Source organism: Pan troglodytes, chromosome 9 (genome assembly GCF_028858775.2).
Source record: "Pan troglodytes isolate AG18354 chromosome 9, NHGRI_mPanTro3-v2.0_pri, whole genome shotgun sequence".
Taxonomy (NCBI): Eukaryota; Metazoa; Chordata; class Mammalia; order Primates; family Hominidae; genus Pan; species Pan troglodytes.
In genome coordinates, this window is record NC_072407.2 from 5528557 (window position 1) to 5599494 (window position 70938).

A 70938-nucleotide genomic window follows, 5' to 3' on the forward strand; every position below is an offset into this window, starting at 1 on the left:
ATTAAATGAGCTCTGAACAAGCTTATCCGGAAGTTGTTCCTTGGTAAGTCCCAACACGAACAGCCAGGAAGCCTCTAGAAGGAGAAGCCGGGCGCGGGCCAGCCCTGCGGGAATGCAGGAGGGGGTGCCGGGAAGGCCAGGCCGGGCCCAGGGATCCGGGGGCTGCGAACCCGCCGCACAATGAGGGTCGGTCCATCCTGCGCAGCGGGCCCGGTGCCTCCAGTGGGGTCCGTGATGAAGGGCAAAAAAAAAAAAAAAAAAAAAAAAAAAAAGGAAAATACGTGAGAGAAGAGCCTTTCAAACCTGAATGTGGAAAAACTTTCCTCATGATAAACAGAAATCCAGGAACGATAAGGAAAAAGATGAACACGTGACAACATTAAAAAAGAAAATTTTACACGGGACAAAATCATTAGCAACAGAAACAAAATGATAAAGCGGGGAAAGAACATGCAGCGTATATCGCGCAGTTACCGTCTATAACGTGAAAAGAGCTGACGAGACAAAAGAAAAAGGCAGCCCCACGGGAAACACGGGCCTGGAATGCAAGGCTGTGCTCAAACTCGCTCCTAAAAAAAGAAATCCTGACTGGGTGCGGTGGCTCACGCCTGGAATCCCAGCACTTTGGGAGGCCGAGGCGGGCGGATCACGAGGTCAGGAGATCGAGACCATCCTGGCTAACACAGTGAAACCCCGTCTCTACTAAAAATACAAAAAAATCAGCCGGGCGTGGTGGCAGGTGCCTGTAGTCCCAGCTACTCGGGAGGCTGAGGCAGGAGAATGGCGTGAGCCCGGGAGGCGGAGCTTGCAGTGAGCCGAGATCGCACCACGGCACTCCAGCCTGGGTGACAGAGTGAGACTCTGTCTCAACAACAAAAAAAAATAATAAAAAAAATTAAAAAATAAAAATACAAAAAATAAAAAATAAAGAGATCCTAACTGCAGCTGCACCAAGACAGCACTGGGACGGAGAGGCCAGCCCGGCGATGGGGACGCCCGGCGATGGGGACGCCTGGCGATGGGGACGCCCGGCGATGGGGACAGGGCACCAGGAAGCAGGTTGGGATTTGGGCAGGGGAGGCGGGTCCATCTTTGCTCAAGAGTCCCACGCCCAGGGGTCTTTTCCACAGAACTGATGCCATCAGTCATAGCCACAGAGGTAACGGCTGGAAGTTTGCTGTGGAGTCAACACTGCAGAAAGGCCACATTCAGGTGGAGGCAGGGAACCGGCGGGCATGCCTCGGGGGTTGGGCAGCAGAGAGGGGGCAGACACCCCACCGTGTCCATGGACGCTCCAGCAACGCGTCCGTGCCTGGGTGCCAGGGTGGCTCGGGGTCTCTAGAGTGCTGCTCAGATTTATGGGCGCTTTGCTCCCTAAGCATGAGCCAGTCATCACTAGGGGCTCAGACTCCTGAGATGGGGGTGCCACGGTCCCAGTGGGCTCTCTCAGAACGGGGTCGTGTTCCACGCTCACTCCCTGATGGAAATGGCCTGGAAATGAAAAGGCACCACAGAACCACCCAGTGGGGAGAGGGTGCCTGGGCTGGAAGAGCAGACCCACGCCCACTGCCACTGTTGAGGGAGGAGCACCCGGGACTTCCCTCCTCTAATTCAATCTGGGAAGCAAAGGCCAGGCTTGGTCTGAAGGTGTAAGGTTCCTGCTCCCAGTCTGTTGACGAGTGAACTCTGATTCTGACTGATTCGTTACTCCTGCGTATTGTGAATTAAGTTAAAAAATACTCGGGAACAAACATGGTAAACCTTCCCTTAAAGGACTTTATTTCTCTATTTTTATATGGATCATTTATTAAATTAGAAGACTAAAAAGTAAAAATATATTTTACAATCAAGGAAAAATCTGGACAATGGACCCCAGTAAAATAATCAGAAGCGCACGTTCTGAGACCACTCCTGCCTGGCACCCTGCAGGGCAGCGCCCAGGGAGCATCTGCAGAGGGGAAAGGAGAGGAGGGGGAGCCTCCGGCGACCTGTCTTCTATCTCCGGAGCCCCGCCTGAGGCTCTGAGATGGCACAGTCAAGCTGTCCTTAGTGACCGCTGCCACGGAGCTGGCGATCGGCCTGCATCTTCAAACCCAGGAGCAGGAGCAGCAGAGGCTGGCAAGGCCTGGGCCCTCAGACACCAGGGGCCTAAACCCAGCTCCCAAACCCACTGCAGCCTCCCCTTGTGAGCTGGCAGACAAGCCTGTCCTTCTGAGTGTGACGACCTCATCCACACCTGACACAGGCGGGGGTGGGGGAGGGTGGGGGTTGTGAACCAGCTAATTCTGGGGACCGCTCGGAGGGGCTCAGCAAGCTGCTTCTACAGTAAGCCACTTCTACAGTAAGCCTTCAAACAGGAAATAAAGCATAAAATGAAGGAAAGAAGAACCTTATTTAATTAAAGGCCTTACAAAATGTGATTTGTCTATTAAAAAAATAAAGCGCTTGTGAAAAAGAAAACTAAGAGATGGCGGCAAGCGTGGTCATCGGCAAAGGGTTGCTCTCCCTCCAGCGAGGCTGGCCCCCACTGTGTGGGTCCCTCGGGCCCCCACACGGGCTGCTCAAGGGCTGGCAGCAGGGGCCACGTCCTCTCTAGGAGACACCCACAGAGCCACATGTGCACGTGTGTGGCAGTCTCACTGCACCCCAGCAACGCGAAGGCAGAAACCGGTGCTGGTGGCCACACCTGGGCGCCTGGACGCCGAAGCCCCCACCACAGTGAGGCCTCTGAGTGTGGCTTGTGGTCCGTCCTGGGTTAGAGTTGTTAATATCACGGAACATACCATCTAGAACATTCCAGTCCCGCCTGACACCTTCATTCCCAATGGAGAAGAAATCTACACAGGCATAAGACCAGGCCATCTGAGACAGGGAATCCCAGGGGCCCCTCCGTCTGAGTGGTCGGCGTCTGCTGAACAAATACCATGTCTTTCTTCTTCAAAGGATCAAAGGCCTTTAGGACCCACGGCTGAAGAAGGCGCCCGCTGCCAGCATGTCCCTCCCCCACGGCCACCACACACTTCAAGTTTACAAAAATAAATATTTATCAACAGTATATTTGACAAAAACCACCCCCAATCGGTGGCAGAAAGCAGTATTTTCTAGCTGGCACTGAAACTTAACCTATTTTTTTGAGGGAGAAAAAGACTAAAATGTAAGCACTAACTTCCTCCTTCTGCATCTTCCACAGAAGACCCACTTGTGGGCATTCTCTTTCTGTCCGTTATCAGTGGGTTTACATCCGAAGGCCGGCGGCAAGACACTTGAACCACAAACACCAGACATGCAGGTGTCTCAATGGCATGCAGATTATTTAAAGTGCATCACTTGTGAGAAGCTTCTCAAATTTCTGACTGTCATAACCAGGTGTCACCTAAAATCTGTCCTGTGAGCCAAGATGCTGCACGCGGCGCCCAGGCAGTCAGAGGTAAGTGAGCGCCTCCCGCCTCAGAAAGCTTTTACAGGGCCACGCTCGCCAGGCTTTCCTCGCCCATGCTGAACCCAGGTCCTGGGCACAGCAGCTCCCAAGCTGTCAGCAGTCGGCTGGCAGTGCCACCACACCCTCTCGGAATCATGCACAGTGCTGCCTCTATCACCTCCCACCCCAGCCTCGCAAGGCCTGTTGAGAAGAGAAGCTCCCTGGGAGGACACCCACGGAGCTGGCACGAGCGCAGCAGGAGAGACGGACGGCAGCCTCTGGCGGGCGAAGGACCCGGCTTCAGATGCCCGCTGGCTGGCAATCAGGCAGAGCCTGGCCAACCGTGCCAGGCCCCCTTCCTCACTCCAGGTGTGGGTTCATTCTGCCTTCAGGCCGGAGTCTGTCACAAGGCTGGCTGGACAGTGGCCAGGTGAGCCAGGCCAGAGGCCGGCCCCACACCAACCACAGGAAGCTGCTCAGCTCACCAGACCCAAGCCCTGGGCAGGGGCCAGGCTCACAGCAAAGCGTGTTAGGGCAAGGGCGTGAGTTTTCATCTGGGAAGTTCTAAAAAAAACCCACAGTGTGAGGGATTGTGTGTGCCTTAAATCAACAGCTCTATTCCAATTACATCACATCACAAAATGCCATGAATGGAATCGGAAGGCGCTCCACCACCTCCAACACCCTGGCAGAAGCAGCTGCTCTCTACAGCAAGAGTGTTTTCCAGAACGGCATGAAAAGGAGAGACGCACGTCCCAGGGACAGGAGAGCGCGCTGAGACCTCCCAGCACGAGATGGGAGGGGAGCCCCCCGCCCCGTCCTGGACCGCCAGGAACCGAAAACCCACATGCACCCAAGAACAGGTGTGGACGGGGCGGCACAGACGTCCACGGGAGGGGGCGACACGGGTGCTCTTTCACGGGAATCTTGTTGGGACAGCATTCCTTGGGGAGCGCCGGGTCGGCGTGTCCAAAGAGCGGGGGCAAAACGGCATCGAGGCAGAGGCTCTATGGCTCCTCCCCCATCTGCAGCAGGGAGTTGATGGCGGCATCCTTGTTCCCTCGCTGGGCTTCCAGCACGGAGCGGATCACCTCCTGGTCCATGTTGGGGAACATGTCCTGGATGGCTTTCAGGTCCTCCTCGCTACAGCGGGGCTGGGCGTTCACGGCGGCCGGGGGCAGGGCCACGGGCACCATGCCGGGGCTACAGACAGCGGGCATCCCTGGAAGCAAAGATCAAGTTTGGTAAAAACGTCGGAAAGTTCCAGAAGTGCCACACTAGCTCCTGCTGAAGGAAGAAAACAACGCATCCCACCGGCCTCCCTGAGGAAGGGGCCACCTCGGGTCTCAGCAAACACCAGTCCCGCAAGACACCCTGGAAAGGCAAACCCCCAAACAGCAACCCCAGGCACAGCCACGGGGAAGGTGGGCAGGGCCCTCTGTGACGCCTCCTTCACTAACTCATCTTCCTTCCATATAAAAATCAAAGTTTGATCTTTCAAATCTCACCCGAGTCTGTTTTATAACTAGCAGGCTGGGGGTGGTGTTTTGATCCCTTCAGAACTCATGAATTTGCACTGCACACGCTCGTCTTCACTGACCAGTGGGCTCACAGAGTCCTCTGCATCTGGGGACGGACTACACGGAATGTCACGCCCGCTGATCCAAACACTGCACGGTCTGAGCCTCTTCCTTTATCAGGCATTCTAGAAGATGCTTTTGCAGCTTGGAAAGTGTGTCACTAAACTGTGTGCCGGTGGGGAACAATCACCACAGGCACTGAAGACCTCAGCAAAGCTGCAGCCGATGCCCAGAATGACAACCCCACACACACATACAAACTACACCAAGAAAATGCTCACAAAACTCAAACAAGTCGGGCAGCAGGTACGGTGTACAGTGGACCCTCAGTGCACTGGGGCCACCGTCCAGGGTTCCTGGCATCTCCACCCCACAGCTACGCAGGCCCCTCGCCCCATGTCTGATGCGGGAGGACACACTGAGATGCAATCTATCGAGCAGGAGACGCACGGCGGTTCAGCCACTGCAGCACACACACCCCTGAAGGCACCGTGTGGCCGGACTTAAGACTCGCCTTCCAGCCTGGTGGCCGCTCCCTAAAACCATGAGCAGCCCTGAGCACAGGCAGCGTGCGCGGGGCTCAGCGACCAGCGAGGCAGAGAGCACAGGCAGCGTGCGCGGGGCTCGGCGACCAGCGAGGCACAGAGCACAGGCAGCGTGCGCGGGGCTCGGCGACCAGCGAGGCACAGAGCTCCTCCTGCAGCAGCAGCTGCAGCAGTGCAAGGGTTCACCGCTCACCCGTTCATTCACCTTTAAAAGCACGAACCATCTCCCAGCTAGGATCACTGGAGCGCTAGAGCCCCAATCTTAGGATAGGACTTTTGTTCCTTTCTACTCTCGGAGGATCCTAAAGGCAGCAGAAGCCACTTCAATCCTGGCCTGAACCAACACCAGCAACAAGGACCTGCAGGGGTGTAAACGGAGCGGACAGGGCTTGCCGCCAAGCCTCCAGCACCTGCTGCAAAGGCCAGGACTCCTCAGCAAGGAAGGCCACCGCTTCCCGGCTCCTTCTAGGCCAGGCCGACTCTTCCTCCACACCTACCCCTGCCTCCTCTGCTTCTCGGCTCTCTCAGGGCCAGGCCCACCTTTCCTCCACACCCACACCTGCCTCTTGTCCTGGCCACTGGACACCTCACCTCACTGGGGAAGCATCATCCCCATGCTCATCAGCCTTTCGGCAATGAGGGAAAACGAACCGAACCATGGCCAGGTGGGGACGTGGCCACCCTCACCACCCTTTCTTCTTCCTCAAACAAGACAAAGGCTTGGGCGCTGTCTGTCCTGGAGGGACCCCTGGGATCCCCGTGGCTTCTTGGGTGCCCCGGCTGGCAGGTGGGCAGGAACTTGGCCATCACCTGTCCCTGCCCATACAGCTCCCCACAGCATGGCAACAAGAGGAATGGGGCTCGGCCATCGCCTGTCCCTGCCCATACAGCTCCCCACAGCATGGCAACAAGAGGAATGGGGCTCGGCCATCGCCTGTCCCTGCCCACACGGCTCCCCGCAGCGTGGCAACATGAGGAACGGAGGCACCGCGCTCCCACTCTCTCCAGCCTTTACCAGTCTGATGGGGAAGGGACGGGAGGAGGGGAACTGCTGCAAAATCGACGACGGTGGCTGTGACGCTGCGACGTCACGGCCTGGGGTGCCCCGAGAAACCTGCTCTGCTGACAATGAGGGCATGTGGCGCCGACTGGCCCTCAAGTGAATCCCAACAGCACGGCCCCAACACACTCACTTGGGGAGCAGGCACCCCCAGGGGAAGAGGTGAGTGCTTCCACGGTGTGGGCTGAGGGGCAGTGGCCTGGCTCACTCCCCTCCTTCCTGCAGGGCAGAGGCCATGTGCCTGACCTGAGCCGGCCCATCCTGGTTACCAAGCGTGGATGTGTCCATCAAGCCCTCCGGGAACAGTGAGCGTATGTGTCAAGGCTGCCTGGGGACTTCAGGAGGACAGACCAGGAGCTCTGGGGCCTGGCGGAGAGCAAAGTCCCCAAAATGTGGGCAGAGAGGACGCCATGGGAGCCCGGGGCAGCCCAGACCCCACCTGTAGCGGCCCTGGGAGGAGTGATGGGCGGCTTTGCTGTGTCCCTGCCATGTGCCGCACTCAGCCCCACCAGCCACCTGCACCCACACGGACGGATGTGCAGCACAGGACAGGCCCCACCTCACGTTCTTCACGCTGTGTGAATCTGCTGTCATATCTTGGCAAAATCAAATTCTCTACTGACAAACACAAGGGTACCCAGGAAAACCAAAACCTGTCCCTTTTCCATTCAGGAAAAATTGCTCCGAGAAGGCCCTGATCTCAGACCACGCAGCATGGTAAGTCCCGGCCGCGGGTGGGCAGGGGAGCATCGGCCCTGCTCAGGCTGAAGGCATGTGGCCCTGGGCCCCAGACGTCTCGCACGACAGTGGAAAGACATCCAAAGAGCAGGTGGGGACGACCGTCCAGCTCAGAGACTGTTCCGGAACTCCCAAGGCTTGTTGCTGCTTCTCACTCCACAGAGTGTTATCACAAAGAAGAAAACCTACGTGATTCTTTGTTTCAAAGCGACCAAGTTAGCGGGTTAATAAACACAACAGCAGAGAGTTCCATGTGATAGTTTGTCTCGGAAACTTTTAAGCATCCAATTCTCATTTTGAATGGAACCATTTTGTATTTTAAATGGCATGTGCTGCTCAGCTGCAAACTCCCTATTCGCTGGAATTCCACGTGCGAGGGGAAGCATGCCTGGGCCCCTGGGTGAGCCCTTGGCTGGCCCTCTCTGGAACTCACAGGCGCTGCAAACACCGGCTGCTCCCGTGCGTGGTGCCACCGCGTGCACGTTCTCTATGGGCCTCCCCCTTGTCCATCCCAGCAGCGGCGTCCACCTGCGTGTTTTGCTTTCATACTTTGTGGACAGGCATTCATGTCCCGGTCTGGTCGGCTCCACAGAAACCAGTGGGGGTTGTGTCCACAGAGACGCAGGCCAGGATGATGGGAGGGACTGCGCTGGTGAGGACGTGGGGGCAGCAGAGAAAAGAGAAAAGCACTCCAGGCCCGTGTGAAATGGAGGTGCACGAGGGAACAGATGGAAACAGCGTCAACGGGCAGCTGCAGCCACGGAGAGCACAGAATGAGCTGATGCACACCCTGGTGCTGCCTATGCAGGCCAGGCTGGGGAGGCGCTGGATGCCCCACTTTCCAGGCCGATTCTCCTCCCACCACCAAGCAGAAGGAGGTGGAAAGCAACAGGAAGAGGGAAAGCGAGGAGGGCCCCAGAGGACAGTGCGGCCGGCACCACCTTCCACCTCAGCGCCTGTCAGTCTCGTGGGGACCCTCAGGGCAGACCCCTGGCAGTGGCTGCAGCCTGAGTGCCCCTCTGTGCCAGGGACAGCTGGAGGGACAGTGCAGGCAGGGCTGAGGCCCAGTGGCGCCCGCGCTGGTCTCTCACGCATGAAGAACGCACGGGAAATTGAGCAGTTGGCTGCTGTTGCCAGCCTGGCGGAGAGTCTCTGTCCACTCTGCAGCTCCGTGGAAGAGAACGTGCTTCATGAGGCCACGCGGTCTCCAGATGCTTCACGCCTAGATGTTTCCTTAAAATTGAGGCTAAAAAACCCCCTATAACCACATGATGCCTCCCACGAATTATTTGAAATCTGTAAAGTATCTAATTTGGTAATCAAAATAATACTTTGTTTAAAAAAATCAAAACTTAAAACTGTTCTCTTCGGCCATGATCATGGCGTAAAAGCTTTAATAATCAAGCAGTGCTTTGTGTTCCAGCCTCCCTTCCTCACTGATGTGGTCACACTTTATTTTTGTGAAGGAGACGGTCTGACCTCAGCGCCCCGGCTTCTGAGTTGCTTTGTGGGGGACTCTGGTTTTTCACTGAGGAAAGTGGACGGTCCTCGTGAGGGCTCAGCTAGCATTCAGCCCTCAGTCTCCAGCTTGCACTCTCCATAGAGGTGGCAGCTGGGCTCAGACACCACGGGAGGCTCTCGGGGCCTGAGCCCACCTAATGTGCACAGTGAGCCCCGAGACCTGCACCCTGTGCGGGGGTCTCTGGGCAGCGATCAGCAGGCGACAGCTGAATGAATGAGCGGCTGAAGGGGCTGGCGAGAAGCAGGGCCCTAAGAAGCCGGGCTCTCCTTTCCTGGCCCACTCCGGCAGCCCCGTCTCACCAGAGGGCTTGGCCAGGCCGCCCTGCGTGCACACAGGCCCGAAGCCACGCAGCCAGCACCGCGTAGCCAGGCAGAGCACGCGGCACAGGCTTCTCCACTATGTGAGTCATAAACACTTGAAACTGTGGGCGACACACATGCTCTGGCCAAGATGCACTTTGAGATTCCACTTCTGAGAAGAAAACCCTGGTGTGACTCCACCATGCTTGCCTAGTCGGCCCGAGACGCCCTGAGCACGCAGCCGCCAGCCTCTCCAAGGTCTCCGCAGACTTCGCCCTTCAGCTGGCAGTGGCTGCCGGGAGGATGGGCTGTGATCACAGGTACTCAGAAGAAAATTAGGGCATCAGCTTCCAGTGAAGAAGGGTGCCTTATTCACACTCTACAGTACTGTTAGGATAATTAAAAAATACTTCAAAGGCTCCTAAAAGCAGTGCTCTCCTAATGGGAACCAGGGCTCCTGGGAGAAACAGCTAACGCCAGGGCTAAGGCCGGAAATGCAGAGAGCCTGGGGCTTCCTGCAGTGCCAGGAAGCAGGGAGGGGCCCAGAGAAGGATCAGAGGAGGCCAAAGAACAAAGATCCCGCCTGAGGGGGCTCCCTCTGGCCAAATCTGGAATAATTTGAGTGAAAAAATAACATTCATAAGGGATTCTGACCCAAGGAAAAAAATAGGAAATTGTTGGAGAAATACCTAATGTTAAATGACGAGTCAATGGGTGCAGCACACCAACATGGCACACGGATACATATGTAACAAACCTGCACATTGCGCACATGTACCCTAAAACTTAAAGTATAATTAAAATAAATAAATAAATAAAATAGGAAATTGTTTAGGAGAAATACCTAATGTTAAATGACGAGTCAATGGGTCCAGCACACCAACATGGCACACGGATACATATGTAACAAACCTGCACGTTGTGCACAGGTACCCTAAAACTTAAAGTATAATTAAAATAAATAAATAAATAAATAAAATAGGAAATTGTTCAGGAGATATACCTAATGCTAAATGAGTTAATGGGTGCAGCACACCAACATGGCACATGGATACATATGTAACAAACCTGCACGTTGTGCACATGTACCCTAAAACTTAAAATATAATTAAAATAAATAAATAAATAAATAAAATAGGAAATTGTAAATCCACATTGCTGGGGAAGTCGGATAAACTCAGGGGCTGACAAGGGCGGGATCTTCACGTGGTCCTGGGGTGCCTCCCACACAGGACATATTTTAGTTCCCGGGGAACAGCCAGGCAGAGCCCGCCGTGAGGGACGGGCCAGTCACACCACTAGCCCTGCGCTGGGTAAACCTGCGCTGGGTAAACCTGCGCTGGGTGGAATCTGCGGTGGTGGCATCTGCCTGGGTAAAATGCGGAGGCCCTGCCAGCAGCCCCGGGGAAACTCAGCCCTACCCTGCAAGGCCACGTCAGCAGCCCCACCAGGTCCCTGACCAGAACATACCCTAGGAGCAAGATGGGGACCCCTCCAGGCCAAGGGAGGCAAGGCCATGGAGGGCCAGTGACCCCGGCCTGGATGCTGCGGACTCAGATGGGCTCCAAGCAGGGTACAGCCCCAACGCGTCAGTGTCAGCTTCATCTAGATGGCCGTCCTGTGCCAGGGACGCCCCTGCTTATTGGAAACGCATGCCTGGGCATGGGGCTGGGGGCTCCGGTGGGGCATCAGGTGGACGAGTCCTCACAGGCTCTGGCAGATGTTCCTGCATCTCCTTGGGAACTTTTCTATGAAGTGCGGGGCTGTTCCAAAATTTACAATGTCTATCAAAAGAAAATTTCAAAGTTTGTCTAGCCTTTCCTAAAATAAACGTTTTAGAGCAAACTTGAAAGGCATCTACAAAGAGAATTAGGGATAGGAACCAGAAAGAGGTAAGCCAATCAATGTTATCTGTCATCTGAATGCTCTTACAGCCAGATACACCCCGGTACTGTATCCAGTTGATGGAACTGCACCCCCCAAAAAGACAGCCACAGAGCGCCCGGCCCAGAAGTTGGAGGAGACGGGGAGGATCCTCCTCACAGCCTTGGCGAGTGAGTGGCCCTGCCTACCGGGGCTTGGACTTCCAACCTCAGGAAGCTGGAGGGCCTGGGTCTCTGTTCTTTCAGGTTGGCCATCGGCCTCCAACTCAGGACAACCAGACAGAACTTCACTAGCCCCATGAACTGCACACCACAGAAGGCACTTTGACCCCACGACGGCAGCTCTGGGCTGTCCCAGTTACAAATCAGAACCTCCAGGAGCCACTCTGGGGGGCAGCCAGGGCGCATCAGGGCCCCCAGGGCAGCAGAGCTCCCCTGGCCAGGCTCCAGGCTCAGGAACAGCTGCGGGGCTCCCATGCTCTCCCCCGTTTCTCTGCCAAGGTGCTGGCTCTTCTGCTTACCCAGATGCCCACCCCCCTCTAACTCTGAACGCCTCAAGGCTGCTTCTGCGTTTCTGGCTCACCTGTGGTCACCTCCTAGGAAGCATTCTTTCCTCGGTGACGGGGCGCAGGTGCTGCCTCTGCTGAGCTGGTGGTTTTCTTTTTTTTTTTTGAGATGGAGTCTTGCTCTGTCACCCAGGCTGGAGTGCAGTGGCGCAATCTCGGCTCACTGCAAGCTCCACCTCCTGGGTTCACACCATTCTCCTGCCTCAGCCTCCCGAGCAGCTGGGACTACAGGCGCCCACCACCGCGCCCGGCTAATTTGTTTGTATTTTTAGTAGAGACGGGGTTTCACCGTGTTGGCCAGGATGGTCTTGATCTCCTGACCTCACGATCCGCCCACCTCGGCCTCCCAAGGTGCTGGGATTAGAGGCATGAGCCCCCGCACCCAGCCCCGGGCTGGTGGTTTTCTAAGACACTGGACACCACAGAGGCCCTCTCAGACACACGCTCTGCTCTTTCCTCTGGAGAAAGGCAGCCCTGGCACCTGCGCGGGCGGCTTCACATGGAAACAGAGTCTATAATGTGAGCAAGTGAGGGCGAGGCCATGCTGTTCTCACAGGCAGTTTTGTCCGAGAATGTCCTGAACACCAGTGGACAGCCCAGAGTCTCCCAGTGCCGTCTCCTCCTTCCCATCGTCAGGGCTGGGTTTCAGGCCACATCGGGTGGGTCTAGGGCGAGGTCCCGACTCCCAAGGTGGCCTTTCTGCATCTGTGCGGGATGCTGGCGGGACTGGGGTGCTGACCAGGCCTCTCCACTCCAGCTGGGCTGGACACCAGCACTGGCCTCACAGCACTCTCGCCTGCCAGCAGCTCTGTCCCGCCCCAACCCCAAAGCAGCCCCTGAGCACAAGCAGCCGGGGCCTCATGCAGCCCCGAGACCCTCCCCTAACACCACCTCCCCCAACACCACCACGCATCCCCAGCGCCCTGCCCGCAACTTGGCCACTTCCATGGCCTGGGCCTCTGGCCTCCACCCTCCGTGCAGAGGGACCAGTGCTCTGCCTGGACACCAGCTCCCCAGAACGAGAGAGAGGCCACCTCAGGAGGAGAACCAGGGTGACCACAGGCTCCCCCCAGCACCTCCTCTCAGGGGCTGAGGTCTCCCCGCCTGCTAAAGACGGCTGGGCCCATCCATGGTGGGGGCCGGTCTTGCACCAGCTGCTACCACAGTCACAGCTGGACCAAAAATGCAACAGCATGAAAAGCGACATCCCAGCTTGGTGTTGCTGCAGCCACAGGCTGCTCACTCCTAACAGTGACACACGACAACAGACGCAATGGCGCAGTAGAGAGCACGCATCACCCAACAGGAGCGTGAGGTTCGGACACAACGGCGCAGTGCAGGGCACGCGTCACCCAACGGGGCGTGAGGTTCGGACACGACGGCACAGTGCAGAGCACGCGTCACCTGACAGGGGCGTGAGGTTCTCCTGCACAGAGCTGGGCACAACGGGGTTTCAAAGCCACATTTCCACATCTCTGAAAATTTCGACTCACCTCATTTCTGCCAACAATTAGAAAAAAAAAAATTCTATTTTCTAGATATGCAAACAAAATTCAAACGTAACCCTTGGCTCCCTGGCCTGAAAGGATCTGTGTGCGGTCAGCACGTCTGCAGGATTCTAGAATGGATGACGTCCCCACCCCGGCGCTCTAAGCCCCGTTCCCTCCTCCCGCACCTGCCCTAGGCCCTGGGGTTTCTACCAGGGGAGAGGCACCCAGGGAGGGAGCACACGCACCTGTGATGGGCACATAGCCAACGCCCTGCTGGTACACTGTTGGCATCAGGACCACGGGCTGGGGTGGCATCACCATGGCAGCTGGAAGCAGCTGAAACACAGCGGAGATGGTCCCGGGGTCAAGGAGGAACATCCACCCATCAGAACCTCGGGAATCGCCCTCCCCACAATTGCCCTCCCCACGCCAGCCCAGAATCGCCCTCCCCATGCCAGCCCAGAATCACCCTCGCTACACCAGCCCTGAGTGCACAGGGGATGCTGGGCCCTGCTCCCACCCCTGCACCACCTCCTCAAATCCAGGAGGTGACATGGCTTGGGCTTACAGACCCCCCTCTAACTGGGACGTGACTGAGAGAGGATGGTGACAGGAGGGACATCCCAGTGTAGGTGTCGAGTCGGCCTGGGGGGAACCACACTGCACTGCTGTGGTGTCTGAGTTTGAAAGTGTCAATTTCACATAAGTCACTGCACTGCTGTCAACTCTGAGTTCAAAACTGTCCACTGTGGGTAAGTCACTGCACCGCTGTCACCTCTGAGTTCAAAACTGTCAACTGCGGATAAGTCACCGCACCGCTGTCGTCTCTGAGTTTAGTTCAAAACTGTCCACTGTGGATAAGTCACTGCACTGCTGTCTCCTGAGTTCAAAACTGTCAACTGTGGATAAGTCACTGCACCGCTGTCGTCTCTAAGTTTAGTTCAAAACTGTCCACTGTGGATAAGTCACTGCACTGCTGTCGTCTCTGAGTTTAGTTCAAAACTGTCCACTGCAGATAAGTCACTGCACTGTCGTCTCCGAGTTCAAAACTGTCAACTGCAGATAAGTCACTGCACCGCTCTCTCCTGAGTTCAAAACTGTCAACTGTAGATAAGTCACTGCACTGCTGTTGTCTCTGAGTTCAAAACTGTCCACTGCAGATAAGTCACTGCACTGCTGTCTCCTGAGTTCAAAAGTGTCAACTGTGGATAAGTCACTGCACCGCTGTTGTCTCTGAGTTCGAAACTGTCAACTGTGGATAAGTCACTGCACCGCGGTCGTCTCTGAGTTCGAAACTGTCAGCTGTGGATAAGCCACTGCACCACTGTCGCCTCTGAGTTCAAAACTGTCAGCTGCGGATAAGTCACTGCACCGCTGCCGTCTCTGGGTTCAAAACTGTCAGCTGCGGATAAGTCACTGCACCGCTGTCTCCTCTGAGTTCGAAACTGTCAACTGCGGATAAGTCACTGCACCACTGTCGTCTCTGAGTTCAAAACTGTCAACTGCAGGTAAAATCACTGGAGCGTCATGATGGTTCTGTGTTTGTATGAAAGCATCTGTTAAAGACGTGTCATGAGACATTTACACATGGTCACTCACGGCCGGGACATGCTTTAAAATATCCCAGCTTTAACAAAAAGGGGGTGGGAGGAGCCAAGATGGCCCAGAAAAGCAGCTCCCTGCTGCAGCCTCCCCACGGCAGCCTCGCCGCCACACCCTCCCCGCCGCACCCTCCCCGCCGCACCCTCCCCGCCGCAGCCTCCCCGCCGCACCCTCCCCGCCGCAGCCTCCCCGCCGCAGCCTCCCCGCCGCACCCTCCCCGCCGCAGCCTCCCCGCCGCAGCCTCCCCGCCGCACCCTCCCTGCCGCAGCCTCCCCGCCGCACCCTCTCTGCCGCACCCTCTGCTGCAGCCTCCCTGCCGCAGCCTCCCCGCTGCAGCCTCCCTGCCGCAGCCTCCCCGCTGCAGCCTCCCTGCCGCAGCCTCCCCGCTGCAGCCTCCCTGCCGCAGCCTCCCCGCTGCACCCTCTCTGCCGCAGCCTCCCCGCTGCACCCTCTCTGCCGCAGCCTCCCCGCTGCACCCTCTCTGCCGCAGCCTCCCTGCTGCACCCTCTGCTGCAGCCTCCCTGCTGCACCCTCTCTGCTGCACCCTCTCTGCTGCACCCTCTCTGCTGCAGCCTCCCTGCTGCACCCTCCCTGCTGCACCCTCTCTGCTGCACCCTCCCTGCTGCACCTTCCCTGCTGCACCCTCTCTGCCGTCACATCTGCCTGGCATTTCCCACAGCACCATTTTTCAGTAACAGCCTGAAAATCCTCTGGTTGATGATACAGACGAGACGGCAGGAGCTCTGCATCTTGGAGCCTCTAACTGGCCCTCCTGATGCCCCCAGGAGCTGCAGGTGCCCTGAGGATGGAGACGGCTGGGAGCCAGGGCGCTGACGTGCTGGCCCCACAGCCAGGCCTCGACTTCCTGACCCCGAGCGCAGCAGCCCCCAGGCTTCCCCCACATCTCCAGAGATGCCCTGCCACACTGCAGCCAATGCCTGCCCTGTGGGGAGGAGCCTGGTGTCCTGCAGGGCCCAGGGCTGTATCTCAGACCCTGGAGGGCTGCTCAGCTGGACCCTAAGGGCAGAGCTTGGAAGGGCTGTGGGGGGCCTCCGAGGACACAGGGGTCTGCAGTGGAGACCACCACAAAGGGTGGGCTCATCTTAGGAACACAAACAACCCCTATGCTGTTTCCCCAGACAGAGAACATGGGCAGGAGCAGTGGGCAGGGCAGCCCCTCTCTGCCACCAAACCACCCAGGGCCCCTGCCCTCTGTCCTCAGAACGTGAGCCCTGCTGTTTTATGGGCTCAGTGCCTCCAGGAAAGAGACGAGGGTGTCTGTGGGGCGGCATAGCCCCGACGTGCTCCAACATACCCCAATGCGCCCCACCCTGCCCAGGCGTGCAGCTCACCGCGTAGGACATGACGAGGTTGATCATGCCTTCCTTGTCGTCCCCCTGCCTCCCGCTCAGGCTGTACCACTTGTCCTCCACCTTGCCCTGCCTCAGGGACTCCGGGATGGTGATGTGGGTCCAGGCAATGCGGTCGTCCATGGAGAAGGCTCTCTGCGGGAGACAAGAGGGAGAGGCCCCAGGCATCAGGGAAGGGGCCACCCTGCCCCTGCAGCCGCACCATCGTGGGCCCGCCTCGAGTCCCCGTCTTATCTGTGGAACAGGGCTCCCACCTGCACCAACACCCCATCGATGAGACCCCTCGGGCAGCGCAAGCTTCACGATCGTTTATCAGCCTCCGTAGGGGACTTCTTCCCTCTCTCCACCAGAATGGGCCAGGGCCAGGGCCAGGTCTGGGGCTGGGGAAAGCGAGGGCCCTGGGCTGCTGTCCTCCTTCAGTTCCGCTTCAGGGACACTGGCTGCTCCTCCCCAGCCCTCGGGGCCCCATCCTTGCTCCACCGGCTGCCACCTGTCAAGCCCCAGAGCAGCCGGGGTGCAGACTGGAAAGGACACGGGGTCTGCCTCCCACAGCTGACTCTGCACTTCCCATGCGCTCTCTACTCTTCTGAGGGCCAGGGAGGGGAAAGCAGGTAGGGACAGGGAGAGAAAAGCCGGGAGGAAAAGGCAGGGCCCAGGCAGGGAGGGCTGGCCGTCTGCTGGCCTGGCTGCCCCACACTGCTCCCCGGCTCCCACCCAGTCTCTAGCCTCACAATGCCACAGGTGTGAGGTGCCGGGACCACACTGAGCAGCAGCCTCGCCACATCCCCTCTGACCTTCTGACTCTGCCTCAGAAGCGCTGCAGGTGCAGCCACGGACGGGACTCAGGACCCTCAAGGGTCACGACCATTCGCATCACCAAGAACAGCTTTCCCACCCAGTAGGCAGCCGCACTCTCTGGAAATCCCACCTGCTGGTGAGCGGGCGGACCCTGTGCGCCCAGCGGGGCGGACACATGCACGCTCTGTCCCTGGAAATCCCACCTGCTGGTGAGCGGCCAGACGAGTGCCCAGTGGCGGGGGACACGTGCACGCTCTGTCCCTGGAAATCCCACCTGCTGGTGAGCGGCCAGATGAGTGCCCAGTGGCGGGAGACACGTGCACGCTCTGTCCCTGGAAATCCCACCTGCTGGTGTGCGGCAAGACCCTGTGCGCCCAGCGGGGCGGACACATGCATGCTCTGTCCCTGGAAATCCCACCTGCTGGTGAGCGGCCAGACGAGTGCCCAGTGGCGGGGGACACGTGCACGCTCTGTCCCTGGAAATCCCACCTGCTGGTGAGCGGCCAGATGAGTGCCCAGTGGCGGGAGACACGTGCACGCTCTGTCCCTGGAAATCCCACCTGCTGGTGTGCGGCAAGACCCTGTGCGCCCAGCGGGGCGGACACATGCATGCTCTGTCCCTGGAAATCCCACCTGCTGGTGAGCGGCCAGACGAGTGCCCAGGGGCGGGGGACACGTGCACGCTCTGTCCCTGGAAATCCCACCTGCCGGTATGCGGCCAAACCCTGTGCGCCCAGCGGGGCAGACATGTGCACGCTCTGTCCCTGGAAATCCCACCTGCTGGTGTACGGCAAGACCTTGTGCGCCCAGCGGGGCGGACACATGCACGCTCTGTCCCTGGAAATCCCACCTGCTGGTGAGCGGCCAGACGAGTGCCCAGTGGCGGGGGACACCTGCACGCTCTGTCCCTGGAAATCCCACCTGCTGGTATGCGGCCAGACCCTGTGCGCCCAGTGGGGCGGACACGTGCACGCTCTGTCCCTGGAAATCCCACCTGCTGGTGAGCGGCCAAATCAGTGCCCAGTGGAGGGGACACGTGCACGCTCTGTCCCTGGAAATCCCACCTGCTGGTGAGCGGCCAGATCAGTGCCCAGCAGAGGGGACACGTGCACGCTCTGTCCCTGGAAATCCCACCTGCTGGTGAGCGGCCAGATCAGTGCCCAGCAGAGGGGACACGTGCACGCTCTGTCCCTGGAAATCCCACCTGCTGGTGAGCGGCCAGACCCTGTGCGCCCAGTGGGGCGGACACGTGCACGCTCTGTCCCTGGAAATCCCACCTGCTGGTGAGCGGCCAGATCAGTGCCCAGTGGAGGGGACACGTGCACGCTCTGTCCCTGGAAATCCCACCTGCTGGTGAGCGGCCAGACCCTGTGCGCCCAGTGGGGCGGACACGTGCACGCTCTGTCCCTGGAAATCCCACCTGCTGGTGAGCGGCCAGATCAGTGCCCAGCGGAGGGGACACGTGCACGCTCTGTCCCTGGAAATCCCACCTGCTGGTGAGCGGCCAGACCCTGTGCGCCCAGCGGAGGGGACACGTGCACGCTGTATCCCTGGGTCATGCTTGGCACTGGGGATGTTTCCAAATGTAAGCATGTTCAAGGAGCTGGAAACAATCCCTTTTTCACATTCCTTGGGGAGAGCAGGACCCTGTCATGCACCCAATGAAACACCAGGTGGGGAGCCACGCCTCGAAGCCAGCCAGGAACGTGGCTGTGTTGGCAGGTGTGTTCCCACGGCAGCCACGCTCAGCCACGTGCAGCCTCCATAATAGCTGGCACGTCCCTCTCACCTCATCGAAGATCTCGAGATAGAAAGAGTCCACGCCTGGGGGCACCGTGCAGTGGATGACCTTATTCCAGCGGGGATTCTTGGCACCATTGTGTGCCGTGGGCGTCTCGTACACCGCGTAGCCCAGGCGCAGTCGGCAGTAGGGGTCCATGCGGGTCATGCCGTAATTCTTGGCCAACTTTGCCTGGAATGAAGCCAATGTCAGGAAAAGGAGGTGCCAACCATCAGGAGAGGGTGGGTTCTCTAGGCCGTCTGCCTCCCTGAACCCTTCCACGAGGCCTTTTCCTAACACATAGACTACAGCCACTCAGAGTCGCCTGAACACGGCTGTGACCTGCTTCCCAGGAGGCCAGGAGCAAGAAGAGTGAGCCACAGATGGATCGTGCAGTTCTGAGACAAAGCACGTGGCTTGTCCTTGACAGCAGAAACCTACGACGCTCACAGACACAGCTGAGGCCGCCACTCACCCACCATGAAGGGCGCGCTCTCTAATGCCCTCCTCAGAAGCAGCTGAGGAGGGAAAGGGGAGGAGGTCCCGGGACAGAGCTGAGAGCCAGAGCATGACAGGGAGTGTGAACCTGCCCCCGGAGCATGATGACCCGGGAGAGGTGCATCCTCGCTCTAGGTGAGAGTGAGGACACCTGCTGCACGTAATTCAGACGCCACGTGGCTGCTTTCCTCCCTCGTGAAGGCAGCAGCCCTGCCTGTGCTATCGGAGTACGTGGGGTTTTGGGGACTGGAACTTGTCTTTCTTGTGTCTCCCAATCACAAGGAGCCACATCACATGTAGACTATGAGATTCGACTTCAGGCCAGGCGCTCAGCTGGGCGGGGACATTTGAGGTCCTCGGGGTGGGAGTGAACGTGTGTTCAGAATAAGACAGAAGACCGTGGCAAGTAAGATGATTGTTCAGCAAACAAACTCAACATGGATGGCAGGTTCAAATATAAAACCTAAAACTGTAAAACCTTTACAAGAAAAAACCAGGAGAAAAGCCCTCGTAAGCTGGGTTGGGTTCAGCCCTGCAGCTCTGGCTGCCTGTAAAGCATCCTGCCTGGAATGCAGACGGCCTCCCTGTACCACTGCCACCCGCTCTCCTGCAGCCAACCCGGCTCACCCCCAGGAGCTGGTGATAGAGACCCCGGGAGCTATCCCGGCCCTCCCACCCACATGGAGCCCGCCAGTTCCTCCTTCCCAGTGGAACAGAGTCCAGACACTGCCCCCCCGACCCCCTCTGAGGGAACGGCCAACCTGTCCTCACCAACCCCCCTCTGAGAGTACTGCCACCCTGTCCTCACCACCCCCCCCCCCAAAGGCACGGCCACCCCATCCTCACTGACGCCCCTCTGAGGGCACGGCCACCCCGTCCTCACTGAACCCTCTCTGAGGGCACCGCCGCCCTGTTCTCACCGCACCCCTCTGAGGGCATGGCCACCCCGTCCTCGCTGACCCCCCATTGAGGGCACGGCCGCCCCGTCCTCGCTGACCCCCCCGCTGAGGGCACGGCCGCCCCGTCCTCACCGACCCCCCTCTGAGGGCACGACCGCCCCGTCCTCACCGACCCCCCTCTGAGGGCACGGCCGCCCCGTCCTCACCGACCCCCCTCTGAGGGCACGGCCGCCCCGTCCTCACCGACCCCCCTCTGAGGGCACGGCCGCCCCGTCCTCACCGACCCACCTCTGAGGGCACGGCCGCCCCGTCCTCACCGACCCACCTCTGAGGGCACGGCCGCCCCGTCCTCACCGACCCACCTCTGAGGGCACGGCCGCCCCGTCCTCACCGACCCACCTCTGAGGGCACGGCCGCCCCGTCCTCACCGACCCACCTCTGAGGGCACGGCCGCCCCGTCCTCACCGACCCACCTCTGAGGGCACGGCCGCCCCGTCCTCACCGACCCACCTCTGAGGGCACGGCCGCCCCGTCCTCACCGACCCACCTCTGAGGGCACAGCTGCCCCGTCCTCACCGACCCACCTCTGAGGGCACGGCCGCCCCGTCCTCACCGACCCCCGAGGGCATGGCTGTCCCGTCCACGCCAACCCTCGCCGCACAGCTGAACTCTCCCCTCCTGTGCCCACATCTCTGGACTGCCAGGTCCTCTGTTTTCTATTCTCGTCCACATACAAGTTCCCTCCTTTCACTTCTAACCAAAGCTGTGGCCAGTCCTTTTAGGTCAAAACTGCCCCATTCTTGGGTCCTTAATTTTAGCGTGTTTCTTGGGTGGCCACAGCGTACTCCGGAATGCTATGGAGTGACAGTTTTCCGGAAGCTCCTGGGCAACAGGCATGCTCAGCCTCTAGCAGCTTCCAATTCCCTTCTGCTGCAAACCCACAGATCTGCCAGATCAGCTCTTACACTCCAAACTCTGCCCCTGTAAACTCCTTAGAAACTGCCCTATTTTCTGGAGAGTATGTAGCAGGAAAGTCTGAGACCAGCGTGATTTTCCAAAGCTTTCAGGTAACTGTGCTGTCTCTGCCTAGCTGCTATGACTTATTTTTATTAATAACTTTAAAGGCTTTGAGCAAAGCCAGCTTTCTGGGTGGCACGTGGGACTCCCCCGCCAGCATGCCCGTGCCTGTCACCGATGCCTGCTCACATTGGATCCTGCCTGCTTCTGCCACACTCAGCATCATCCTCTCATTCCCGTCTCCTCCCACTGCCCTCTGCACTGTGACTAGAAAACTCTAGGATGAGCGTCCTGTGACATCAACTGCTCTGCTGAAGTGACCTCCTCGATGTTTACGGAAGCATCTGCCCATTCACTATGACTGCACACAACCACATGCTGTTCTGGTGCAGGAGACACTGTGGACACCGTGGGGACACATGGGCACCGCTGCCTCCCCCACAACGGGCAAGAGACGCGCGTCAGACAGCAGACACCGTGGGGACACACGGGCACCGCTGCCTCCCCCGCAACGGGCAAGAGACGCGCGTCAGACAGCAGACACCGTGGGGACACACGGGCACCGCTGCCTCCCCCGCAACGGGCAAGAGACGCGCGTCAGACAGCAGACACTGTGGGGACACACGGGCACCGCTGCCTCCCCCGCAACGGGCAAGAGATGCGCGTCAGACAGCAGACACCGTGGGGACACACGGGCACCGCTGCTTTCCCCGTAATGGGCAAGAGATGCGCGGCAGACACACGGCGCAGCAGATGGCGTTACCACTGCAGGGAGTGACCAGCTAGGAGGACCAGGTGTGCGGGCTGCAGGATCTGGAGGAAGAGCTGCAGGAAGCGGGAGGAGAACGGCCAGGGAAGAGGAAGGTCAGGAGTGACTAGGGTGAGGAAAACATGGGCCCAGCTGGAGCAGGCTCAGCAGGACAGTGCCCACGAGAAAGGCCCATGCGGGAACGGACCTACTCTGGCCACGCTGCAGGGGCTGAGCGGAGGCAGTGGGTGGGTGCGGGGGGCTCCAGGCCTGGACGGGCTGAAGGTGGCGCCTGTGCTGAGGGTCAGGCCTGAAGGGCAAGAGGTGGACATGAACCTGGAGCACCAGCAGCACCAGGGCTTTGGGCCTCAGCTTCCAGAGTGTGGGGCAGCCACCTGCAGACGGGGGGGGGGAAGCCGGGAGGGTGGCCCGAGAGCTCCACCTTGGGCACACGGAGCCCGGAGTGCCCACGGAACACCTGGGGAGGCCATGTGGCCATGGTCCGTACCTAAGAATCTGGGGTGGAGCTGAGTGGTCGGCTCAGGCCGGGGCCAGCACGTGGGTGTTTAGACCCACAGGGATGCAGAAGTCACCAGGGTGTGTGGGCAGAGAGGGGAGGAGGGCTGAGGACCAGACCCCTTGGCATCCCACTGGGGCCCCAGGAGACAACAAGGGGAAGCAGCGAGGGGACGCAAGCAGGGAACCACCTGTGTGGCCGCCCGGAAGCCAAGAGAAGCAGGAAACAGGGGCTGAGCTACCTGGCCCAGTGAGGAGGCGAATGTTTCCCACCACTGGAGCTGTGCCACAGAAGGCTGGGTGAGCTCACGTGGAGGAAACAGGCTGCCTGTGGTGGGCTCCAGGGTGCGGGAGAGGACCAAGGGGGGCCAGAGGTGTGGGCAACGCCAGGGCCACCTCCAAGGCCCAGCCAGCTCTGGAGCTTGAACAGTGTGAGGTGGAGTGCCCTGCGGTCACCAGGCCCTGCCAGGAGGTGGCGGCTGAGGACGGGTGATGGCACTGGCTGGCCTGGTGGCAGCTGGCACAGGAATGCATGGGCTTACGGGAGTTCACTGGGTGGGCAGAGGGATCGGCCACACCAGCACAGTAACAGCTGCACAAGCAAGGGTCTGAGACACGCCGCGAGGAAGGGGTGACGGTGCAGCTGTGCTCACCACACCATGAAGCCCCTGAAAGCAAGTCTTATTTGTGAGGTCCACGGCGATTCTTCTGCCTGCTGTATTTGTGCATTTCTACGAAAGCCCGCGTGGCTCACAGTGTGTCTCCTTTTCCTGCATTTCTACGAAAGCCCGCGTGGCTCACAGTGTGTCTCCTTTCCCTGCATTTCTACGAAAGCCCGCGTGGCTCACAGTGTGTCTCCTTTCCCTGCATTTCTACGAAAGCCCGCGTGGCTCACAGTGTGTCTCCTTTTCCTGCATTTCTACGAAAGCCCGCGTGGCTCACAGTGTGTCTCCTTTCCCTGCATTTCTACGAAAGCCCGCGTGGCTCACAGTGTGTCTCCTTTCCCTGCATTTCTACGAAAGCCTGCGTGGCTTACAGTGTGTCTCCTTTTCCTGCATTTCTACGAAAGCCACGTGGCTCACAGTGTGTCTCCTTTCCCTGCATTTCTACGAAAGCCCGCGTGGCTCACAGTGTGTCTCCTTTCCCTGCATTTCTACGAAAGCCCGCGTGGCTCACAGTGTGTCTCCTTTCCCTGCATTTCTACGAAAGCCCGCGTGGCTCACAGTGTGTCTCCTTTCCCTGCATTTCTACGAAAGCCCGCGTGGCTCACAGTGTGTCTCCTTTCCCTGCATTTCTACGAGAGCCCGCGTGGCTCACAGTGTGTCTCCTTTCCCTGCATTTCTACGAGAGCCTGCGTGGCTCACAGTGTGTCTCCTTTCCCTGCATTTCTACGAAAGCCTGCGTGGCTCACAGTGTGTTTCCTTTTCCTGCGGTCTTACAGACTGTTTTCGTGTGATCAAAATCGGCGTTAAATCTGCCGATTTTGGCTTTCACTTGAAAGACCACTAAGCGACCACGGGCTGGCCCCGAGGCTGACCGAGGGCTGCTCTGTGGGGAGGGAGGGTGCAGGCACCGGCACTGAGGCCAACGGGAAGCCACTCACGCAGCACACGCCGGGTGGTGGGGGCGCCGGCCGCGCCTCCTCCAGCTGCCGGCGGGGGTCCGGGAGGCGTCCTTGGGCGTACTCAAGCCGGGTGGAAGAGCCAGGCCCTACACAGAGCAGACGCCCACCTATACCCACTACTCATCACTTGAGTTATGTTTGGTAGAACCCGGGGTCAATGCCAATATCTTTCACACAGATCGTTTTCAACATCACACAGGTTTCAGGAAAAGCGGGAATCAGAAGTTCTGTTTGCCCGCTTAGGAAATGCAGTATAAACGCCGAAATCCTCAATCCCACCCCCACCGAGCGCACCAGCCCCAGGCAGGCAGGAGGGTGCCCCAAGGCCCACCTGTACCACCGTGATGTTCAGTCGGCCCACGGTGCCCACTGCGCCTCCGTACTGCAGCTGCTGGGCCGCCTGGGCGTCCAGCTGGACCTGCCGCTGCTGCTGTGTGGGCGTGATGCGGAGGAAGTCGTGCGGGAGCTCACCGATGTACACCTGCGGGGCCGGGGACCAGAGAGGCCAGTGAGTCAGGGTGGGGGCACAAAGCAGCCCGACAGCAGCTGCCCCCGGCATTCCCGCGGCCCCGCCCCCACCCATGTCCTTATCAAGTCCTGGACTGTGCTCAGCCTCAGTTTCCTCATCTCTAAACCGAGGGGTCAAGGGTGTCCAGCCTGCCCCAGCGGTACAGGTGCTGCCCTCACTCAGGAGATCCCCAAATGCAGGTTTCTGCCGCTAAAAACGGGTTCCTGTCCTCAAAGCCTGCTCAGGTGGGTTTTCAGGTCATTTTAAAGGGTCTCCCTTGCACCATGTGTGCCCACGGCTTCTTTCTCCTTGTCCACAGCTAAAGGCAGGGCCACTGAACTGCAGGTCACTTGGTCAAATGAATGAGACAAAAGCTGAGCCTCAGGTCTAAAGTGATTTGGAAAACCCTCTGCTGATATACTTCAAATGTTTCCACATGAAACAGCTGAAATTCAAAAGTATCCCAGAAGAACGCAGGAAGTAAATCGATTCCAAACAACCACGAAAGACCTCCCCACTCTGCATCCTGTGTCTCCTCGACCCTCTGTCCACCACTGCCACCTCTGAGGGGAAGAGAGAGGATGGGCCCAGGCAGGACAATGCCATCCTGAAACCACCCGCACACCTGCAGCGGCCGAAGGGGCCTGGGGTAAGAACCACGCTCCACAGGTGAAAGGTCGCTGATGAGGCCCTGAGCGTGGGTCTGGCTGCTTGTGGAGTGGGGTGGAGGCCTGGTTGCTGGAGGAGTGGGGTGGAGGCCTGGTTGCTGGTGGAGTGGGGTGGAGGCCTGGTTGCTGGTGGAGTGGGGTGGAGGCCTGGTTGCTGGAGGAGTGGGGTGGAGGCCTGGTTGCTGGTGGAGTGGGGTGGAGGCCTGGTTGCTGGTGGAGTGGGGTGGAGGCCTGGTTGCTGGTGGAGTGGGGTGGAGGCCTGGTTGCTGGTGGAGTGGGGTGGAGGCCTGGTTGCTGGTGGAGTGGGGTAGAGACCCAGCCGTCTGCAGGGGCCCCGGTCAGCGCCAGTGCCCTGGGCAGTTGTTTTCAGGAAATATCGAGTGGAAACCTGGAACCCTGGGCGTGTCGGACGTGAGCTTAGGCAAAGTGCACGTGCTGAGGCCGCCAGAACGCCTCTGCCGTGCACACCAGAAACCCGTACTTGCCTGTGCCATGGACTCCCAATGACACGGTGCCAGGCAGGGCTCCAGGAGGTTCTGAGTTAAGCCCTGCACCTGCTGTGCTCTCGGCGCCTGGCACTTCAAAGGACCCCGAGAGGGTCTAGCTCCTCACCTGTGTCCCCATCTAAGGCCTGGAGCGCACAAGCCAGTCAGCGCTCCACAACCAATGTGAGTAAACAGAAGGGACCCGGACGATCCAGGCACCGCTTCGAGCGGTTACGGACTCAGGACCCCCAAGTTCGGGAAGCTCTCTGCAGGCTGCACCCCAACCTGAGCAGCCAGCATGGCGTGTGCTCAACCGCTCTTCTCTAAAAAGCAAAACACACTTTGTGCGTTTCCCCACACTTTACCCCATTTTTGACTGGGACACGTCACGAGTGACCTTTGCCCTGTGAGAGAAGCCGTCCTGTGAGAACAAGCAGAGCACCCCGGCTTCACCTCCGGAGGGTGTGGCATAGGCCAGGGCCCGGAGGGACCCCCTGCCCTTACGGACAATCGAGGAGGGTGCAGAGGTGCCTGAGCGGAGTGGGCCCATGCCAGGAGTCCCAGGCCAGCCTCCCCCAGGCAGCCTCTCTCGAGGTGCTGTACAGCTCACCAGCAAGCTCTGGCTCAGGAGGGCGCTGAGAGGCCCCATGGCACGAGATGCTAAGCACCTGTTCCTGTTGGCACACAGGAAACACTGGGGTACAGAAGGCCAGGGCCCTTCGCCTGCCTCCCAGAAGGATTCACAGCCCAGAGCTCTCTCCCCGGGGGACACCTGGCCACGCAGGACGTGCTTCCCTGCCAACCCCACAGGGCCCTGGCACAGCCCATGCCAGCAGGCTCTATGACTAGCTCTGTCTGCTCACCAGGAACGGGTTATCTTGCAGAAACACACTCGTGCTAACCAAGTTCTCAGGACTAACATTCACAGGCCAAATTCCTGTTTATTTGTGACAACTGCTTCCTGTGTGCCACATGCACAGCTCTGAGGACACGGCAGGAAAAGCACCGTATCTCCTGGGCACACATGGCAGACAGACAGGCGGCTCGTGCCCTCCTGGGCACACGTAGGGGACAGACAAGCGGCTCGTGCCCTCCTGGGCACACGCAGGGGACAGACAGGTGGCTCGTGCCCTCCTGGCCACACGTGGGGGACAGACAGGCGACTCATGTCCCGGAGACAGCAGCATGGAGAAGCCGGTCGGGGGAGAGTGTGGGTGGTCACAGGGACGTGTGGGCATGGGGTTCAGAGGCCTCTGAGGGAGCACTGTGGGTCCCTCGCTGCTTTGGATCCTGGTTGTCCCGGTATTTGAAGGCGTCCAGCGCTCCGTCTCCTTGCTCTGCACTCTTTAGGTGTCCGTTAAAGACAGTGGGACTGCTCATTACTGGGAAAAAATAAAATTATATCCAAAGGCCTAATGATCAAGTGTCATTTTTCAACAAGGATTTAACCATAAAATGGCAAATAGGAAAAGAGGGTTTTTAAACATAAACCGTGTGGACAGAACACGAAAAGGGGAGAAGCAGCTCCCTGCGGATGGAGCTCATCAGCCCCACGCAGCCTGGGGACCGCAGCCAGCGCCATGTGGCGGGGCAGGTGCGCGTCCAGCTCCCCGAGATGACACACACCTCACATCTGGGTATTCTTCCCAAAAACCCACACCCCGATTAAGAGACATCTGACAAAATCCCTGACCAGTCAGTCGTCCTCAAACCGTCAAGGTCCCAAAAACACAAGGAAAGCCTGAGAGACGGTCCCAGATTGGAGACAGCAGACATGATGGCTAAACGCAAGGCAGGGTCCTGGGACAGCAGGGGACAGTCATCGAAAAACCAGGACAGCCAAATAAAACCTGGAGCCAACAGTCATGCCCCCAGCTCAGCGCCACAGCTGTGAGAGCTGTTCCCGGGGAGGGCAGCGTCGGCCAGGGGACATGGGTGAGACACACGGGACCTCTTCGTGCCAGCTTTTCAATTCGTCATAAGACTGAACACTACAAAATTCAAGGTTTTTCAGAAAAATATTCCATTTAACCTGAAGACAGGAAGAGCAAGAGAGGAGACAGAGACCAGGCTTCAGTCTTCCCCGTACAAATACTGGTTACGCAACCTGCTGCCCCGCCTACCAGGGAGAGGCGGCTTGCCTGCTGCTGCAATGCCCTCGTTTCTCCACTTAGAGCAAAGCCCTTCAAACGAGGAGGGAGTTCTACCAGTTCATGCTTCACGAGTCACAGGGGAGGGAGTCCAGGCGCTGAAGTAAACCCTATCATTTCAGTGACGACACTCGGTCCTTCAGTAAACGTCTATTTTGAATTTATTTTTTAAATTCAGTGCTAATCCTAAAATTTATTTTTGCCATATTATGATGGAGGAACTATTTCAATGGTCACATAAAAATATATGCTTTACCCTGGTTCAAAGGCTTGGAAATATGAAAACAAAAATGATTACTCCCGATACATAATGGATACTTTTCTAGAATTTTGCTTCCATGTACAAGATGCACATACTGAGTTCAACACTAAGAAGTCTAAATGCCCGTGTGAAGGCCGACAATTCCACTTCAGGAGCCAGTCCCCTGTCAACGCTCACTCGGGCACGTGAGCACAGGATGCCTGCGGCTGCGTCACCTGTGCCGTCAAAACGCCCCGTCCACCAGCCAGGCACATCCACCCAGCGCATCGCCACGCGGCCTCACCAGGAGCCGGCGGTCCCTGCCGCGAACACATGGAGACTCGGGGAACGGAGGTGGAGGCGGAGGTGCGGCACGACCTGCTGCAGGGAGCCATAAGGAGGCCTCTGTCGACACCAACTCTGGAGGAGCATTCAGGAATGGAACTCGAGGGAAACAGGCAGGGAAGATTCTATTTCAATTTATTTATACTTTTATATCCTGCTAGTTATTTTTAGAAACTTTTTAAAAACATTCGTGAATTACTTTTAAAATAAAAAGGACAGGGTAGGGCTCTCATCCCACAGAGCTCTCTGCATTTTATCTTCTCTGAAAATAAAAGCTACTTTTATAAATATTAGTCTGTTTTAAATATAGTTTAAAAATGTAACTTCAAATTTCTTGGAATTGCTGATTCTCCTCCCCCATGTGGTGCTCTCAGAGGATCACGACGCAAGCCTGTGACTGACGACCATTCCTCCCTCACTGACGCCAGAGCTCTAAACCACTGCAGCGTACCTTTCCACACGAAAGAAAAGAGGTCTCCAACATTCACTTCTATTTAAAACAATTTCTCTTCAAGTCTAAGTTTTAGTTTTGGCACAGAAATAAAGTCTTAATTCTTCTTTTTTGTCATGCAATGTGTGTAGTCAATCCAAAGCTAATTTTTCTTTTTAAGCACACAAATTAAACACCCACTGTGAATATTCCTGTTGGTGACACGTCTCCAACGGAGAGAGCCGCTGCTTCCTTGGGCCACATTTTCTGCCCGACACCTGTTAGGAATACGTTTCCGACTGAGAGCGCCGCTGCTTCCTTGGGCCACACTTTCTGCCTTGACAGAGCCCAGGAAGAGCCCAGCTCAGCCCAGGACGTGGAGTCCTGAACACATGCAGTCCTGGCCTCATGCCTACCAGGAGACATCACCCCAAGGAGCCGCACCACAGTCGCCCCGGGAGCACGGCTGGCCACACGCGGGCGGCAGGAGACCAGGGTTTCCTGGCCACTTCCATGACTGGCCCCCTGCAGAGCCTTTTTAAACCTTCTCACTCTTCCCACCCCATGACGCTGCGAGGCTGTGGAGGTGCTGTTTGTGTCTGTGTGCCACGCGTGCACCTGCACTTGGCATGTAAATACTGCAAGCAAGGCTCAACGAGTCTCAGCGCTAATGCCAGGTTAGCATAACTAAGTCGAACGAAGTTCAATTAAAAACTAAAACGCTTCTAACACTTCATGACTATGTGCTGAGCAGCATTGAGTGTAATTTATTTACATAAATTGTATCAAATCACACGTACAAATAAACAACTTATATAAACAATAAAAAATATCCTTAGTGAACTGAAGCTTTTGCTTGATGTGAGAAAGTACCTTTTAACTGGCTGTCTGGTATTCTTTCAGCAAACTGACATCACTTAGCGATGGGCTAAATACGTTCTGTGGAATTAAATCACAAAATGTCGACGATTCTCATTCAATTCTCCAAGCCAGAGTCTCACACCAGCACTGAGGATCCCACACAAACGGCATCCGCGGGCGCCTGCCCACCCTCCCCACCCACCTCACAGCAGGCCTGAGCTCGCACACGTGTTGTGGGCTTCCAAGAACTCCGTATCCACGTGCTGGGACACCCAGAAAACCCAGGGACAATGAAATACTAAGGAACAAGAAATCCAGGAGCTGTGCTGGGGAGGCACACACGGCCGCCAAATCCCAGAAGTTTCCTCCCCCAAGAACCCCTTGTGCCCTCTCAGGGTCAATATCACCCCCACATTGAGAACGAGCGTCAAGGGCTCCTGAAGCCACAAAGCCAGCCCACGGAGGCCCCAACACAGAAGCCCAACTAGTGAAACTCTGTACCCCGAGCCCTAGGTTTCTCCAGTTCCTAACATGGCCATGATTCAACGTGACTTTCAGAGCTGGGACCCACAGCAGGAAGACCTGGGCTGGGCTCGTGGCTAAAGGGACAGAGGAAGCTAATGAAACAGAGAGAAATAAATCCCCCGTAGTAGGAACATCTAGGGATATGGGCGGAAGTCAGTCTCAAAGCCTCTTGGGCGAGGTCTGAGTGTCTGCTAGGAAGGGAGCCCCAGACTCGGTCAGGGCCCCAGGACTCACATAGAACGGCACAGTTGGTCCAGATGAAGCTGAGAACCTGGAGCCCAGGTCATCACCAGCCTCCCTGCTGTGTCTGAGGGGCTGGTCCTGCCTTGAAGGCCCTGCAAGGGGCCTGCTCCAGGCCACTGTCCTACAGGGGATGTCTGCTGCTAGGTTCACACCCAGGTCAGAGCTCAGTCTGGCCCAGGAGAAATGGCCCGTCCACCCGATGCCCGCACACCTGTGTGATTCACATCCAGATCCGGGGGTGCAAGAGGGCGGGAACACGCACCAGGGCTGAGACACAGGGCCGTGGGCAGTCAGGACAGACCCTGGGTGGCCCTGGCGGTCCCTCTGCCCAGCTGACTGACCCCTCAGTGCGCAGGGTTTCAGAGACTGAAGTGCCAGCCTGCACATGCCCCAGGCCCGCACACTCACGGCCAAGAGGGGAGCCCCGCGGAGGTGAAGGACTCACCGATGCTCACTGGTGGCCACTGCCATTGCCCTGTAAGTTTAGCATTTTCCAAAATAAGGCTAGAAAGAAAACTGCAATTCCCCATGCCCACTCAGCTGCTGGCTCCCTCACCCACCACCCTTCACAGCACCAGCATCCAAAAGCTGGACCAGTACCTGACCCTGCAGCCCCTGGCACTCCAGCCAGCCTCGGCCTCACGCTCCACACCAGCCCCCTGACGCTCCCCAAAACCCACTCCAGCCAGCCTCGGCCTCATGCTCCACGCCAGTCTCCTGGCACTGGCATGTTCAATGAACAACCCTTGAGCAAATAAGTGGCATTTCACGCATCTGCTCTCGGCAAGGCAGCTCCCACGCCAGTGTGGACGGGCAGTGGTGACTTTGTCCCCAGTTCCCACATCCTCCTCCCACGGCCGCTCAGCAGCCCCCTCCCAGGAGCCCTCGCTGAGCACTCATTCGCTGTGCCTTGTCTCCCCTTCCGGGGCCTTCCTCAGACAGGGCTTTCCTTCCCTCTTCCTATCACCCCCTCCCCTCTTCCTTTAATTATACAAAACACAACAGGCGCTTCAAAGCCAACATGCCGGGAGGTTCCCTGGCTCTGCTAAAGTCTCAAAGCAAACACTAGAATTTGTGTAAGGGAAGCTGGGAGATGACAGTATTGAAACGAACCCGTGTAAGCTGAAGAGCGGTGAAAGGGAAGAGTACAAGACGGAATGAGAATAAGCATAGATTATAAAAGCTGACTACAGAACAAGCGACTTTAAATGGGGTCTCTGCCAGGAACTCTACTGCAGGCAGCCTTGCATCCTAAGTGCTGGGACGGTCAAGCAAGGCAGAGGCGGAAAACCCCTTCTCATTCAGATGAAACAAAAGCCAGTCAAGCAGCGGGCCAAGGGCGGACAGAGATCCAGAGAGGGACGGCGTGTGACGTGGCAGGCCCTGGGCACGGGGCGCGCGCCGCAGCGGCCTCTGCGTGTCACTGTGTGCCTGAGGCTTCCGTGGTGAGGTGCTGGGGCACCCCTGCTCCTGTGCTGCTTACACGTGAGTGGAAGAAGACAAACGGGAAGCATCATGAGTTATGCTGTATGCTAACGGCAGGAGGCGCTGTGCAAAGAAACAGGGCAAGGCCAGGTGGCAGGGGCATGCTGCACTTCCCACAGGGCAGCAAGGCAGGCCTCACCAGCACGGTCTCAGGGCAGGGCCCGCAGGATCTGGAGACAGTGACTCAGGGACAGGAAACACTTGCACAGCAGGCCTAACCAGGGGCCTGTCGGGCAGGTCAAGGGAGTGTTAGAGGCCCAGATGAACAGAGGTTGGGGCCGGGTGCAGTGGCTCACGCCTGTAATCCCAAAACTTTGGGAGGCCGAGGTGGGCGGATCACTTGAGACCAGCAGTTCGAGAACAGCCTGGCCAACATGGTGAAACCCCATCTCTACTAAAAATACAAAAATTAGCTGGGCGTGGTGGTGGACGCCTGTAATCCCAGCTACTTGGGAGTCTGAGGCAGGAAAATCGCTTGAACCTGGGAGGAAGAGGTTGCAGTGAGTTGAGATTGTGCCACTGCACTCCAGCCTGGGCTACAGAGCGAGCCTCCATGTAAAAAAAAAAAAAAAAAAAAAAAGACCTCAAGTGAACTGGGAGGCAGGCCAGAAGCAGCGTATTCAGAAGGCAGCAAACAGAGGGCCAAAAACGAAGGAAAGCCGGAGGAAGGGACGTCCACTCCCGGGCTGCTCAGCAGCCACTCCAGGAGCCAGGAGAGGGCGGGGTCCCACCTTCGAGGCACTGAGGACAAGTGACTGTCCACCGGGAGTACTGTCCACCTGGAGTACCGTCCACCTGGAGTTCCACACACACAAAAATAGCTGTCAGGACACAGAGAAAAGGCATGTACAAGCAAAAATCAAGTTTGCCAGCAAGGAAAATTCTAGAAGATGAACCTGAAGCTAAACGAAAGTGATCCCAAATGGAAGGCCCGAGACACCAGAAGGGATAAGAAAAGAGAAACACAGAAGGAAATCTAAACAAGCGCTGACTCGAGAGAAGTAACACATTCCTGCGGGAGCCCCAAGGGGAGGCGGCACCCACACAAGGCACAGCAGCACCCGCGCCGGGACGGGGCGGCCGAGGTCTCCGCGTGGATCCGGAGGTGGCACAGACAATGATTAACTTCTTCTTTAATTATTCTTTAGCCGGGCAGCCTCCGGAGCCAGAGTTCACTCAGAGACTCCCTCATGGCAGAAGCTGATAAGTGCATGTTACCATTTCCAGGAGAGCCCCTGTACTTTCCCAGCACAGTGTGTATGTACTTGAGATAAAACAACTGAATTATTTAAAACTCCGTTTAATAAATCCAAAAGGCAATGAGAGAAAAAAAAAATAAGAAGATGTAGGACAAATAACAGCACCAAAGAAAACATGTAAAAAATCTGTAAATCTGTGTATCCATCTAGGCATCTCTTAACTAGAAAGATGAAACTAGCACATTCCCATCAAAAGACTTAGTCTTCTTAGATTTGACTTTTTAAAAATCCAGCTAAGTGCTATCGATGGTGCACCTATCTTAAACAAAAGTTTTCAGAAAAATGTAAAATCATAGAAGGAAAAAGTACTAGGTGAATACTCTCTAAAAGACAGCTGGAGTGGCCATGCCAGTATCAGACAAAATAATTAAAGGCAAGAGGCCTTTATCTTCCAAGAGGCCCGTGGGTCCCCACACAGTGAAAAGATGTGATTTCCAGGCAAGCACAGCAATTCCACACCTGTACAGACTCACAACCCGGCCTAAAAAATCCAGCGCAAAGGTTCACAGGAACCCAGAGAGAAAGGACTCGTGAGGAGGCGGTGAGTGCGTTCCCCGCTGGCTCAGGTGCAGTCAGCAGGAACGGACGCCCTCCCAGGAACAGCCCACCAGAGCCAGCGGAGACGGGTAAGTGCCACTGGCTCAGACACACAGGATGCAGGAAAATCCACGGGCTCCTCACGACACTCAGGGGAGAGAAAGCCCACACACATCTACAAAGAAAAGCAACTCTCTCCCTGAGGTACGGGAAGGTGAGGGAAAAGCATCTCACTTGCCTTTCCTTCACGAATTGTGTTTCAGGACAGCCAGCCGACACCGGTTGATGGGGAAAGCTAATCTTTACAAACAATCCCAGTTAATAAACACCGAAGAAGTGATAAAGTTCAGAAACTACCCTCTGCCATCCCTAATGAAGTCACCGATTCGGCAGGAATTATCAACGATGTGAAGAGTGAGGGGACCTGGACAGGAACAGGCCTCTCAGGGAGGAAGGGAGGGGCCAGGCCGTCTCCAGCTGGACTCCATGGTCAACCAGCACCTCCAGAAGCAGGACAAGGAGTCAGCGCAGCCTGGACACGGCACGGCGCACCCACCTCTACCAAGGAGGCCTCTCTGACGGCACCGCGGTGGCTGCAGCAGAGTCTCCCGCAAACGTCCCGAGATCTCACTGCAGAAGGCAGGGGTCCACACGGTACTCCTCGATACTCCTCGCGGGGGCCCGCACGGTACCCCTCACAGGGGCCCCCATGGTACTCCTCACAGGGGTCCGCACGGTACCCCTCGCAGGGGCCCCCACAGTACTCCTCGCAGGGGCCCCCACAGTACTCGATACTCCTCACAGGGGTCCACACGGTACCCCTCGCAGGGGCCCCCACAGTACTCCTCGCAGGGGCCCCCACAGTACTCGATACTCCTCACAGGGGTCTGCACGGTACCCCTCACAGGGGCCCACACGGTACCCCTCGCAGGGGCCCCCACAGTACTCCTCGCAGGGGCCCCCACAGTACTCGATACTCCTCACAGGGGCCCCCACGGTACCCCTTGCAGGGGCCCCCACGGTACTCCTCGCAGGGGCCCCCACGGTACTCCTCGATACTCCTCACAGGGGCCCCCACGGTACCCCTCGCAGGGGTCCACAGGGTACTCCTTGCAGGTACTCACCCATGCTTTCTGATAATGTGCAGACTATGTTGAAAAAAGGGTATCTTTCCAAAATACTGGCCTTTTTGAAACGTGAGGGAAGCACTGCACAGGGCTGAAGCATCCCTTAGTGGCTATTCAGGGAAATATTATCCTGAAGATCTAAACACGGTATGGTTCTCTCAGAACGATGTCGGGCTGGCTAGCTTCACACGTCCTCTCCACACCTACCCACCCGGACCCCTGAAGCTCCCTCTACCCAAGGACAAAAGAACCCTCCCAGGACCCCATTAGCGGCCCCTCTGCTCCTTCACGGCCCATGGGATCTTGCTGTCTCCCCTTATCACTAGAGGGAGGCAACGGCTAGACCACAGTCAGGGTCTCCCGAGCCAGAGTCCTGCCCCCGGACCCTGGGGAGCATCTCTTTCTGCTGGAAAGCTGAGCGAGCGCCCTGCTGAACCTCCTGCCTCTCTGGCACCACACGTGTAACAGAAAGAGGATGTGATAAATACTGTGTCAAGACATCCTGCAAAAGCAGGGCTCCTCTAGGTGCTAGTAACTGGGTAAAGGCCCACTATGGGTTAATTCAGAGGGGCTGGGGTGGGTCATGCTCAGCGAAGCAGGCTGATGCCAAGGCGGGCCCTGCCTTGCGTGTGCCAGGCAACACTTTACACAGTGCTGCGCTGACCCGGTAAACTCCAGGGCAAGTCCAGTCCTCCTGTGCCCAGGCCCCTCCAGCGGCCTCCACCTCCTGCCTCCCTCCATCCTCGGCCCCTGGGGCTCCCTCCTCTCCACCTCCAGACCCCACACCTCTCTTTCCCTGCCCTGCCCTCCCAGCCCAACCCCCACTCCCATTCCTCCTCCGAGAGATGTCACGTCCTCACCCCAACACCCAGCCCTGGTGAGGCCACCATTTACAAACTCTCCTAGCACCTGACCCTTAAGATCACAGACCCACCGGGCCGTCACCACATGGCTCAGCTGTCCTTATGTGCTGCCATGTCTACCGTGCTGCCCTGGAAGACCCCAGTGGCAGGAACCACCTGGTTGTCCCCTGCATCATGGCCATCCTAAACGCCACAGTTGGTAACGCTGGTTGATTAAGTCACATGTACTCTAAGCAACACTTGAGACCCCCGTCGCTGACAACACCTTCTTAAGAGACCCTGGCAGCTCCGAGCCAGACCTGATGTTACTATGCGTTTACTGGTCAACAGGGGTGCCCCTGAAATACCTGCTCGTCTACATGATGGAAACAGCCCAGGAGGCACTGGGCAAGAGGAGATTCTAACGACACCTCAGCACTTGTCAGCACAGGCCCTGCGTGTGAGAACATCTCCTGCCGCTCCCACTTCCTCATCGCGGGTGTAACAGCGCTGCACGCCGGTGCCCCTCAGAACAGGAAGGGCCTGCCTCCCACTGCTCCCTTCGTGCTCAGCACCTGATGCCTTCAAAACCAGTCCTACACCCCAGTGGGGTTCCAGATGAGGAACAAGTTCCCAGGAGGCAGAGGATGTCTCCCAGACCACACAGCAAAGAAGGGGCCATCCTGCCTGGCCACCATACCCCCCTGCTCTCCAGGAGGACACAACGGCAGGGTGCTGGTTCCCTTGTTGCTCTGAGTCTCCTGTTAGGCAGAAAGGAGCACTTTGCTGCCACGGCAACTTGCGGGGACTCACTGTGGTGGAGTAAAGATGAAGAGGTAGAGACGCTGCCATCAGAGGCCGTCCAGGACCTCTGCCGACCCGTAGGCTCCACACCTGAGTCTCATAAGTGTCAGGAGGTTTCCTTCAAAGTCCTCAGAAAAAGCAGCTATGCCCAAAACCTGGGGCTTCATTCTAAACTCAGAAAAAATGTTCTACCTGAAGAATTATCTCCTAGGGAGAAACACCAGGACTTGTGGATACAGTGTTAAGGGTGGGAGCCCTGGTGACCCCTCCACCACGTCCAGTACTGGGCTGCGCGAGGGCAGGGACCTTGGAGCATCGTGAAAAAGGACTTTTTCCACCCACGGCATGTTCAGAGCCACTGTTGATAAAAACTGTACCGCTCACGACAGCCTGCCCCAGCCCAGCCTCAGTGAGTGACACGGTTTGAATCTGTGTCCCCGCCAAATCTCACACTCAATTATGATCCCCAATGTTGGAGGTGGGGCCTGGCAGGGTGGGTGTGTGGGTCACAGGGATAGATCCCTCGTGGCTTGGTGCTGTCCCGGTGATAGTGAGTTCTCACAAGATCTGGTCATTACAGTGTGTGGCACCTCCCCACCCCCAACTCTCTTGCTGCTTTCGCCATGTGACGTGTAAGCTCCCACTTGGCCTTCCGCCATGACTGGGAGCTTCCAGAGGCCTCCCCAGGAGCAGATGCCGGCACCATGCTACCTGTACAGCCTGCAGAACCGGGAGCCAATTAAATCTCTTTTCTTACAAATTACCCAGTCTCGGTATTCCTTTACAGCAATGCAAGAAGGCCCTAACAGTGAGCCAGGAGGCCACTCACGCCAGGAGCCCATCATCTCTGAGTCAGTCTACACCAGCTCTCCTGCAATATTAATGCTATAGAAGAAACTGCCAGGCAACTCTCAGGAGAGAATTCAGAGCAGGAAAGGTTCTCTGAAGTTCCTGGCGCCTATCCTCTCATTTGCAAATGAAGAAACTGAGGTTTTGCACGGTGGCCACTAACCGGGGACACAATTGGGCCCAAGAAGTGGTCACCACTGCCCTCACTCTGTGTAAATGAGAAAGAGGAAACAGCCATCATCTATGGGACCAACTAGAGTGCAGGCCCGCCTCCACCTGTGGGGCCATCAGGGTGCCGGGACCGCCTCCACCTGGGGGGCCATCAGGGTGCGGGACCCGCCTCCACCTGGGGGGGCCATCAGGGTGCGGGGCCCGCCTCCATCTAGGGTGCCATCAGGGTGCGGGACCCGCCTCCACCTGGGGGGCCATCAGGGACGGGCCCGCATCCATCTAGGGGACCATTAGGGTGCAGGGCCCGCCTCCACCTGGGGGACCATTAGGGTGCGGGGCCCTCCTCCATTCGGGAGTCAGAGCTCGGGGCCGCCTCCATCTGGGCACCGGGCCCTCCTCCATCTGGAGACCATTGGGGAGTGGGGCCCGCCTCCATCTGGGGCTCACAACGGGCGCAGGCCCCCTCCCCCGGGGCCGCCTCCCCAAAGCTCTGCCCGGGCGCGGCGGTGAGCTCAAGCCTCCTGCAGCGTGGGCGCGTCCGTCCGGCCCGGCCCGCCCCGCCCCGAGGTGTGGACGCCGCCGCTCCCCTCCGGCCGGCCAGGCGCCCCGCGTGCCCCGGGAGAGCCGCGGAGCCGGCCCGCCAGCCGCAGCTGAGCAGTAGCCCTGACCCAAGGCCCCGCCCGCAACCGCAGGTCACCGCCCCCGCCCGACCCTCGCCCGGCTGCCTCACCGGCCCGCGCTGAGTGCTGACGGTGGTCGCCATGGTGCTGCGGCGGCCCCCGTGGCTCGCCGACCCGACAGTGACGCGCCGGGCGACCTCCTGCGCCCCCGCCGGAGCCTGCGACAGAGACAGTTGTCACCTCGAGGCCGCCGCCGCCACAGTCAGCTGACAGCCGCCGCGCCGCGCCCCGCCCCCGGCACCGCCCCACTGCGCAGGCGCCGCGCCAGGCACCGCCCCTTCCGGCTCTCGCGCGCACGCGCGCTCCAGGGTAGGGCAGGCGCAGCCTCTCGCCCGGCGCCTGCGCACCCGCTCTCTCCTCGAGCCCCGCAGCCCGGCGAAATGGCTCCCGGCGGGGCCGTCTGCGCATGCCCAGTCATGACGGTCGACGGCGCGGGCCCAAGCGTGGCGGCGCTGCGGTCTGGGCAGTGGGTTGGTTTCTCCTCGGTCCTTTGTCGAGTGGCGACAGGGCCTAGCCACCTGGCGGGGGTGACCTTCGGACGTGCGACCCGCTCGGAGAAGGGAGGGAACTGTGGCCCGCAACAAAACAGTGACAGGCCCGACATCCCCTCCAGCGCGATCTTTCCCTCAGCTGCCTGCCGGAGGAAGGGCCTTTCTGTTTCAAAGGGCTAAAGATGGGGCGCGGTTCCTCCACGGGGCGGCTGCCGGGTGAACGGAACGGGGATGGAGGCGCTGCCAGAAGAGCCCGAGCTCGAGCCCGCCCTGCCCTCGGCCTCCCCGCCGCGCCGCTCCGCAGGAGCCCCGCTCCTCTCCTGCTCGCTCCGGAGAACCCCAGTCCGGCCTGACCTCGCCCCTCGCGGTCAGGCGCTCCAGCCAGAGCGACTCCAGCTCGAACAGCGCTGGGTAAACTGAGGCTGAACCCCGCTGGCTGCATCCCCAGGAGTCGGGCGTTTACGGTCACGGGAACAGGTTAATAAACGTTTACGCAGCAGACCCGGAACTTAGGTCCCGATGTCCGGGTATCTTAAGAACAAGAAGCATTCTTAGTTGAAGTTTCGCTTTAAAGATAATGATACAGATGCTTGCGGAGGACAGGCGTTACGCAAAGATTGGCAATCCTTTGACGAGCCCAGGTAGTACAGCACGTCTCCTCCGTGATGTTTTTTGGCTTTTATCTTACATATAAACAAGCGTACCCAGGTGGACGCCTTCCTCCTCGTGCTTTTGGGAACACCCTGCTCTATGGAGTAGCCATAGAGCATGCCCAGTCATGACGGTCGTCGGCGCGGGCCCAAGTGTGGCGGCGCTGCAGTCTGGGCAGTGGGTTGGTTCCTCCTCGGTCCTCTGTCGGGTGGCGACAGGGCCTAGCCTTCACTGCCTTAATAAACTTGCTTTCACTTTACTCTGTGGACTGGCCTGGAATTCTTTCTTGCACAAGATCCACGAATCCTCTTTTGGGGTCTGGATCAGGACCCTTTTCCGGTAACACAACCACTCCACTAAAAACTCTTGTCAGTGATCTCTATATTGTTAGTGGTCAGTTCTCAGTCCTCGTCCTCTGGGAACTACAGCAGAATCGATAGTCATTCTTGCTACACATGCTTTCTTCACTCTCCATCCAGGACACCATGTGCTCTCACTTTCCTCTTATCCCAAAGACCACATCTTTGGGTCTCGGTTACCAGTCTCTCCTTTTAAAACCGACAGCCTGGCCGCTTGCCTGTTTTGATGGGGTGTAGAGAAAAAGAACGAAAGCCCCTTCCTCAAGTTGTAGCTTAACTTCCAGCCAATCCACAGCACAAGACCCAAGAAGCTATTAACCACAAGTTCCTGCTTTGGGGGCCTAGGGACTTCCCCGGGCCCCACATGTGCAGTTAGACTTATACTTCAACTATAGTTACCCCTTCCTCATTTTCACGCTAAAAATCACACCTAGGGGTAGAGATTTAAAATGTGAATGTTGCATGCAATGCATGAAGAAGAATGCAAAGCTACTGAGAAGCAGTAGACAAACCCCTCCTATCCGTGCCTGGACCAATCCCTTCTCTGTGAAACTAACCCACGTGCCACCCCCTGGCGGTGGGGCAGCCCACTGTTTTCCTTTCATGGTGCTGACTTCCTTGTGCACAAGCTAAATAAAGATTTTTCTTTCTCCTCGCTGCTATGTCTGCTGATCTCTCTTTATTTCTATCCTGGGAGATTACAAGATGCCAGGGCACACTGGTAACACTTTGACTCCTTAACATCGGAGTGCCTTACCTCAGGGCTCAGTCCTTGCACATCTTTTCTATCTACATCCTCAGTGAGCTCATCCAGTTCCATTCCTTTAAATGCCATCCATATGCTGATGATCCTAAAATCTATATCTCCCACCAGGACCTCCGCTAAACACTAGATTCAGCTCTTGCCTTAATATTATTCCCCTATGGGGTGGACAGGTTGTAAGGTAGACATATGATCCCTGCCTCCTGGTGTTCACATCCTTGAATAATCCTCTTGTCTTGAGGGTGGACAGAGCCTGTGGCTTGCTTTTAAACAACAGAATATGGCAGTGGTGATGGGATGTCCCTCCCATGATTACCTGATGTTATAAAAGACTCCATCTTGCTCTCAGACTTATTCTCAAGGGTCTCTCAGTTGCTGGCTTTGAAGAGGCGAGGTGCCATAACTCCTACAACTTCAAGGAAACAAATTCTGCCAAGAATCTGAGGGGGCTTTGATCCTTCCCCAGTCAAGCCTCCAGATGAAAATGCAACCCAGCTGAAAACTTAATTATAGCCTCATAAGACCCAAGAATAAGCCAGCTAAGCTGTGCCTGAACTCCTACCCCACAAAAACTCTGAGATAAGTGTGTGTTGTTTTAAGCCACTAAGCTTACAGCCACGTGATCTGACTTAAGCATTATTAGAATTCCAGAAGAAAAAAGAAGAATGAGGCAGAAAATCTGAAGAAATAATGGCCAACAATTCTCCAAATTAATGGTAGGCACCAAACAAAATATTTAGGAAGCAATGGATTCCAAACAAATAAACAAAACACTTAGTCATGTCATATTCACACTGCTGATAACAGAAAGCAAGGAGAAACTCTTAAAAGCAGACAGAGGAAAATGACACATTACATCCAGAAGAATGAAGATTAGAATAGCAGACTTCTCATTGGAAAGAAGGTAAGTCATGTGAATGGAGTGACATTTTTAAAGTGCTAACAGAAAAAAAATTATATGTCAATTGAAATTTCTTGCAAAATGATATGGTGATGTATTTCAGAACAGTGGTTATCTATGTGTGTTGGAAGTGAGGGACTGGAGATTGACTAGACAGGACCATGAGGGAACTTTCTGGGGTGGTAGAAAGATTATATACCTTGATTGGGATGGAGTGGTTATACCAATGTGTAAATTTATCAAAACTCACATGATTGTAAACTTATGATTTGTGCATTCTGATGTATGTATGTAAGTTTTATCTCAATAAAAGGTTAATGACAAAAAGAAAACACTTTCAATATATATGACAGAGTTAGTCTAAATGTATTAAGAGTGCCTACAAATTTCTAAAAAGAAGACATACAGGCTGGGCGTGGTGGCTCACGCCTGTAATCCCAACACTTTGGGAGGCCAAGGTAGGTGGATCACTTGAGGTCATGAGTTCAAGACCAGCCTGGCCAACATGGTGAAACCCTGTCTCTTCTAAAAATACAAAAAAAAAAAAAAAAAATAGCCTGGCGTGGTGGCACATGCCTGTAATCCCAGCTACTTGGGAGGCTGAGGAAGGAGAATTGCTTGAACCTGGCAGGCAGAGGTTGCAGTGAGCTGAGATCATGCCACTGCACTCCAGCCTGGGCGACAGAGCAAGACTCTTTCTCAAAAAAAAAAAAAAAAAAATGTCTATTCATGTCCTTTGCCCACTTTTAAGTGGGATTTTTTGATTTTTTACTGTTGAGTTGTTTGTATATTCTGGATATTAGTCCCTTGTTGGATGAATACTTCACAAATATTTTCTCCCATTCAACAGGTTGTCTCCTCACTCTGCTGATAATTCCCTTTGCTGTGCAGAAACTTTTTAGTTTAATATAGTCCCATTTGTCTATTTTGTTTTTATTGCCTGTGCTTTTAAGATCTTAGCCATAAAATCTTCGCCTAGACCAGTGTCCTTAAGTGTTTTTCCTGTGTTTTCTTCTAGTAGTTTTATACTTTCAGGTTTTACTTTAAGTCTTTAATTCATCTTGATTTGACTTTTGCAGATGGTGGGAGATAGGAGTCCAGTTTCATTCTTCTTCATCTGGATGTCCAATTTTCCAAGCACCATTTATTGAAGAGGGTGTCCTTTCCCCACTGTGTGTTTTTGGTGCCTTTGTCAGAAATCAGTTGGCTGTTAAGTATGTGGATTTATTTCTGGATTCTCTCTTCTGTTCCATTGGTCTATGTGTCTGTTTTTATATGAATACAATGCTGTTTTGGTTATGATACTTTTGTAGTTTATTTTGAAGTTGGATAATGTGATGCCTCCAGCTTTGTTCTTTCTGCTCAGGATTGCTTTAGCTATTTGGGCTGTTTTTGTTCCATAAATATTTTAGGATTGTTTTTTCTATTGCTGTGAAAAATGATGTTGGTATTTTGATAGGCATTGTATTGAATCTGTAGATTGTTTTGGGCAGTATAGTCATTTTAATAATATTAATTTTTCCAATCGGTGAGCATGGGACATCTTTCCATTTGTTTGCATCATCTTCAATTTTTTTCATCAGTGTTTTGTAGTTTTACTTGTGGAAGTCTTTCAACTACTTGGTTAAATTTATTCCTATTTTTTTTTGTAGCTGTAGCAAATGGAATTATCTTCTTGATTTCTTTGTCAGCTATTTCATTGTTGGTGTATAGAAGCACTACTGATTTTTGTATGTTTATTTTATATCATGCAACCTTACTGAATTTATTTACCAGATCTAATAACTTTTTGGTGGAGTCCTTAGGTTTTTCCAAATATAAGATTATATCATCTTCAAAGAGGGACAATTTGAATTATTATTTCCTCTTTTTTTCTTTTTTTTGCCTTTTATTTCTTTCTCTTGCCTGATTGCCCTGGCTAGGACTTCTATTATGTTGAATAGAAGTGGTGAAAGTAAGCATCCTTGTCTTGTTCCAGATCTTAGAGGAAAGGCTTTCAACTTTTCCCCATCCAGCATGATGTTAGCTGTGGGTTTGCCATATATGGTCCTTACTATATTGAGGTATGTTCCTTCTATGCAAGTTTGTTGAGAGTTTTCATCATAAAGGGATGTTGAATTTTATTAAATGCTTTTTTCTGTATCTATTGAGATGATCATATGATTTTTGTCCTTCATTCTGTTGATGTGATGTATCACGTTTATTGATTTACATATGTTGAACCATCCTTGCATCCCTGGGATAACTCCCACTTGGTCATGGCATATTATCTTTTTCGTGTGCTGTTGGATTCAGTTTGCTAGTATTTTATTGAAAATTTTTGTGTCTATGTTCACCAGGGACATTGGCCTATAGTCTTATTTTCTCCTTACATACTTGTCTGGGTATCATGGTGATGCTGGCCTTGTAGAATGAGTTAGGGAGAATTCCCTCCTCTTAATTTTTTTGGGAATAGCTTGAGGAGAATTGGTATTAGTTTTTCTCTGAACGCTTGGTCGAATTTGATAGTGAAGCCATCTGGTCCTGGACTTTTCTGCATTGGGAGACTTTTTTGTTTTGTTTTGTTTTGTTTTGAGATGGAGTCTTGCTCTGTCGCCCAGGCTGGAGTGCAGTGGCGCAATCTCTGCTCACTGCAACCTCCGCCTCCCAGGTTCACGCCATTTTCCTGCCTCAGCCTCCCAAGTAGCTGGGACTACAGGCGCCTGCCACCATGCCCGGCTAATTTTTTTGCATTTTTAGTAGAGACAGGGTTTCACCATGGTCTCGATCTCTGTACCTCGTCATCTGCCTGCCTCGGCCTCCCTAAGTGCTGGGATTACAGGCATCAGCCACTGCGCCCGGCCTGGGAGACTTTTTATTATAGATTCAATCCCATTACTCATTATTGGTCTGTTCCAGGTTTCTGTTTCTTCCTGATTCAATCTTGGTAAGTTGTATGTGCCTAGGAATTTATCCATTTTCTTTAGGTTTTCCAGTTCGTTAGTGTGTATAGTTGTTCGTAATAGTTTCTGATGATTTTTTGTCTTCTGTGGTATCAGATGTAATGGTCCCCTTTCTAATTTCTGATTATGCTTATTTGAGTCTCTTTTCTTTTTTCTTTGTTAGTCTAGCAAGAGGTCTATTGATTTTCAATATAACCAACATTTCAAAATAACCAACATTTTTTTTTTTCAAAATAACCAACATTTTGTTTTGTTGATCCTTTGCTTTTTTTACTCTCTTATTTTGTTTAGTTCTGCTCTGATCTTTATTATTTCTTTCCTCCACTAATTTTGGATTTGGATTGTTCTTGCTTTTCTAATTCCTTGAGGTACATCATTTGATGATTTATTTAAAATCTTTCTATTTTTTGAGGTAAGCATTTACTGCTATGAAATTCCCTCTTAGCTCTGCTTTTGCTGTATAGTTTTTTCTATGTTGTGCTTTTATTTTCATTTATTTCCAGTAAGTTTTTTGGTTTACTCCTAAATGCCTTCCTGATCCAGTGGTTGTTCAAGAGCACATTGTTTTTTGTTTTTGTTTTTGTTTTTTTTCTTTTTTTGAGACGGAGTCTCACTCTGTCGCCCAGGCTGGAGTGCAGTGACATGGTCTTGGCTCACTGCAACCTCCACCTCCCGGGTTCAAGCAATTCTCTTGCCTCAGCCTCCCAAGTACCTGGGATGACAGGCGCCCACCACCATGCCCGGCTAATATTTGTATTTTTGTAGAACATGGTTTCACCATGTTGGCCAGGCTGGTCTTAAACTCCTGACCTCAGGTGATCCCCCCGCCTTGGCTTCCCAAAATGCTGGATTACAGGCATGAGCCACTGCACCCAGCAGGAGCACATTGTTTAATTTCCATGTATTTGTACAGTTTCCAAAGTTCTCGTTATTGATTTCTAGTTTTTATTCTATTGTAGTCTGAGAAGGTTCTTGATATTATTTTGATTTTTAAAAACTTGTTGAGGCTTGTTTTGTGTTCTGACATAGGGTTGAACCTGGAGAATGTTCTGTGTAGCTGATGAGAAGAATGTGTATTCTGTAGCTGCTGCACGGAATGTGCTGTAAACATCTGTCAGGTCCATTTGGTCTAGTGTGTAATTTACATTTGGTCCAATGTTTCTTTGTTAATTTTCTGTCTAGATGATCTGTCTAATGCTGAGAGTGGGCTATTGATGCTCCTATTATTGTATTGGAGTCTACGTCTCCCTTTAGATTAAATGGTGTTGATTTTATATATCTGGGTGCTCTGGTGTTGGGTGCATATTTGTGTAGAATTGCTAGTCCTTTTGCTGAGTTGATCCCTTTATCATTATATAATAACCTTCTTTGTCTCTCTCTCTGTTTTGTTTTGTTTTTTTTGACACAGTCTCACTCTGTTGCCCAGGCTGGAGTACAGTGGCGCAATCTCGGCTCACTGCAACCTCCATCTCCCAGGTTCAAGCGATTCTCCTGCCTCAGCCCCCGAAGTAGCTGGGACTACAGGCGCATGCTGCCACGCCCAGCTAACTTTTGTGTTTTTAGTAGAGACAGAGTTTCACCATGTTGGCCAAGCTGGTCTCAAACTCTTGACCTCAGGTGATCCATCCGCCTCCTCCCGAAGTGCTGGGATTACAGGCGTGAGCCCCTGCACCCAGCCACCTTCTTTGTCTCTTTATACTGTTTTTTACTTAGATTCTTATTCTTTGTTCTGGACAAAAAGCCCTGTGTTCCCAGCATAGGAGAAATACAAGGTGCCATTCGCCACCATGTTTTCATGGGTGGGTCAACTAAGATATATTGCCACCTACAGCAAGAATTGAAGCATTAGCTACCAACTGTGACTTGTTAGGGAAAACGATAACCAGAAACAGAATATACAACTGCTGTATTCTCCATTTCTGTATCTGTGATGAGGCCTGTGGTGATACTCATAGCTTCCTTAGTCCACCATCCATTTCACGTTCTCCTTTTCTTTGCTAAGTGCCTCAGCCCTATCTGCCCTGAAGCTGGTGTAGATAAGAAGTTCCTGTCAAGTCTCCCCTGAGGCTTTCCCAATTTCCATCAGAGAAAGAGGTGAAAAGGCTCTCTTTTAGCGAGGCCTTGGTGTTGCTATGAGCCGGCCTGGCACTCCCAGTTAGGACGTGGCGTTCTGTTAAACATATCGACTTCGCTGGAGAGTCGCGTCATACAAAGCCACTCTGTGGTTGTGACGCCTCAGTACAAAAACACACCACTCTCTAATCACGTCTGAATACTGTCCAAGACAAATGACAACATCACCCACCCTGGCCAGTCTGACGGCTGCTGCTTTACCAACTACAACTTTAGCCTCCGCCTACTCTTCCCTCCTTCTAGAGAAAAATTACTAAGAAGCCTAATCAGCCAGGCGCAGTGGCTCACACCTGTGAACCCAGCACTTTGGGAGGCCGAGGTGGGCGGATCACCTGAGGTCGGGAGTTTGTGACCAGCCTGGCCGACATGGTGAAACCCAGTCTCTACTAAAAATACAAAAAATTAGCCGGGCGTGGTGGTAGGTGCCTGTAATCCCAGCTACTCGGGAGGCTGAGGCAGGAGAATTGCTTGAACCCAGGAGGCGGAGGTTGCAATGAGCTGAGATGGCGCGATTGCACTCCAGCCTGGGCAACGACAGCAAAACTCCTTCACAAAAAAAAAAAAAAAAAAAAAAAGGAAAAACAAAAAGAAGCCTACTCATGGAACTACCCCTGCTTCCTGACTGCATCAAACCCAGAACAAAACCCCACTTCCTTAAACCCTCCCCAGAATACCTCCACAAGCCCCAATGCCACCGTAAGTCCTTTCCGGTGCCCTTTTACGAAGTTAACCTGTAGTTCTCCAGGGTGTGTGTGTGCTCTCCTTCACTGCAACGAGTGATAAACCCAGCTTGCTCCATTACAGGTGTGTTCCCAGTGGTCTTTCGCTGGAGGCATTGGCACATCTGAAACTTGAATTGTCCTGTTCCTTTGTGAACGCTTTCTGGAGCCGTCAGAGGAAGACAGCCCATTCCACAGTCTTTGTAATCCCCATTTTTGCTGAAGCAACTGCGTGTCTCAGCCATGTGATTCCCCATCTATTTTCCCTCCACGTGCATGGTGCCCCATGCTGCTGTTGATGAGAACATGAGGAACTGAGGTGCTACTGTGTGACGTGAGCTCCCAGTGTTCTGTTTCCCCCAGCAAGGATTTATCCCTGTGTTCATCAAATGTATGAGCAATCCAGTCCTGGAATCCCATTCTGAGAGTCTGTTTCTTGGGACCAATTCCGATACCAATGACTGTATCAGTCAAGGTCCCATTATGAAGCCAATGGGATACTCAGAAGGATAACTAATCGGGTCCATCATGTAAGGGGCTTGAAAGTTGATGCTCTGGGCCGGGCACGGTGGCTCATGCCTGTAATCCTAGCACTTTGGGAGGCCAAGGCGGGTGGATCACGAGGTCAGGAGATCAAGACCAACCAGGCTAACATGGTGAAACCCTGTTTCTACTAAAATACAAAAAAATTAGCCAGGCATGGTGGCAGGCACCTGTAGTCCCAGCTACTCAGGAGGCTGAGGCAGGAGAATGGTGTGAACCCGGGAGGTGGAGCTTGCAGTGAGCCAAGATCGCACCACTGCACTCCAGCCTGGGTGACAGAGCGAGACTCTGTCTCAAAAAAAAAAAAAAAAGTTGATGCTCTGACCTAACAACAAGCAAACAGCTGAAAAAAAAAAAAACCTGAAAAATCAACGACTTTTTTTAGAACCATCACAGAAGTGAGATCTCTGGGCAAACTGCTGCCCCGAGAATTAGAGAGATAAACAGGTGGATACAGACAATCACAACTTACCAAAGCGGAGATCCACCTCTGCAAGAACCAGCACTGGAGGAGGAAAACCTCAACTGTAGTTCGTAAATTTCTGGAGGCTCAGTGTCCACAGGTCTGAGAGGGAAAACTTTCAGGAGGACCCAGGCAGTCATCAGCCCCCCCACAGTCATCAGGCCCCCCTACCCTGCTCTTTCAGGAGGAGCTAGGCAGTCATCAGCCCCCCCACCCCACAGTCATCAGCCCCCCTCATAGTCATCAGCCCCCACCCACCCTGCTCTTTCAGGAGGAGCTAGGCAGTCATCAGCCCCCTCAACAGTCATCAGCACCCCCAACAGTCATCAGCCCCCCCATAGTCATCAGCCCCCCCACACCCTGCTCTTTCAGGAGGACCTAGGCAGTCATCAGCCCCCCCACCGTCATCAGGCCCCCCTACCCTGCTCTTTCAGAAGGAGCTAGGCAGTCATCAGCCCCCCCCACCCCACAGTCATCAGGCCCCCCTACCCTGCTCTTTCAGGAGGACCTAGGCAGTCATCAGCCCCCCACAGTCATCAGCCCCCCCACACCCTGCTCTTTCAGGAGGACCTCGGCAGTCATCAGCCCCCCCCACAGTCATCAGCCACCCTCACCCTGCTCTTTCAGGAGGACCGAGTCAGTTTTCAGCACCCCACAGTCATGAAGCGCCCCCCACCTTCTGCTTTTGTGAGTTTTACCTCCAGGAGTTCTACCAGATTCTCGCAGTGAAGAGCAGAGAAAAATCTCCCAGGGTTTACAGCAGGCGGAGAGGAAAAGGAACCATTTTGAGATAGGTTAAAACATTCTGTTCTTCTTAAAAAGGCCTCACCTCAGCAGAAACTAGTTTACCAGAGCCTACCCTACTGGGGTTTTATCAGAACCTCACTGACCTGTGGGAAGGAAAATGCCCAGCTCCAGCTCCCTCTAGCTTTCCATGTTGGAGGAGGGAACTCCTCAACTCCAGCTCCCCTTATGGACACTGTGCTGCCTAAAGGGGTGAAAAACAAAAAAACCTGAGAAGCACTTTGAGGTTCACAACCCAGCAGGACAGACTCACCGGGAGACCTAATCGCAGGCCTGTAAAATGCTTTCCTTCTCTTCACACCTCACCACTATGTTACTAAAGGCCTATTTACTGTAGTTCCCTTGACTCAGTGAATCATGTCTGCCTTTCAACAAAGAATTACAAGGCGTACTAAAAGTCAAAAACAAAACAAAAACAAAGAAACAAGAATGCCATTTGCAGAGATGGAATAAGCACCAGAACTGAGCTGGACCCTGGTGTGATAGCAATGTTGGAATTATCAGATCATGAATCTAAAACAACCATGATTAATATGCTAAGGGCCCTAGTGGATAAAGTAGACAACGTGCAAGAACAGATGGAAAATGAAGGCAGAGAGATGAAAATTCTAAGAAAGAATTAAAAAGAAATGCTAAAGATAAGAATAGTGCTATAAAAATTAAAATTCCCTTTGATGACATTATTATTAGGCTGGACATGGCTGAGGAAAGAATCTCTGAACTTGAGGCTACATTAATAAAGCCTGAAAAAAACAGGACAGAATATCCAAGAACTGTGGGACAACTACAGAGGTGTAAATATGTGTAATGGGAATGGGAATACTGGAAGGAGAAGAAAGAAAGGAACAGGGCCAGGTGCAGCGGCTCACGCCTGTAATCCCAGCACTTTGGGAGGCCGAGGCGGGTGGATCATGAGGTCAGGAGATCGAGACTATCCTGGCTAACACAGTGAAACACTGTCTCTACTAAAAATACAAAAAAAAAACTAGCCGGGCGTGGTGGCGGGCGCCTGTAGTCCCAGCTACTCAGGAGGCTGAAGCAGGAGAATGGCGTGAACCCAGGAGGCGGGGCTTGCAGTGAGCTGAGATCACACCACTGCACTCCAACCTGGGCAACAGAGCAAGACTCTGTCTCAAATAAAATAAAATAAAATAAAAAATAAAAATAAAAATACAAAAATTAGCCAGGCTTGGTGGTGGACACCTGTAATCCCAGCTACTCAGGAGACTGAGGCAGGAGAATCACTTGAACCTGGGAGGTGGAGGTTGCAGTGAGCCAAGATCACACCATTGCACTCCAGCCTAGGCAACAAGATCAAGACTCCATCTCAAAAAAAAAAAAAAAAAAAAAAACAGAAGCAACATTTGAGGTAATTATGCCTGAGAATTTCTCCTAACTAATTGTCACACACCAAACAACAGATTCAGGAGGATCAGAGAACACCAAGAAGGATAAACAAAAAACAAAAACAATACAAAATAACTATACCTAGTTATATCATATGCAACCTACAGAAAGTGAAAGATCCCTGAGGGAAGCTAGAGTAATACACCTATAGAGGGGCAAAGATAATGATTCCATCTGACTTCTCCTTGGAAACCATGCAAGTAAGAGGAAAGTGGAATGAAATATTTAAAGTGTTGAAAGGAAAATAAAACTGAACCAAGCTAGAATTCTGTATCCTGTGAAAATCCTTCACAAGTAATGCAGAAACACAGACTTTCTCAGGCAAACAAAAATCGAGAGAATTTGTTGCCAGTACACTTGCCTTGCTAGAAATGCTAAAAGAAGTTCTTCAGACAGAAGGAAAATAATACAGGTCAGCAACTCAGATCCACATAAAGAAAGGAAGAGCATCTGAGAAGAAATAATTGAGGGTAAAATAGTTTTTTCTTATTCTTAGTTCATCTAACAGATAAGAGCTTGTTCAAAATAATAGCAACAATGTATTTGGTGATTATAGTTTAAGTGTAAGTGTAACTACACAGTAATTACACAAAATAAAGCAATAATGCAGGGCTGGAAGGGAATAATTAGAATTATGTTGTTATTATAACATACTTGCACTATTCATGAAACAGTATAGTTTTATTTGAAAGAGGACTTTTATGTTAGTTGTAAATGTATATTGTGAACTCTAGGGCAACCATTAAAAAAAAGTAATCTAAAAAGAAGTATAATTGATATGCTAAGAAAGGAGAGAAAATGGAATCATATAAAATTCTTGGTAAAAACCACAAAAGGCAGAAAAAGAGTAGAGACAAAAATAGTAACAAAGAACAAGGGCAATGTATTAGTTTGATTTTATGCTGCTGATGAAGAACATACCTGAGACTGGGTGATTTATATACAAAAAGAGGTTTAATGGACTCACAGTCCCACATGACTGGAGAGGCCTCACAATCATGGCAGAAGGCAAAAGCATGTCTTACATGGTGGCAGGCAAGAGAGAGAAGGAAAACCAAATGAAAGGAGTTTCCACTAAAATACCATCAGATCTCATAAAACTTATTCACTACCACGAGAACAGTGCCGGCAAAACCACCCCCATGAGTCAATTAACTCCACCGGGTCCCTCCCACAACATGTGGGAATTATGGGAGCTACAATTCAAGATGAGATTTGGGTGGGGACACAGCCAAACCATATCAGGCAACAAATAGAAAATAGCAACAAACATGGTAGATATTAATCCAACTATAGCAATAATCATTTTAAACATCAATAGTCTAAAAATACCAATTAAAGACAGGGATTGTCAAAGTGGATTAAAAAATAAGACCCAACTATATGGTGACTACAAGAAACTCATTTTGAATATAAAGACATATATAGGCCGGGTGTGGTGGCTCACTCCTGTAATCCCAGCACTTTGGGAGGCCAAGGTGGTAGATCACCTGAGGTCAGGAGTTTGAGACCAGCCTGACCAACATGGAGAAACCCAGTCTCTACTAAAAATACAAAATTAGCCGGGCATGGTGGTGCATGCCTGTAATCCCAGCTACTTGGGAGGCTGAGGCAGGACAATCGCTTGAACCCAGGAGGTGGAGGTTGCAGTGAGCCAAGATCATGCCATTGCACTCCAGCCTTGGCAACAAGAATGAAACTCTGTCTCAAAATAAATAAATAATAAATAAATAAATAAATAAAAAGACATACATAGATTAAAGGTAAATGGAAAGAGAAAGATATACCATGATGAAAAAGAAAACTAGAGTAGCTATACTAATTTCAGACAGAGCAAACTTCAGAGCAAGGAAAATTATTAGGGATAAAGGATATTGCGTGATGATAAAGGAATCACTTCTCCAAGAAGATATAACGATCCTTAAAACATATCTGTCTAAAAACAGCACATCAAAATACATGAGGAAAAAACTAATTGGCCGGGCGCGGTGGCTCACACCTATAATCCCAGCACTTTGGGAGGCCAAGGCGAGTGGATCACGAGGTCAGGAGTTCAAGACCAGCCTGGCCAAGATGGTGAAAACCCATCTCTACTAAAAATACAAAAATTAGCTGGGCGCGATGGCAGGCACCTGTGATCCCAGCTACTTGGGAGGCTGAGGCAGGAGAATCGCTTGAACTTGGGGGGTGGAGGTTGCAGTGAGCCGAGATCAGGCCACTGCACTCCAGCCTTGACAACAGAGTGAGACTCTGTCTCAAAAAACAAACAAACAAAAACAACAACAACAACAACAACAAAAACTAAAACTGAGGAATACACTTTAGAGACGTCAACACCCTTTGTCAGAAATAGACAGATACCGCAAGCAGAAAATAAGTAAGGACATAGCTGAACTCCACAGGACCATCAATCAGCTGAATATAATGGACTCCTATAGATTAAATCACCCAACAACAGCAAAATGCACATTTTTCTTAAGCTCTCATGGAATATTTACTAAGATAGACCATATTCTGGGCCATGAAGCACACCTTCACAAATTTAAAACCGTAGTACAGTAAGATCAGACCACAGTTAAATTAAATGAGAAATCAATAATATAAAGAAAGCCGGAAAAGATGACTGGGAAGATTGTAATGAATGGACTCTTTACAAAGGAGGGGCAGAGTTCAGTGAATGAACAAGGTGTAGTGAAGCCTCGGGACATTTTTAGCTTCAGGAAGCTGCTACCACTCCTGGCCTTGAAAGGACAAGGGAAGGTCATAGTTACCAGAGAAAAGGGACTTATTTGGCAGAAGTTGTGGTCTCACATAGAGGAATAAAGTCACTGCCAAACCACAAGCCTACAAGGAGGGATCTCAGGAAATAGAGAACTCTGACCTCTCTCCTCGCCGCTTATCTCCTGCAGGTGCCTCTCATTAGCCTAACCAGGTGATGCAGCTTGTTAGACACCAGGTTCCTGGGTCACAAAGAAAGGCAGAGAAAGACAGAGAGTGAATTGAGAAACTATACTACACATGCATCCAAATATCAGCCATAACCAGAAGATACAATTTTGTAATGTATCACTGAAAAAAGCAACACAAATAAGGAGGGAACAGAAAATAAGATATTTTCAAAGTGGGCAAAAGTGTGAAGGAAAAATTATAAAACTTTATTGAAAGACATTAATGAAGACCTGAATAAATTGAGGACTATAAACCAGATTCATGGATAGAAAGAGTCAGTATTAAAAATATGTCAATTCTCCCCTAAATCATTCTGCAAAAAGCAATTTCCATTAAAACTCCATAAATGTTTTTAAAAGGAATTTAACAAATGGATTCTAAAATTCATACAAAAAAACCAAAGGCTGAATAATAGCCAAAACATAAAAGAAAGAAAAGGAGAAGGAGGCAGTGGAAGGAAAATGTCAGAGGAGATATAAAAATGTATTATAAAACTATAATTAAGACTGTGATATAGGGATAGACAAATTTCACCAGTGCAACAGAACATGACTATTTGATTTATGAGAGTACAGTCACTGTTGAACAGTTTGGAAAGGAAATATTTTTCAATACATGCTCCACAACAATTAACTGTATGTATGAAAAAAATCCATTTGCACCTCTACCTTATGCCAAACAGAAAAGCAATTCTTAATGGAATTAATCCAATAAATATTTGATGAATTCAGCGTCTACATCATGTTTGGAAAGGATAAAATCAGGAAAAACTGTTGCCTCTCCTCTGATCCATCTCGGAAAGTTTGAGCAGCCACTGAGGTGTCAGGAGATACCCTCCATGAGGAAAGGAGAGCCACTTGGTAGACCAAACATGACAGAAAGGCGTCCAGCAGACCAAACGCGGGAGAAAGGCGTTCAGCAGACCAAGGCTACCTGACAATCAGTCATGAAATATACCTGAGAAAGGCAGGAGGGCGAATGGGTGGAAGAGTAAGAGTGAGGTAGGCCAGAAAGAGGGTTTTCAATGCTAGCGTGGAGCATCAGGAACCATCACAATGTATAACAATGAGCCGTATCATGGGGCTTTAAGGAGTGGAGTGGTGTGGCCTTAGAGGTAAGCAGAGATGACATCTTTGTCAAGATAATTAAAGAAGGGGCGGCAGGGGGTGGTGGCTCACGTCTGTAATCCCAGCACTTCGGGAGGCCGAGGCGGGCTGATCACGAGGTCAGGAGTTCAAGACCAGCCTGACCAACATCAAACCCTGTCTCTACTAAAAATACAAAAATTAGTCGGGTGTGGTGGAAGATGCCTGTAATCCCAGCTACTCAGGAGGCTGAGGTAGGAGAATCGCTTGAACCCGGGAGGCAAGGGTGCAGTGAGCTGAGATCGTGCCACTGCACTCCAGCCTGGGCTACAGAGTGAGATTTCATCTCAAAAAAAAAAAAAAAAAAAAAAGAAGGGGCAATTCTGGAGGCCTGGGGTCCAGCCAGATATATTTCTGTTGTACTCTTAGACCACAGTTACGTTAAAATTAGAAATCAATAATATGAAGATAGCTGGAAAAGATGACTGGAAAGATTGTAATGAATGGACTCTTTACAAAGGAGGGGGGGCAAAGTTAAGTGAATGAGTTAAGTGAATGTTCTAAGTGTAGACTGTAAAGGAAATTCTGACTTAAATGTTAGATGCTCCAAGTAATTGCTCCCATTCCCTTAGATAGCAGACGCCAACATCCAGAGCTTGATATGCATGCACATTGACCCTGTGAATCACCTGAGTGAGGTCATCTGCCTGTGGAACCGTCATTGCTTCCAGCCCCGTTCCACGTTGTCATGGGCGTTCCACTCCCCTTGGTCTTTCTATTTCTAGATTTCAACTCATAATGGCATACATGGGTCTGAGTAGTCATGGAACATTCTAATGTACCAAGAGCCCCAGACAAGTTTTCTGCATAACGTTAGTGGGATTCTTGAGTAATAATGATACAAAACACCTTCGAGTGTTTAATATGTGCCACCACCATGCCCGGCTAATTTTTTTGTATTTTTAATAGAGATGGGGTTTCACCGTGTTAGCCAGGATGGTCTCTATCTCCTGACTTCGTGATCCGCCCGCCTCGGCCTCCCAAAGTGCTGGGATTACAGGCATGAGCCACTGCGCCCGGCCAGCAAGACTTTTAATGGCAGTCTTGCAAGACCGGGTGTCTGGTAGGCAGGCACACCCCGGGCAGTTACAGCAGGTAATTGATCTCCTAGCACACAAGCCCTCCTCCAGGTCCTCACTGGTCAAGTACTATGGGTTTACAACCTTCCCCAATGTCACGTGAGTTTCATTTTCCCCCTTATAAGGTTATACCCCGTCCCCTTCCCCGCTTAAGTTTTGATTTCCCAATAATGAAACTTTCTTCCCTTTTATGGGCTGACCCCTCCTCTACATTCTGTTCGCTTATCGTGACCTTCCAGGCACATGAGCCGTATGGTTTGTTACATCCTCAGGCTGGCTGCCAGTGCTTAGATTTATCATGCCTTGAAAATGGACCATTTAAAATGTTTTCTCACAATATGATAAAGAAAACCACACTGACATACCACTTTACATCCCTCAGAATAGTAAAAATTAGAAAGGGGTTGGAAATCAAGTTTGGATGAGAGTTGAGGAGATGGGAGGCTCTTGCATCCCTGAGTAGGAACTGGCAGAGGATCTCTGAGAAGTAATATGGACGTGCTTAGTGAAAGTAAATGTGCCCTGTGAGCGCTGTCTCTCGAGAGCATATCCTGTAAACATGCTCACACTGACTCACCGGGGAATGCATTCAAGGCTGTTTTTGCACAGCTGTTTGTGTAGCAGAAATTGGTAGCCTAATTATTCGTCTTTAGAAGAATGAATAAACAAAATGTGATAAATATGCACTCTGGGACACTGTGCAGTGCAGAGAGACAATAAAGTCGGTGTTCACAGAACCACTTGCATATGTTTATAAAATCCAGGAAAATATCTTAAGCAGCAGTTTTCAAGACATCAGATGTAAAAGGCAGTAAAGTTCAGCAACCCCCGAGAGAGAAAGCAAATGAGGTGAGCCCTGTGATTGCCTCTGTGCACCACCTAGAGTTTCCAGGCTGCAGCACAGGGATGTGTAACATAGGCAAAGACACGTGGTCTCCTTGAGCTGAGGAGACTTCGCTGGGAGTCCAAGGAGGACAGGAAAGCTGGAGTTCTCAGGGCCGAGTGCCAGGGAGGAGAGAGCTGCACAGTGAAAGAGGAGCAGAGGCCTACAGAGGCTCCTCCTTGCGTCTTCAGCTCAGTACTGATGAGTACATGCATCTGGTGAAGCCAGCCAAAGAAAGAATTTCAGAAATAACATTGTTAGCTAACACAGGGCCAGGAATAGTTCCTATTCCCACCATTTAGAGTGAAAAACCACAGATTTGACAGGATACTGAGTAGAGTACTCGAAAGTGTTTTGCCTTCATGTTGCCAGGGATAAGTGGGCCATTTTATAATGATAATGGGAGAAACAAATCAGAGGACATATAAATCCTAAACGTTTGTACACTTAGTTATACAGCTTCAAAATACTTTTGAAGTTTTGCTTCAAAAGAGCAAAACCTGATAGAACTGCAAGGAGAAGCAGACAAATTCACAACTGTAGCTGGAGATTCCAACAATCTTTTCTCAGCATTCCATAAAACAAATAGAGAACCTTAGTGCAGGTAGAAAAGATTTGAACAACACTATCAAACAACTTGATCCAGCTGATATTTATAGAAAACTCCACCCAAGACCAGCAGAATACACTGAACGTGTATCAAGATAGACTACATTCTGGGCCAGAAAAGAAGTCTAAAATGAGTACGTTCTCTAGCCAAAATGGAATTAAATTAGAAATCAACAGTAAGAAGTGATCTGCAAAATTCCCATTATATTTGGAAACTAACATACTACTAAATATCCCATGCATCAAAGAAGAAATCAAAAGGAAAATTAGGTAGTATTTTGCATTGAATGAAGATAAAAACATATATTATGTTTTGTGGGATGCAGCTAATGCTGTATTTAAGGGGAAATTCATAGCACTAAATATCTACATTAAAAAAGAGGGAAGGTCTGAAATAACTGATATTAGCATTTTTCTTTGGACATTAGAAAAAGAAGAGAAAATTAAATTCTAAGGAAGCAGAAAGTGATACGTAAAGGTCATAGCAGGAATCAAATGAACTAGAAAACAGAAAGACCACAGACAAAATCAGTAAAAACAAAAGCTTATTTTTGAGAAGGTCAATAAAATTGATAAACCTCTGGGTAGACTGACCAGGAAAAAGAAGACAGAAAACACAAATTGCCAGCACCAGGAATGAGAAAGGAGGCATCATTACAGATTCTACAGACATTAAAAGAATAATAAGGGAATGTTATGAACAGCTTTACTTAAGTTAAACATAATGAAATAGACGCATTTCTTGAATGACATAAATTATCAAAACTCACTCAAGAAAAAATAGAAAAAATATTCATTTATCTACTAAAGAAGTTAAAAAAAAAAAAACCTTTCTATAAACAAAACTCCAGACTCAAAGTCTTCACTGGTGAGTCCCAAATAATAAGTCTCAAACATATACAAATATTTGAGAAAGAAATAACACCAATTTTACAGAGACTGTTCCAGAAAATAGTGTAGGAGGAAATACTTTCCAACTCATTCCATAAGGCTATAGCATATGCTGGTACTATCGTCAGACAAATACATGGTAAGAAAAGAAAAGAGCAAACCAATAGCCTTCACAAACCCACAAGCAAAATTCTCAACAAAAATTCGAGCAAAATGAATTTATCAGTGTATAGTAAGGATAATACATCATGACAAAGTGGCATTTATTTCAGGAATGCAAGAGTGGTTTAACACTTGCAAATTATCCTGCAAAGTAATTTACCACATTAATAGAAAAACCAGATGATCATCGGAATAGAGGCAGAAAAAGCATTTGACAAAATCCAAAATCCATTCCAGATATTAGCTTTCTGCAAAATAGGAATAGAAGGGAATTCCCTCAATCTGATAAAGGGCATCTGCAAAAAAACATACAGCTGGCATTGTACCCAATCGTGAAAGAAGGAATGCTTTCCCCTAAGATCAGGAACAAGGCAGGGATGTCCACTTTAATTACTTCTACTAAACATTGCAATGCAGGCTGGAAACAGGCCAATCAGGCAAGAAAAAGGAAAAAAAAGTGCCCAACTGAAAAATAAGTAAAACTGTTTTCATTCACAGACAAATGATTGCCTATGTAGAAAATCCTACAAAATCTGTAGAATGCAGTAGCTACTAGAAGTAATTAGTGAGTTTAGCAAGTTTGCATACTTTAAGAGAAGTAAAAAAAAAATCTGTTGTATTTCTACAGTAATAAACAATCATACATTAAATAAAAAGCAATTCTATTAACAGTAACATCAAAAACTTAAATACTTAGAAATAAATCTGACAAAAATGTGCAATATATTGAAAATTGTAGGCTGGGAGTGGTGGCTCACGCCTGTAATCCCAGCACTTTGGGAGGCAGAGGCGAGCAGATCACCTGAGCTCAGGAGTTTGAGACCACCCAGGGCAACGTGGTGAAACCCTGTCTCTATTAAAATACAAAAAAATTAGCCAGGCATGGTGGCACATGCCTGCAATCCCAGCTACTCAGGAGGCTGAGGCACAAGAGTCCCTTGAGCCCCAGAGGCGGAGGTTGCAGTGAGCCGAGATGGCGCCACTGCACTCCAGCCTGGGCGACAGAGCAAGACTCCGTCTCAAAAAAAAAATTTTTTTTTTTACAAAATATGGCTGAGGGATTAAAGAATAGCTAAATAAATGGAAAGATACATTTTGTTCATGTTAAGACTCAATATCTTTAAGATGTTAATTCTCCCCTTATTGGTCTAGAGAGTCAATACAACTCCAACCAAAATCCCAGTGGCTCTTTTTAAGGGATTGATAAATTGTTGCTAAAATTCATATGAAAATGCAACAGATCTAGAAAATCCAAAACAACTTTGAAAAAGAAGAATGGCCGGGTGCGGTGGCTCACACCTGTAATCCCAGCACTTTGGGAGGCCAAAGCAGGTGGATCACCTGAGGTCAGGAGTTCGAGACCAGTCTGGCCAACATGGTGAAACTCCATCTGCACTAAAAAATACAAAAAAATTAGCCAGGCATGGTGGCGTGTGCCTGTAATCTCAGCTACTTGGGAGGCTGAAGCAAGGGAATTGCTTGAACCAGGGAGTTGGAGGTTGCCGTGAGCTGAGATCGCGCCATTGCACTCCAGCCTGGGTGACAGAGTGAGACTGTCTCAAAAAAAAAAAAAAAAAAGAAAGAAAGAAAAAGAAGGATACAATTGGAAGAGTTATGCTAATTTATTTCAAGAGATATTATAAAATTACAGTCATCAAGCCACTGTGGCACTGATGATGTCAATATCAACAGTAGGTCGGCAGGACAACATAGAGGACAGAAACCGATTCACAGATACGTGGTTAATTGTGGTTAAAAAATGCATAGCATAAAATGTACCACCTTAATCATTTTTTCTGAGACACAGTCTTACTCTGTTACCTAGGCTGGAGTGTGGTGGCATGATCATGGCTCACTGCAGCCTCAACCTCCTGGGCTCACGTGATCCTCCCACTTCTGCCTCCCGAGTAGGTGGAACCACTGTGCTTGGCTAACCGTTTTTTTTTTTCTTCTTTTTTCTTTTAGTAAGACACAATGTCTCACTATGATGCTCAGGCTGGTCTTGAACTCCTGGGCTCAAGTGATCTTCCTGCCTCGGCCTCCCAAAGTGGTGTGAGCTACTGCACCAGGCCTTAATCATTTTTAAGCGTATATTTAAGTAGTGTTAAATATATTCACAATGTTGTGCAACCAATCTCCAAAACTTTTTCATCTTGCAAAGGTGAAACTCTGTACCATTAAACAACAACTCCCCATTTTCCCTCCCCTAGTCGCTGGTAACCGGCATTCTACTCTCTGTTCATATGAATTTGACCACTTAGGAAACCTCATGTTAGTGGAGTCAGATAGTATTTGTCTTTTAGTGACTGACTCATTTTATGAAGATGAACCCCTAGATTCATTCACGCTGTAACATGTGTGAGAATTTCCTTCCTTTTTAAGGCTGAATTATGTCCCACTGTAAGCATGTTTCACATTTATTTTTCTGCTCACCAGTCGATGGACATTTGGGTTGGTTTAACCTCTTGGCTGTTGTGAATAATTCTTGATGAATTAATTTTTAACAAAAGAGTCAAGGCAATTCAGCTGAGAAAAGATGGTCTTTTCAACAAATGGTGCTATGACAATTGTATATCCACATGCAAAACAATAACTTTGATCAGTATTTCACATCATGAAAAAAATTAACTGAAAATTAATCATAGATCTAGGTATAAAAGTAAAAATATAAACATTAGTGAAGAAAACAGTAGAAAATCTTTGTACTCTCAAAGTAAAGATTTTCTAGATACAATAGGAAAAGCACAATCTATATGAGAAAAAAGAATAAATCGTACTTCATTAAGTAGAATAAACTTTTGTTCTTCTAAAGATGCTAAGAGAATAAAAAGGCAAGCCATAGACCAACAAAATATTTGCAAATTGTATATCCAATAAAGGATGTGTAAGTAGAATATATCAAGAACTCTTTAAACTCAACAGCAGGAAAACCAACAACCCAACTAAAAATGGGCAAAAGATTGGAACACACACTTCAAGGAAGACATAGAAGTGGCAAAGAGGTTGAGAGTGGTGGCTCATGGCTGTAATTCCAGCACTTTGGAAGGCTGAGGCAGGTGGATCACCTGAGGTCAGGAGTTTGAGATGAGCCTGACCAACATGGTGAAACTCTGTCTCTACTAAAAATACAAAAAAATTAGCCAGGTGTGGTGGCGGGCACCTGTAATCCCAGCTACTCAGGAGGCTGAGGCAGAAGAATCGCTTGAACCTAGGACGTGGAGATTGCAGTGAGCCGAGATCACGCCACTGCACTCCAGCCTGGGCGACAGAGTGAGACTCTATCTCAAAAAAAAAAAAAAAAAAAAGTGGCAAAGAAGCACCTGAAAGCACGCTCAGCACGTCCATCATCAGAGAAATGCAAACTAAAAGCACAGCAAGCTGCCACTGCATGCCTATTCCAGCACTACATTAAAAACAATGGCTATACCAATGGCTGCTGGGGACATGGAGGAACTGGATCTCCCATCACTGACGCTGGGAAAGCAAAATGGTGCAGCTGCTTTGGAAGACAGTTTTGTAGTTTCTGAAAAAGTTTTGTATTCTTGTTACTGAGTTTCTGAAAAGGTTAACACACACCTGCTGTATGATTCCTCTTCTAGGCCTTTCCCTGGGAAGTATGAAACGGCCTGTCCCTATGAAGGATGCCCATGGCTGCTTTATCTGTAATGGTCTCAGACTGGGAACAACCCCAATGTCCATCGATGTGGAAACAGATAATCCGTGTTATATCCAACCAGTGGAGGTCCAATCAGTCATGAAAAGGAGTGAATTATTCGCACACACAACATGAAAGAATCTCAAAGAAGCAGGCACAACATGACAGAGTAAACACTGTAAGAGATTCCATGTGTTCAAAACGTAAGGAGATATAAACTGACCTATCGTGTTAGTTGGTTCTTGCATTGCTCTAAAGAAATATCTGAGACTGGGTAATTTATTTAAAAAAAAAAGGGGGGGGCTTAATTGTAGGCTGTACAGGAAGCATGGTGGCTTCTGCTTCTAGGGAGGCCTCAGGAAACTTACAATCATGGCGGAAGGCAAAGGGGGACCTGGCAGGTCAGGTCACGTGGCTAGAGCAGGAGCAAGACGGGGGAGGGGAGGTGCCACACACTTTTAAACAAGTAGATCTCATGAGAACTCACTATGACGATGAGAGTTCCCAGTGGGGATGGTGCTAAACCATGAGAAACCACTCCCACGATCTAATCACCTCCCACCAGGCCCCACCTCCAGCATTGGGGATTACAATTTGACATGAGATTTGGGTGGGGACACAGATCCAAACTATATCACCTATGAAAACAGAAGGCAGGTCAGTGGGCTGCAGAGAGAGAGTGGAGGGAGAGGGCGGGAGGAAGGTAAGCGGCACTGGAGGCTTGGTGGGGTCTGTTTATTATCTCGATTGTGGTGATGCTTTTGGTGTCATTTGCAAAAGGCAAAACATATCAACTGATAACACTTTAGATAAATGCGGCTTGTTGTATGCAAATCATACTTCAGCTAGCTGCTGAAAGAGAGATGTATACCTACAAAACACCACACACACAGGAAGATGCCTGCGTAGTTAAGGGACTGGGGTACAAAGGTCAGCATTGAACCAGGGGCTGAGTTCTGCAGCAGGAGTGGGGCCCCACAGCAGGAAGCAAGCTGAATATACACAGAGACTGTTCGGACCATGCAATGGCACGGGTGGCCACAGCCACCAAGAGAGCCAGACCGGGGCCAGCAGTGCAGCAAGAGCTGCACCAAGGAGCTGCCCTGTCGAGGAGAAGTCTAGAAACTACAGCCAAGGACTGGCCCTGAATATATCATTCCGGAAGCAATTCCAAGGGAAGCCCAGCCTTGGCTGCTCAGCAAAGGTGACTCAGAGCAGCGGTCCATCCTGCCATGCACAGACTAGCAGCCCTCTCTGGGCAGAGGGACTTCAGGATGCACCAAATTCATGCACTTGGTTCAAGCAGTTTCAGAAAGTTGCAGTCTGCTTGCTCTCTCTCCCAGATGAGCTTTAGGCAAAGATGTTCTTTTGAGGCACCAGATATGTCCTCTCCTTGCTCATGGTCAAGATGGCTGAGAGCTGCTGCTGGGTACTGAAGCCCTTGACCACGTGGGCACTGCTCATGGGACGTCCTCAAAGCTGTCCCTGAAGGACGTCCCTGGAGAGCCGTCAGGGAGCCTGTCCACCTCCTACCTGGCTCGGCCAGCCCCAATTTCAGCACACAGGGTTCCTCCACCTCTCAGTCCTCATGAATGATGCTGCAATGAACATGCAACATGGGTGTGCAAATATCTCCTCAAGACCCTGCCTTCAATTTGATGTCATTCCTTTTTATGGCCGGATAATATTCCGTTGGATGGATGCAGCCCATATTTCATCAGCTGATGGACATGTACGTTAATCTCACATCGGGGTATTATTAATAATGCTGCTATGAACATTTGTGGACAGGTTTTTAATGTGGACACACTTTCAGTTCTCTTGGGCATATATGTGGGAGCAGAATTGCTGGGTCATGTGACAACTCTGTGTAACGTTTGGAACAACTGCCCGACTGTTTTCCACAGTGTCCTCACCATGTTACATTCCCTCCAGCGATGAATGAAGTTTCCAATTTCTCCACATCCCCACCAACACTTGCTGTTTTCCAGTTAAACAAAATTATTAATAGAGATTGTAGCCACCCTAGTGGGTGCATTTCCCTGATGGCTACTGATGTGGAGCATGTTTTTGTGTTGATCGGTCATTTGTGCATCAGCTTGGAGAAATGTCTACTCATATCCTTTGCTTTTTTTTTTTTTTTTGACAGAGTCTCACTCTGTCACCCAGGCTGGAGTGCAGTGGCGCGATCTCAGCTCACTGCAAGCTCCGCCTCCCGGGTTCACGCCATTCTCCTGCCTCAGCCTCCCAAATAGCTGGGACTACAGGCGCCCGCCACCATGCGTGGCTAATTTTTTTGTATTTTTAGTAGAGACAGGGTTTCACCGTGTTAGCCAGGATGGTCTCGATCTCCTGACCTCATGATTCACCCGCCTCAGCCTCCCAAAGTGCTGGGATTACAGGTGTGAGCCGCTGTGCCCGGCCCCTTTGCCATTTTTTAATTGAGCTGCTTGTCTTTTCGTTGTCAAGTTGGAATTGTTCTTTGTGTAATATAACCCCCTTTATATATGCCAGATACAAGTCTCTTATAGACAAGTGATTTGCAAATATGTTCTCCCATTTTGCAGATTGTTTTTTGGTTTTCTTGATGGTGTCCTTTGAAGCACAAAATTTGTTGATTTTGAGGAATTCAGTTTATCTATCTTTTTCTTTTGTTTCTGTGCTTTTTGGGTCATATCTAAGAAAACCAAGCTCAAAAAGATTCACCCCTATGTCTTCTCAGTGATTTATAGTTTGAATTTCTACGTCTAGGTCTTTAACCCACTTTAAACTAATTGTTCTATGTGGTATGAGGCACCTGTCTCTTCCTAGAGACCACTGCACTCCCCCTGTCCCTGAGAATGACTCCTGACTCCACTGCATACGAGTCCCTCTCCCCCACCTTCTGCCTGGAAAACTCCTATTCATCCCATCAAGGCCCAGCCCTGGGTTGCTCCTGGGTGGCTTTTTTCACTCTCCTTGGCAGCTTTAACTGCTGCCTGGGATGTGGGCTCAGGGCCAGTGCCCTGCAGGGCCCCTGTCATAGCCCTTCTCACCAGCACTGAGATTGGTCGCCTCCGAGTCTGGTGGGCCCGGGGCCGCCATGCAGGTGCACACAAGTGTTGCTGAGTGACTGGTGATCATACAGCCAACATTCGCGGTGACATTCATGCACCGGGGACTTCACAATTCCCCGGACTCGTCATAAGGGCTGCTCGGCCCCATCTTACAAATGGGGAAACTGAGCCTGGGGGGTTCAGTAACTTGCTGAGTTCACACAAACAGTGAGTGGATGGCTGGATGAGTTTGTAAAAGGAAGGTCGATTCTGCATGATGAAGCTAAATTGGAGCCCAAAATTCTCTCTTCCGGCCCCCAGTAGAATATTATGGGTGCACCCAAAGGAATGTAAAAAGACCAGATGCCCAGGACACGGGGCGGTGCCTGATGAAACAGCTGCATTAGAGAGTGACTTTGCAACTCTGGAGAGAAGCCACTGAAACCCAGCGCTCCTATAAATAGCAGCTCTTGCAAAGCATCGGGTGTGAATTTTCGTGGTGTTGGCAAATTCAGAGATTGAGAAATCCAGAGACGTTCATGTTCCCGGAGAAAGGAGTGGGGTGGGGAGGGAGGTTGCAAACAATGCCATCTTCAGGAACAAAACTCCTGCATAACGAAGCCCAGGTTTCTGTGTTTTCGTGGGTGTTCCCGGGCACCTTCGGGCAGGTGGCCCCAGGCGATGTTGTGTGTCTCTCCTGGCTGTGGACGAATGGACGCCTGGGGTGAGGCTGGGCCAGGGACCTGGGACTTGTGGGTGTCAGCTCCCATCCCGGGGTCCTCCCCCGCCGTCCTCCCCCTCCCCCGCCCTCTCTCCCACCCTCCTCCCTCCTCCCTCCTCCCACCTCCCCAGCCCTCTCCCACCGGCGTGCACCCCCCTCCCCCGCCCCGCTGCTCACCGCCCACCACTCCCCAGAGGCCGCTTGCTTCCCCGTCTTTGGCCCTGGGCCCCCAGTACCGCACGGTGCCCCCCTCACTTCTCCCCCGGAAGCGCATCCGTCAGGGAATCCGTCCTAAGGCTGTCCGCACTCGCTTCAGAGCCGCTTGCAAACGGCCGTCAATCCGTCATTGAGACGCGAAGACAAAGCGTCCCTGGCTCAGCCCTGAGAAGCAGCGGGACGACGGCGCGTTCCTGAGTTCCCGCCACGCGGGCGCCCGGCGAGGGCGGGGCGGGGAGGGCGGGGGAGCGGGGGGGGAGGGCGGGGGAGCGGGGGGGGAGGGCGGGGGAGCGGGGGGGGAGGGCGGGGGAGCGGGGGGGGAGGGCGGGGGAGCGGGGAGGGGAGGGCAGGGGGCCGGGGGGGATGGGGACAAGGTAGGGGTCGTGGGGCGCTGGCCTCACCCCAGGCCCTCAGGTGTCTCGAGATGGCCCGGGCTCCCAGCGCTCCCGGCGCTTACGCTAGAGCCTCCTCCTGTGCGAAACGCGTCCGTGCCCAGGCGCGGGGACCCTGCAGGGCTGTGGGTTCGCGCTGCCGCTGATCCTGCGTCTTCCCCCCCGCCCAGGCCCCGCGTCCAGCCCGCCCCGCCCGCGGTGGGAGACGCGCCCTCCAGGTGCGGGTGAGACGCGCGGACAGCGGGATGGAGAGGGTGAGACCTGTCCGGCCCCCGCCTCGCGATCCCGCTTCTCCAGGAAGAGGTGTCGCCGCCGCCCGGGGGTCCCCGTCCCTCCCTAGCCCGAACCCCCGGAGCCGCGGCCCCACCACCGCCTGGCACTCCCGGGAGCGCGCGGCCTCGGAGCTCCCAGCCCCGCGCAGCCGCCTGTCCCCGGCTGGGAATGGCGCCTCGCACGGGGTCCCTCGGAGGCCGCGAGGCTCCGCTCGGCGTGTTCGGAAGCCACCCCCAGCTCCCCCGGCAGCTTGGAGCCTCAGAAACGCGGGGCAGAGACGCGACACGGAGCCGCCTGGCACTGAGACTCCCCAGTGGCTGCGCCGCCTTCCCGGGGGCCCGAGGCGGGGGCGGGGGGCGCGCTCGCTTCTTCCCCTCGCGGGGGTCTTCCCAGCCCACCGGCCACGGCCGGTCCGTTCCAAGCGCGCTTTTCATTCCGCGTCATCTTATCTGACAAACGTTAAAAAGAGGGAGGGCGGGAGGCCCCGAAGTCCCACCCGAGTCCCCGCGGGGCCGCTGCCCCCGGAAGCCCCCGCAGCCACATGGCGGCTCCGTGGAGGGCGCGGTCCTGTCCCCGGAGCCACCGCGGGGAGGGACCCCAGGGCCTGGGGGGCGCCTCCGGGGGACAGAGGCGGCCACGGAGGGGCTCCCGGGACACTCGCGAAATTCAGATTCACGGGGCAACCGGCTTCAGACCTCCTCACTCCCTTCTTCACCAGAGGCGCCCCGCCCAGGTTCACCTGCCAGCCCCTGAGTCTCCTCTGCCAATCTCTCTGCTCCTCCTGGTCTCTCTCCGTCTCTTCTTTGTCTCTCCGTCTCTATCTCTCTATCTTTTGTCTCTCTCTATTTCTGTCTCTCTGTGTCTCTCTCATCTCTGACTCTATCTTTCTCTCATTACTCTTCTGTTTCTATCTCTTTCTGTCTCTCTCTGTTCTCTGTCTCTCTCTGTTTTCTGTCTCTGTTCTCCGTATCTCTCTGTCCTCTCTCTGTGTCTGCCCTGGGCCTGGGCCCCTCCACCCCTTCACCCCACGTGCTGCTCATCTCTGTCTCTCTTGTCCTTGCCCGGGCCCCGGCCTCTTCCCCAGCTCAGCCTGCAGGAGGCCCGTCTCCTGCACCCCTCCCCGTCCTCCATCCTTTCTGGTCCCCCATCTCCTCCACCTCTCTGCATCCTCCATCTGCTGGTCCTCCAGAGACCCCCTTTCAGTTCCTCGCCCCTGTTCCAGGTGTGATATGGTTTGGCTCTGGGTCCCCACCCAAATCTCACGTTGAATTGTAATCCCCATAATCCCCACGTGTCAATCTCGGGACCAGGTGGAGGTGACTGGATCATGCGGTCGGGTCCCCCATGCTGTTCCCGTGATAATGAGTGAGTATCCCCGTGGGGCCTTCTCCCTCTGTTCAGCACACATTCTCTGTCCTGCCACCCTGTGAAGAGGTGTCTTCCGCCATGATTGTAAGTTTCCTGAGGCCTCCCCAGCCATGCAGAACTGCGAGTCAATTAAACCTCTTTCTTTATAAATTACCCAGTCTTGGGTTTTCTTGATAGCAGCGTGAGAATGGGCTCATACAAGGTGTGTCCCAGGCTGGAGGTCGTCCAAGTCCCGGAGGCATCCCCAGCACCAAGACTCCGGTCGTGATCGCTGGCAGAGTCCCACGGGGGTCGGGGGGCCGGGCCACGGTGGATGGTTCTGGAGCTGTCCGGCCTCCAGCAGGAAACCTTCCTCTTCTGCACTTGAGTGTCTGCGCGAACTCCCACGCCACTTCCCGAAAGGACGAACCTTCTCAATGTGCTGCGCCTGCACCTGGCGAGCAGCTTTGGCATTTCTCAGGCGCTCATCTGTCAGGACATCCACTGGGATCCGGCACTGCTCCGGGCGTGGGGGATGCAACTGATGGGATCATACGCGTGCATCTGTGAGTGTACACGTGCGTGTGTGAGGATGTCGCCTCCACACTGCATGGATGTGGCGTGTCCGTGAGTGTGCACGTGCACGCCGTGAAATAAGATTTTGAAAGCAGTACCCTTGACATGAAGCAAATACCTTTGTAAATAACTTTCTGGTTGTAGAGGAAATGAAAACTTAGATTACAAGCTGTTTAGAGAAGAAGGGCCTCTTGAGTTCTTGAAGCAAAATCTCCACGAAGTCGCCAAAGGGAGCTCCGAGGGCAACTTAAAGGCCTTGACTATGAAACAGGAAGACAGAAACACAGAAAACAAGCCAATTAGGCTGGAGTAAGGCAGTAAAACACACTCTAGGAAAGTAGAGGAAAGGAATTATTGAAAGCAAAATAGAAAGTGCTAAAATAGAAAAATTGAAAAGCAAACTTTCTCAATAAAACCCAAAGCTAGACTTGGAAAAGAATGAATTTGACGAAGGTAAATAGAAATGGATCAATAGAAAGACAAAACTGGCCAGGTGCGGTGGCTCACGCCTGTCATCCCAGCACTTTGGGAGGCCGAGGCAGGTGGATCACTTGAGGTCAGGAGTTCAAGACCAGCCTGACCAACATGGCGAAACCCTGTCTCTACTAAAAATACAAAAATTAGCTGGGCGTGGTGGCAGGTGCCTGTAGTCCCAGCTACTCAAGAGGCTGAGGTAGGAGAATCACTTAAACCTGGGAGGTGGAGGTTGCAATGAGCCAAGCTGACACCATTGTGCTCCAGCCTGGGCGACAGAGCAAGACTCCAAAAAAGAAAGAAAGAAAGAGAGAGAGAGAGAGAAACAGGAAAGAAAGGAAGGAAGGAAGGAAGAAAGGAAGAAAGAAAGAACAAACATGGGAAAGAGGACAGGGAGCAAGGATAGATTCTGAAGACGTTTGAAAATTAAGAGAGAATGCGTCACACACATTGATACTGACACATTTGAAGACCTTGATGAAATGGGTCATTTCTAAAGCAACATCAGAAAAACGGACTTGTTCTTTAACTCATTCATTCCTAGATATTTGGAGGCCCTCCCAGGAGCCAGGCTGCTGAGACCGCAGGAGGCAGACAGACAGACAGGGACCCCCGCCCTTGAGACATTGACCTTCTCACAGGACCCAAGCGAGGCAGAAAACCATGAGCCATGACCAGGAAGACGTAAGATGGTGCCCGTACCCCCACCAGCAGCCGGGAGACCTGCAGAGCCAGCCCTGCAAATCTCTTAAGAAGCAGGCTTGGCCTGTGTTACATGGACACAGTGTCCAGGGACAGATGGACAGCTCCCATGGCCGTGGGGCCAGACCTGGGCACGCCCGGACCTCCTACTGTGGCCCACCCATGGACAGACACGACACACACAGAGGCAGACACGACACTTGCCCAGAAATACGCACACACAGACACTGAGAGACACAGACACACATACACACTCACCTCGAAATATGACACACACACATCCAGACACACACAGAGACACACTACCCTAGAAATACGCAGACACACATCCAGACACACACAGAGACACACCCACATCCAGACACACAGAGACACACTCACCTAGAGATACACACATACACAAACACATCCAGGCACACACAAAGACGCACCCACATCCAGACACACAGAGACACACTCACCTAGAAATACACACAGACACACCCACATCCAGACACACACAGAGACGCACTCACCTAGAGATACACACACACAAACACATCCAGACACACACAGAGACACACATCTAGAAATACACACAGACACACCCACAGTAACACACACACACTGACACAGAAAAACACACAGGTGCACACACACCCAGTGACACAGACACATAGAGACACAGACACACACACAAATACACAGAGGCAGACACCCAGTAATACACATAGACACAGCCAGTAACATACAGCAAGAAAAAAAAATAGAAAAGAGAAAACCACAGGACAATATCACACAAAAATATGGATGCAAGCATTCTATAAATTTCCATTTTACAGTTTTAATTTCACAAGCCACACATAGATGATACAACGACACAGATAGTGCCTAGATCCCCCATGGCTGTCCCATGGCCCAGCCCCTTCACCTCCCCAGAGCTGACTCTGTCTGCCTGGTTTAGGTTGGGGTCTCTGCTGCATACGGAAACACACAGTGTGACTGCTGTCCGCATGTTTAGGGTGGGGTCTCTGCTGCATACGGAAACACACAGTGTGACTGCTGTCCGCATGTTTAGGGTGGGGTCTCTGCTGCATACGGAAACACACAGTGTGACTGCTGTCCGCACGGTTTAGGGTGGGGTCTCTGCTGCATACGGAAACACACAGTGTGACTGCTGTCCGCACGGTTTAGGGTGGGGTCTCTGCTGCATACGGAAACACGCAGTGTGACTGCTGTCCGCACGGTTTAGGGTGGGGTCTCTGCTGCATACGGAAACACGCAGTGTGACTGCTGTCCGCATGTTTAGGGTGGGGTCTCTGCTGCATACGGAAACACGCAGTGTGACTGCTGTCCGCACGTTTAGGGTGGGGTCTCTGCTGCATACGGAAACACGCAGTGTGACTGCTGTCCGCACGGTTTAGGGTGGGGTCTCTGCTGCATACGGAAACACGCAGTGTGACTGCTGTCCGCACGGTTTAGGGTGGGGTCTCTGCTGCATATGGAAACAC

The 70938-nt window shown here is 52.5% G+C and overlaps 1 protein-coding gene and 1 long non-coding RNA gene across 3 annotated transcripts; both read right to left on the reverse strand.

The window, feature by feature from the left end:
• Positions 1 to 1756: 1756 nt before the first annotated feature.
• Positions 1757 to 38433, reverse strand: TOLLIP (toll interacting protein). Of its 2 annotated transcripts, none has more exons than XM_016920090.4 (6): positions 38214 to 38433; positions 24285 to 24434; positions 18661 to 18843; positions 16056 to 16208; positions 13347 to 13437; positions 1757 to 4640 (listed from the first exon to the last, which is right to left on the reverse strand). In XM_016920090.4, the coding sequence occupies exons 1-6, from the start codon at positions 38244 to 38246 to the stop codon at positions 4426 to 4428; spliced, it is 825 nt and encodes a 274-aa protein (XP_016775579.1). In that variant the 5' UTR covers positions 38247 to 38433; the 3' UTR covers positions 1757 to 4425. The 2 variants fall into 2 exon arrangements, with proteins under 2 accessions (XP_016775579.1, XP_063639769.1); XM_063783699.1 differs by lacking the exon at positions 38214 to 38433 and adding an exon at positions 31010 to 31744.
• A 21160-nt stretch (positions 38434 to 59593) lies between these two features.
• LOC107966986 (uncharacterized) lies at positions 59594 to 66173 on the reverse strand. The gene is made up of 3 exons (XR_001707074.4): positions 66086 to 66173; positions 65724 to 65849; positions 59594 to 65448 (listed from the first exon to the last, which is right to left on the reverse strand). It is a non-coding gene; the product is annotated as an uncharacterized LOC107966986 (long non-coding RNA).
• Positions 66174 to 70938: the final 4765 nt, after the last annotated feature.

Bases quoted from the DNA above. Each gene is read 5' to 3' on its own strand.
- TOLLIP (XM_016920090.4), bottom strand. From the start codon at position 38,246: ATGGCGACCACCGTCAGCACTCAGCGCGGGCCG. The intron at 16,209-18,660 runs GTGAGAGGGACG...TGTCTCCCGCAG, and splicing joins ATCTCGAGATCTTCGATGAG to AGAGCCTTCTCCATGGACGA. The intron at 4,641-13,346 runs GTGCGTGTGCTC...CTTTGCTTCCAG, and splicing joins TGGCTATGTGCCCATCACAG to GGATGCCCGCTGTCTGTAGC.